The sequence below is a fragment of the Mobula hypostoma genome, chromosome 13 (assembly GCF_963921235.1).
Source record: "Mobula hypostoma chromosome 13, sMobHyp1.1, whole genome shotgun sequence".
Taxonomy (NCBI): Eukaryota; Metazoa; Chordata; class Chondrichthyes; order Myliobatiformes; family Myliobatidae; genus Mobula; species Mobula hypostoma.
This window is the reverse complement of record NC_086109.1, coordinates 28,873,206-28,945,294: the sequence shown is the minus strand read 5'-3', so window position 1 is coordinate 28,945,294 and position 72,089 is coordinate 28,873,206. Positions and strand designations below refer to the sequence as shown.

Below are 72,089 nucleotides of genomic sequence, written 5' to 3'. Positions count from 1 at the left end.
CAGTTTTGCTGCTTACTGCTGTCATCAGCTCCCTCATCCCACTGATTTTCCCGCTGAGGAGGAAGTGAAATGAGCAGTGAAGGCAAACAGTCTCTTCTTGATTGCTATGTCATGCCTTACGCTTAGACAAGCTTCACCCCCAAGGAGGAAAAGAATTTATGAGTGATGGTCATGTGACATCCTTCCTCCAATACCAGCACGCTTATGGAATCATTTGTAATTTGTTTGCAATATGTGGGGAGGTCAGGATTAAAACAGTGTTGAACATCAGAAGTGAAATTCTAAGGAAAGGAGATGGTAAAATAAATATAACACAATCATTGTCATACGTTGAAGATTTTCCACCTTCCAACGATTTTTGTATGGCACTTTTAGATCCAAATGAACGAACCTTTCCATGTTTTCCTTCCTTGTGAACTCTTCTGACCATAAGTTCTTGATCGTACACCTGTGAAACGGTAAGAGTGGCTAAGCAATTGATCACTGTAACTTTGTGGACAATATTCATTGAAGCAACACTCAAGGATCAAGACCACACGCTCACAGAAGCAGCTTCATTTAAGTAATAAGCCAGAAATGTGACTGCTTTCATGAGTAGTGAGGCCAAAATATTTAGGTGTGAGGCAAAAGGAATTAATGTATCAAATAAGTTTATCACCTTGATAACTATTGTGACATCATTAGAATTTACTTAAATCTTACATCCATCCCACAATGTGAGGGAATAAAAATCTTTGCGTTATTTCTCCATTACAATGTACGGACATGTGAATTTAAAAGTCTAATGGCTTGTAGAAAGAAGCTGTCCCGTAGCCTGTTGGCCCTGGCTTTAATGCTATGGTAGCATTTGCCAGATGGAAGCAGCTGAAACAGTTTATGGTTGGGGTGACTTGTGCCCCCAATGCTCTTCCAGGCCTTCTTTCTTCACCTGCCGCTGTAAATGTCCTCAGTGGGGGAAAGTTCACATCCACAGATGTGTTGCGCTGTCTGTAACTCTCTCTGCAGTGCCCAGTGATCAAGGTTGGTGCAGTTCCCCTACCAGGCGGTGATACCACCAATCAGTATACTCTCAATAGTGCCCTTGTAGAAGGTCTTGAGGACTTGGGGGGCCCATGCCAAACTTCTTCAGTCGCCTGACGTGGAAGAGCAGCCGTTCTGCTTTCTTTTCACACAAAGCCTGTGTGTACAGTGCAGGTGAAATCATCAGTGATGTGTAATCTGAGGAGCTTGAAACTACTTGAACACTTCCAATGTTTTCATCAATTTCCTTGGAGTTCAGTTCTCGCAATTGATTTATTTCATGTCTTCCCACTGGTGGTGGAGTATCTCTTTACTTCTGTCCAGCACTGAGAGAGCAGTGTCCGGAGCAACATCAGAGAATCTGAGAACTTATTCTCCAGATCAACTGTGTCTTCAATGTCATTCCATTCTGGGCAGCGTCTTCATGCAAGAGTGGTAGGTTACAATTAACTGCCATGAGCGATAACTGATTTCTAGGCCTTTTCCAAACAATCATAGTGGGCACTGTTGCCTGCACATCTGATCCATGATGATTATGCCCCATCATATGTCCCTCTGCACTAGTGTGAGCTGGCACATGTTCATCTAACTTCTCCAGCACAATATCTCTACCACCAATGCTTGTGTGTGCATTTGAAGAATCAGTTGAATCAATATTTCAACATTATTTTCTTTTCTGAGCACCACTGTTTGCTCTTGCACTTGTAACCAATTGAAATGGTAAGAGGGAGTAGGATAATCACTATAATGTTGCAGAAAATAAAACGAGTAATTTAGGAAAGACAGCAAAGGCCCTTCACTCTTTGAAGTAGCATCTTTTAAATGAAGCACCAAAAGTGTAACTGCTCCCGTCGTTGCTCACACATGTGGGTGATTGCAGCATATCTCTCCAAAATCATTAGTCAGTTTACATAATCCCCAGAGGTCACATTTGTTACAGACCTTTCAGCCACCATCTGCTGATGGACTCTATCTATATAGGGTTTTGAGATGAGGTTTCAACAATTATTAGGCAATGTTCATGCAAATTGTAAACGGTGATTTTGACTTACACAAGCACCAATGGAATAACATCTTTAAGCTACTGTAAGAGGCACAGTAAATGAAGACTGTCACCTTATTGATGTTAAAGATGACTTATATCACCAAAGTTGTGGAACATGAAAATTCAGACAATTATTTTCAATGGCAGTCCTTTGAGCCTTTGCTGTAAAATACTGAGCTCCACCAGAACACCACTAAAAGTATGTCAAGTTTTGAGATGGCAATTGTTTATACTTTCATAATATTGTTTTAATAACCTCAGTAGAGCAACATGCTATTATCCTGTGCAGCTCAGAGGTTTATGGGTCCACGAATAACATATCTCCAGAAAAGAACATCAACCATGTCATTCCATCTTCAACGGAGTTTCCTGTACATCTGCATGTCCTTTAATTCCCTAATAACCAAGAAACTATCAATCTTTATTTCAATTATATCAATAATGAAGTGTGAAAAATGAAATACTCAGTATCACAGCCTTTTGGTTGAAGAGATTTCCCTTCATCTTAGTATAAACATTTATCTGCTAATCCCCATCAGTGACCTCTGGGCACAAGACAACGTAGAGGTTAGCACAATACTATTACAGCTCGGCTGTTCTGGAGTTCAGAGTTCAATTTTGGCCTGTCTGTAAGGAGTTTGTACCTTCTCTCCATGAACTAAATGGGTTTCCTCTGGATATTCCAGTTTCCTTCCGCCGACAGGGTCATTGTAAATTGTCCTGTGATTAAGCTGGTGTTAAATAAGTGAGTTGCTGGGTGCTGTGGCTCATTGGGCTGTATCTCTAAATGAATGAATATTATACCTTCCAAATAAAAATGTCTTTACCTCATTAAGATCACTGCAAATTTTATAACCTGGAAATTGATACATGTGTGTATCTTTTATACACAACGAGTCAGAACTGTGAAGCAAAAACAGAAAATATGATTGGCACTTCATGCATTGCACACAATATAATTTTAAGTCACCCTCCTCCATGTGACCACATGCTCAAATACACATGATGCTGAGAACACAGTATTGTTGTCGATCAATATGCAGTGTGTGTAATGATATTGATGCAACATCAACAAAGGATATAAAAAGTATACACAGTTCTACAGGTCTGGTTAGACTTCATTCTCACATTCCAGATATTTTAATATTACCAAACATATGTCTTGCTTTCCTGATTCATTGCTCTTCCTAGTTCTTTGTGTACAAGGCCAGGCCCTTCTGAATTTTAGTGTTTTTCCTATTTTATTTTGCAAAACTGGTATTTTTTATATACTTAAGTGGGTACATGCTGCTTCTCATTATAATTAACTACTGCTTCTTTGAGATCCCCATCTTCATGAACTATCTCTTTTACACAGGTTCATCTTCAAAACAGCTTAATTTCTAAGCCTCTTAATACAGACATGAACCGCAGATCAGTCCCCTCACCTAAATCATTTAGAAAATTCATATAATGTCAGGGGTATGGATTTTTGATGTTTCGGGAAGAAATACAAAGATCTGGCCAGTGCAACAAAGCAAGATTATCTATCTCAGTTCTAACGAAGTTTCTTTGACCTGAAACACTAGCTGTTTGTCCTTTCACAGATGCTTTCCAACCTCTGAACTTTGCCAGCATTTTCTGTTTTTATTGATGACAGGTGTTCTGACTGAAAACTATAAAATCCTAAAGGGCATCAACAAGTGAAGTGAAGGACAATCTTTCCCCAATGAAGAAACCTGAAATTAGGGACATCATTTCAGAATTAAGACGGAGTCAAGGAGAAACACACGCAAAATGCTGGAGGAACTCAGCAGCCCAGGCAGCATCTATGGAAAAAAGTACAGTCGACGTTTCGGGTCGAAACCCTTCGGCAGGACTGGCAAAGGTGTTCGGCCCGAAGCATCAACATGCATTTTGTGTGTGTTGCTCGGATTTCCAGCATCGGCAGATGTTCTCTTGTTTGTGAAGAGACAAGGAGAAATTCCTTTTCTCAAAGCAATGTAAACCATCAAAATTCTCTACCTTAGAGAACCGTGGAAGAAGCATTATCCTGCCGTCCTCTGTAAAGAGTGACAGCTTGAGTTTCTTCTGGATGTTCCAGTTTCCTCCCACATTCAAAAGACATACGAATTACAGTTAATAAGTTGTGAGCATGCTCGGTTGGCGCCACTTGTCCACATCTTGGACTATGTTGATCATTGACACAAACAAAGCAATTCACTGTATGTTTCAATGTACACATGACAAATAAAGCTAATCTTTTTAACATGGGCTGAGATAAAGATATTTGGACCATACATGAGTTAAGAAATTTGAGAATAAGTGGAAAAGTTGAGTTGAGTTCAAGGTCAATTATGCCTTGATTGTACAGAATGGTAATGCAAATTTAAGGACCCATGTGGTCTACTCCAGTTCCAAATGTTTATGTTCTTAGATTAAAAGCATGACAATGGGAACTAATTCACAAAGATAGGAAGCATATGTACACTTAAGAGTCTTGATTAAAATATGTAGAAAGACATTGTAATAGATCAATATGGCAAATGCGATTAACCTAGATAGGCATCTTGGTTGACATGGATGAGTTGGGCCAAAGTTTGTGGAGTAATGCCCTTGGAGTAGAGTGTGTAATAAAGGAAAAATGGTAAGTAAAATAGCACCCAAGAAGAAAATGTTTAGACAGTATCAGTGCGATCATATCACCTGAAGATCTTACCCTGTCGCAAACAACTGAATAAACAAAGGATGCATCCCCTCAACACTGATTAGTTGGAAAAGATAGAGAAAAAAGGTAATAATACACCTAGTGGCCACATTATTGAAGACCTCTTGTACATAATAAAATGGCCACTGAGTACATGCACATGTTCTTCTGCTGCTGCAGCTTATTAACTTCAAGGTTTGACATGTTCTGCATTCAGCGATGCTCTGCACACCGCTGTTGTAACGCATGGTTATCTGAGTTATTGTTGCCTTCCTGTAAACATGAACCAGTCTGGCCATTCTCCTCTGACCTCTCTCATTACCAAGCTGTTTTTTAACACAGGACTGCTGCTTCTTTTTTTTTGTACCTTTGGAGACTGTTACACATGAAAATCCCAGGAGATCAGCAGTTTCTCAGATGCTCAAACCACCCCATCAGGCACCAACATTGAATCCATGGTCAAGGTCACTTCAATCATATTTCTTCCTCATTCTGATGCTTGGCTGGAAAAAACAACTGACCATTTCTGGATGCTTTATGCATTGAGTTGCTGCCACATAATTAACTGATTATATATTTGCGTTAATGAGCAGGTGCACAGATGCACCCAATAAAGTGACTGCTAAGTGTATAAATTTTGTCAAATTTAATTCCTCTGATCAAGAATCTGGCTGATATAGCATAGAAATATGAACATATGCAAGGGATGGACAACAACACAATAAATAAGATAATTGCATAAACTCTAATAAAACTTCAAGAAATCAATGAACTTTGTGATGCTTAATCAGCTTTTTACAGATACACCTGAAACTTATAGCATTAAACTTGCAGTAAGGCTGTACTACACCTACTCCCAGATATCATAGAACCTCTGGGCATTTGATTTCCATCTCAGCAGAATGCACTGGTCATTGATCACTGGAATTAGACAGTTATTATGCCCCGTGGAGTTTGTGCTAATGCCCAGCATGTTAGAGTTCAAACGAACAGGACTGACAACTGAGAAGCTGATAACTACAAATTCATCAAAGACAAGAGAAGAGAACCATTCTTAAAGATTCACCTTACCAAAACAAAATATTTCTCTTAACTTAAAATAAACTTAGTTGTAATGAGAAACAGTAACTCAAGTTTGTTAGAATGAACTGTAATTAATTCTCATCGCAGGTAAATTAGATCTTTCATGTTAATAAAGAAACTTGGAAATGATTGAATGAAATTGTAATTTTAATGGCATGATTATCAATTTAGTATATTCTAATACCTAACTCAAAGGCATAGCTATCAATAGAGGTACTTCATCTTGCATATAAAGCTTTACTCTGAAGTCAAATGAAGTCTACACCAGTATAATGAGATTCCCCATAAAGATGGTAGTTTTAATATTTGAACCATGTGTTATCACTTAATTTCACTTTAAAACATACAAAATGGGACTTAATCTGATCACTGATGCTCCACTACAGCAATGAAAGGATGTCAGTTTGTCACACTATTTACCTCTAATGCACAATCACAATCTAAACTAAATCCACATGTTTGCTGAACCAACTTAAACTGCAAAACAGCCAAACCTAGCCTCCCATCCTAATTATTATAATCAATGCTGAAAACAAAGTAAGAATTGGTTGTGCATGTTCATTTAATTCTACTATATTAATATCCAAATAACATGATCGAACTCATATGAGATGGACCAATGACACCATGATTTCCTTTCCAAATTACTTGAAACAGAAATTGGAAAAAATGGGTCAACACTTCATGAATAATGAATTTTCAAGAAAGCGATTACAGTTTCTCAGTTAAGGTGAAACTTGCTGAATTATGGGGAGTCTCATTGACCAGTTCCTGTATCAGGCTTTGTTTTGGCTGACGTCCAGACAGATGATTCCAAGCAGAAGTACACTGAGGTAACATAAATGGAAAATCAATAACAGAGTGCATAATATAGTGTTGTAGTGATGGAGAAAGTACAGTGTAGGAAGACAAATAAGGTGCAAGGGATGTGTGGTGGTTGACTGGGAGATTGAGAGTTCATCTTTATTGTTCAAGAATCTTAAAGCAATGGGAAAGAATTTATCCTTGAGCCCGGTAGTATGAGTGTTCAACCTTCTCTGTCATTTGCTTGATGGAAGGAGGGATAAGAAAGGAAGAAAGAATGAGTTAAGCTTTAAATATTGCCATTAATGCTTGAACATCAACTTTATTTGCAAATCAAAATATAAAATTTGATCAGGAAGTTATCGTTCTGAGACAAATGCATATTTATCCTTTTATGACAGAAAATTTGTTTTTAATAATGCACACAATATTTAGTGAAAGCCAGAAAATATCTAACCACTTCGTTTCAGATGTTTTAAAAAACAGCTTGGGTGTTTTGGACTGTGAAATGTTTCAGAAAAACATGGAGAAAAATATCAGTTAATGGTTGAATACTGTATAAATGTTCCAATCCCATTTTGAATAGATAGTCTATTATATCTATCTAAATTATCTAGGTAAAATATTTCTGCAATATTCCATTTTAGTAGGAAGTATACAGCACATGAAGGATGTACAATTTGTTCTAACAATGAACAGAATGCTTATGTAGTCAAGGGCTATTCTGATGTCTGGTCTTCCTGTAAGAAGTCATTTTTACTGATTATGCTATTGGTGTCTCGAAGGGGTTAGAAATCTGCTTTTAAGGCAGGCATCTTGTGTTCTTTTTTGAAATTATTCAAGACCGGCACTACATAAAAGCTTGAGTGCCTTCATTATGTGAATACTGAGAATGAACCATGCTTCAATAATCAGTAATGTGTGTGACTCCCCAGTGATTACATGAAAGTGGAACCTTATCAATCAAAAGCACAATGTGAAATGTCAGCAAATACTCTTCAACTGGGACAAACTTTGTCTGTCATAGGACCTTGCTCAACCAGGATTAATAACCTTCAGTCATTTCTGCTATATTAGCAAAAAACAGGTGTGAGCCAGATGGTGGCAATTTTCAGTACTGACACTATTTTGCCTCTCACAGACATGCTGAAAATGACATGTTCTCATCCCCAGTAGGTGTCCCCCAGACGTGCCGAGGTGCTAGGTATCACCTTCAGGGGTTGCACAGACTCTGGAATATACCAGTTATAAAAATGTGCAAAAAGACTGTCCTGAATCTTACTGTATTTTAATACCTCAGAATATATTAACAATTAAAATTGGTATGCCTGATAATGCACCTCTGCTAAGGAGCAAAGCAGCAGTCAATAACTTCGCTGTCACGCTGTGACTACTTGACTTGAGGATTGTATTTTGTAGAGATCAGATAAAGGTAGAACTGTAATAAAAATTACCAAGGAAATTGGTTGCTGATATATAATAGGCGTAAAATTTTAAGTTTTACCTTCTTTTTTGCCTTGTAATACACAAAGTGGCAAGAATTCTGTTCTTCTCTACATAGTTTTTAGTTTTCCCTAAATTAAAAGCTTTTTCAACATTTATTTTGAACTTCAAGTATACTCATGTTGCATTTGATGACTATTGATTGTCTTACTCGGACACACAAATTAAAAAACAATCAGGAAGCAGGAAGGCACCTTTGACAAATGTATAGTCTCTGCAATGTTGACTGAAGTGTATGCACCTTTTAATGTGGGTTCAATATCTTGTTCAGGCTGATGTTAAAAATATAGGCATATAGCTCAATATAGCTGGTGAAATGTGTTGCATTATTTGTTACCACTCCTTTCAGTGGAGTGGAGCAGCCAGGCAGTCTGGTACAGGAGATATAGCGAGGACTGCGGCAGCAGATGGGGCATTAATTATCAAGGGATACAGGGCAATGCTGGACAGAAGCCTGAAGTCAATGAGAAAAGGAAATGATTTGTAAAGAGGTTTCTGTGGCCTAAGCTGACGAGGGTCTGCTGTTCTTTTCTTACTTATTTTTTAAGGAACAAAGTAATTGTTTTAATCTGCAGAAGTGCTGCCAGCATAGATGTGCGGTTCCATTTGTTACTGTCAAATGGCAAAATTCATTCAGCATCACCGCCCTCTTGAGAATCCTAACAATTTTCTGGGCCTTATTTTGACTTGTCTCATTCACCTCCTTAAAAATCTTTCATATTCTGAGCCAGATTTTGTCCATTTACAGGGACAGAAGCAGCTGCTAAGATCAACATAAGCAAGTAGAGAATGTGCCACCAATTTTGAGTAGCATTTTTGCATGGGACTTCATCGAAAATAAAGACGGTGGAGTTCTTCTATATATTTTTAAAAAAGGAAACAAATAACCCCTTCCTACTTGAGGTTATGTATTGACATGTCATGGACTAAATTGAGATTGGAACATAAAAGTGAAATCAGAATATTATCAAAAAGTATTAAAAATAAAAATGCAAAAGATTATCACATAATTATCCTAAATACTAAACATGTTGTATAATATTCTTCACTAAGGTACATAAACTAAAATGATATCTGCATAAGTTTCAATATTTTCAGTAGGAAATCTGTGGATTGCTTTTGCCTGTGGATTATTTCGTAAAGTTCATCTCAACGGCATCAGTTGCCCTCCCATAATTCTGCACAGGTAATCGTTATTCATTCTGTGAGACATTGAAATGGAATGTCACAGAAAATTAACTGACTAAAGGCAAAAAAAAATTGGACATTTGGTCACCCGATATCTTTACATTTTCCTTCGCCCTCCCAATCTTACTTCCTCTGGTATCTGGCTCTGCGAAAAATCCCTCTTTTTCTGTCCAATGGAGCTGAGGTGCTCGCTGAATCTATGTTGGGTTTTACCAATATACAGGAGGCCTCCAACTGATGTCATGAACACCAATTTCTTGAACTTACAGTAATTTCCCCACCCCCTCTCCTTCACCATTCCCCATTCCCATTTCCCTCTCTTACCTCTCTCTTATCTGCCCATCTCCTTCCTCTGGTGCTCCTCCTCCTTCCCTTTCTTCCATGGTCTTCTGTCCTCTCCTATCAGATTCCCACTTCTCTAGCCCTTTAACTCTTTCACCAATCAACTTCCCAGTTCTTTATTTCACCCCTTCCTCTCTCCCTGTTTCATCTAACATCTACCACTTTGCACTTCTCTTCCCCTCCCCTCACCTTTTTACTCTGACTTCTCCCCTTCCTTTCCAGTCCTGATGAAAGGTCTCTGTTTGAGATGTTGAGTGTCTACTTTTTTCCATAGATGACACCTGGCCTGCTGAGTTTCTCCAGCATTTTGTGAGTGTTGCAACGTAACTTCCTAACTTGAACTCATTGCCTTAACAAATACAGACATGGTAACAGATCCTTCTGGCCCAATGAGCTCTCGCCGCCACACCATGTGACCAATTAATCTACTAATCCATGGGAGGAAACTGGAGCACATGGAGGAAACCCACGCAGTCACGGGGAGAATATGCAAACTCTTTACAAACAGCTGGGGTTAGCTGAACCCAGATCGCTGGACCTTCAAAACATGACACTAACCACTATCGTACTGTGTTACTCCTTTACCACCCTATCAATCTCCACAGCTGCTTAGTATTAGAATTATTCTGCATCTGGGATAATCACAACATTATTCCTCTTTTACCTTTTGACCTGCCTGGGACCTTTGTCCAGTTAACTACACCAATTCTTCAGCACTGTTCTCTAGATTATATTAATCTGAATCTATTTTTAGCTCTGTGGTCAGAGGCAGAAATAGTTTACCTTTCATTCACACACAATTACTCTTGATATTCCCCCACGAATCCATAGGGAGCCTTCCCGTATTTTGCATCCATATCTATCCTGCATCTTAGTGATAATATAACATCGAAAACATTATGCCAATTCGAATATGTTAACATTCAGCTGCACCTCTCCTCAATTTTCTCAGAGTTACCTGAATATTTACCTGGTATCAGGACTGTGGAAGTAGAAGCTTCCCCAAGGTCGACATTGCAATAGCCAAATCCATGCATTTCAACTCCTTTTATAAATTTTGTTGCCTCATCCCCAGCACCATATTTCTCTGGGAGCTGGAAGAAACTAAACCAGGGGATTCGTATTCTTAAGTTGGGCAGCCGACAATTTACCTGCACCATTCCATCATCCAGTGCTGATTTCCATACCTGAAGTACCTTTAGACCATAAAGTAGCATTCTCCATGCTTCAGTTCAGTTTCCTTATGTCATGGTTTGCGATCGCCTGTAGCCACCCAAAACCATTCTGATCGTTTTCCAACTCAAACATTCCATTCATTCACCATCCCAATGCTCACTGACACTGAATTTATCAGTGCCTCAAATATATGATCATGATTATCTTAAATTGTGTCTTTGCTACTTCTATAATCTCTTCTAGTCTCAAACCCTCCTAGATTTCTCTGCTCTCTCAACACTGAACTCTTGCATGTTTGGAGAAATGATTACCATTTCATTAATATTTTCATTTGTTAATGCCCTAAGTTCTGGAATTCCCTCATTAAGCCTCTCTACCTATCCTTCAAGGTATCTTTTTTGACCAAGCTAGTCATATACAGTGTGCCTTAATAGGAATGCACCAGTGTGGGTTGATATCAAAATTTTATTTGACAGTGCTTCAATGAAACCTTTTGGGACAATTGTTATATAAAGTGAACTCAAGGCAGCAAACTGTGTTATCGAATGCTTCCAGCAGGAACCATTGCATTGTGGTCAGCAAAAAAAAAATCATCTCCAAAGTCCAGAGTGTTGATAAGATGATAATGTCTTATTCACTATTTTTAATGAGATTGTGAATTTGGCAGGAAGATTTTTGTGGCGTGACTCATCGATTGCATTTGTATTGAATCGTAACAGAAGTTAGTAACAAGTGATTAAAACGAAAAGTGAGCCTACAGGTGCCTCACAGGAGTGGATTCCAAAGTAAAGATGAAACATGAAAATGGATTTGTTCTTATTTAGTTAGTTAAGTAATGCTTATTTTATTTAGCTCTAATCATTGCTCTACAATTAAGTGCTATTTATAGATTTGCCCATTGATCTTTTGTTGCATCTATTATTTTAGTGTGCAGAATACCTTCTTCTTACTGGCAAATTAAAGGGTATGTTATTTTACAAGCTGAATTAATACACAGGGTATTATTTGGCTGCCATACTCCAACTGTGATTAACTTGGTGTTTCCCTTTAAAGCCACAAAATCTATTTGGAGTGTCTTTCTGAGGTCAATTAAAGGCTAATTGGCCTTATGCAAATCCTGAGGGCAATCAGAGGACAAAAACTCAGCAATGAATGATTGGCTTTCCATATGAATATTTTTTATTTGTTCATAGGACAAGGATGTTAGAGGCAAAGCCAATGTTAATTGTTAATCCATAGTTGTCCTTGCACCAGAGGACTTGCTGAATCATTCAGGGGATAGTTATAAGTCAACCACATTTGTAGGTCTGAAATCACATCCAGCCCAGATCGGATGAAAATGGCATTCCCTGAAGATATTAGTAAATTAAATGACCAATTTTTCTGTGGTCCTGACTGGTAATTGATGCTTTTTACATTTAATTCTGGATTTATTTTAGTTACCTGACATAAGCTAACTTTTTGCATCTACCTTTTGCATTAATGTATTTTTTTATATTGTCTTCTTTACACCCATTGTGTTTTTATTGCTGCATTGGACCCCAAGTTATAATCATTTTGTTCTCCTTTACACTTGTGTGCTGAAGAATAACAATAAGCAATCTTGGATCTTGAAATTCCCCAGCTGCAATGACAGGATTCAAACTTGTCTTTGGGTCAATAGTCCTGCCCTGTGGATAATAGTTCAGTAACTAAACCACTGTATCCTCAGAGCCACCAAAACTCATTTGTGTGAGTGTTTGAGTGCATGTGTATGACTCAGCAATATAGAATCATGGAGACTTACAACATGGAAGCATGTCTTTCAGCCCACCACCCAAGCTATCAGTCACTCATTTTCACAGTAATCCTACCTTAGCCCACTTAATTCTCCCTTCATCCCAATCAACTTTCCTTAGATTCTAACACACTGAGGAAACTTGAAGTGGCCACTTAACCTAACAAACTGTGTGCTGCTGGGACATGGGAGGATAAAAGAGCACCCAACCCAAACTGTAATATGACAGGGAAAACAAGCAAACTCTGCACAGAGAGCAGCAGCGGTCGAAACTGAACCTCCACCCACAGCACCACCGTGCTGCATCTTCTATATTTGAGATCAATCAGAGGGGCAAGTTTATGTTCCTGGGGAGAGAAATTTTCATAAATGATAATGGAAGCAATGAAACATTTGGAATATGATAGATAAATGTCAAAGCTTTTATGTGTGTTGATTTCCATAGAAGTCCCACAACGTACTTAAGGAGATTCTGCTGAAGTCCTGTTTTCTTTAAAAAAAATCATTTGTAACTTTAAATTCTATTATTTACGGCACTGATATTGATTATGAATAAATACACCTTTTGTATGTGAATGCCACGTTATTCTGCAAACAGTATTATAAGACTTGCATTGCATATTTTTCTCTTTCATAATGTATTCTGGAAGGCAGCGATAATTTATGCTGTCTACTTGCTAATGCTGATTTGTTTTATGAAAGTCTCCCTTACTCAAACAGGATAAACAACTAAACACAGCTACAAAGACTCTGAAAGCAGGAGGCATTATGGGCAACATTTCATGTACAAAAGAAAGCGAAGCATAGTAATCTGTGGCAAAGCAGGTGGCTTGCTGTGATAATCGCCTGAATATTATGACTGCTCACTTGAATGTAATTTCCATAGTTAATAGGAGTAAATTCCAAAAATAAAAGGAACATCAATTTTATTGCTTCAAAGTCCTTGATAAGTGCCTACTGAGTAATTTAACTCTTTGGTTTCTACTAATGCGTTTTTATATTGCCAATAAGTCTTCTAATGATGTCATAATTTAATTAATTTAATTTTGGAATCTATTCAAAATAATGCACCGATAGGCAAGTGGGATCATAACTATAGAACTGCTACAACATAGAACAAAGCTATTTAGTCAGTTGATGCCTCTGAAGCAAATTCCTATCAATATTATATTCTTTTTCTTTCCCCGTTTTGCTGAAACTGTTTCCCCTGAGGAGTTCCTCCAGTTTCCATTACAAGGCACTGATAATGCAGCGTCACAGACTGGTAGGAAACAGAAATGTTGGAAAAATGGAGCTTGAGTAGGCTTATCAGCCATCTGCAGTTCAGAGAGTCAAGGAGTTAAAGTCATTGAGTGTTAGCCCAACTCATCTGTGCCTACCAGGGCGCCTTCCTGGACATAGTACCATTTCCTGGCATTTAACATGGAATGTAGAAGAGTACAGCACTGAACAGGCTATTTGGTTCATGGTGTTGTGCAGATCGTGATGCCAATTTATACTAAATGTCCTCCTCTTATTATCCAGATCCCTCCTTTCCCTTCAAATTTACATGCCCATTGAAAAGCCTCTTAAAGCCACCAAAATGCCTGATTCCACTGCTTCCAGGAACATAAAATTCTCATAACGAAAAGCTTGCCCCTCACATTGCCTTTAAACATCCCCTCCTCTAAAGCATGTGATCTGATGTTTGACCTGATGAAGAAATTCTGACTATCTACCCTATCAGTGTCTCTCATGACATTTAAAATCTCTGTCAGGTCTCCCTCTGACACTCAAAGGAGAACAGCCCTCGTTGGTTTAACCTGCCCTTGTAGTTTATACTGTGTAATCCAGCCAGCATCTGGGTAAACTTTTACTCTGTTTCCATGGTTTACACATCCTCCCTAAAATATAGCAACTAGAACTATGTACAATACTGTGTGCGGTCTGATTACGTACAAACTCCAAACACCAAAAAGTAAACCATAAAGCACCCTTTTGTTACAGTGTTTGAGGGATGATTCCCCGAATATACAAACTAACTAAAATGTTCAGTACAAAACTGAACTGAACTGAATTCCATATTAACACAGGAGATGGTCACTTCGTGTCTTCCCTGATGTCATTCTGAGGTTTTCAATGATCTCTAGTTACTATGAACACTCACCTATGAACTTTCTGCTTTCCACAGGGATTTCTCCCTATTCGACTCCCTTGTTCATTCGTCCCTCCCCACTGATCTCGCTCCTGGCACTTACCCTTGAAAGCAGAACAAGTGCTACCCCTGCCCCTACAGCTCCTCCCTCACTACCATTCAAGGCCCCAAACAGTCCTTCCAGGTGAGGCGACACTTCTCCTGTGAGTCTGTTGGGATCATATACTATGTCCGATGCTCCTGATGTGGCTTACTGTATATCGGTGGGACCCGATATAGACTGGGAGACCGCTTCACCGAGCACCTATGCTCTAGGTCCACCAGAAAAAGCGGGATCTCCCAGTGGCCACCTATTTTAATTCCAATTCCCATTCCCATTCCCACTCCTCTGTCTATACATGGCTCTCTCCATTGTCATGATGAGGCCAGACTCAAGGTGGAGGAACAACACCTTGTATTCCTTCTGATAGCATGAACATCGATAATGACCCCCCATCTCCTTCATCGTTCCCCACCCCCTTTCCCCCCTCCTACCTTGTCTCCTTTCCTGCCTATCACCTCCCTCTGATCCTCCTCCCTGCTTTACTTTATTTTTTTTCTTTCTTCCATGGGCTTCTGTCCTCACCTATCAGACTCCCCTTCTCCAGCCTTGTATCTCTTTCACTTCCCAGCTCTTTACTTCAGCCCTCCCCCTCCCTGTTTCACCTGTCACCCCATGCTGCTCCCTACCCTCCCCACACCTTTTAACTGTACCCATCATTTTTTTTCTCCAGTCCTATTGAAGGGTCTCGGCCTGAAACATTGACTATATTCTTTTCCATAGATGCTGCCTGGTCTGCTGAGTTCCTCCAGCATTTTGTGTGTGTTGCTTGGATTTCCAGCATCTTGAGATTTTCTCTTGTTTCTGATGAACATTCACCTATTGTTTTCCCCTGCATTGTTTCATTGGGACAGAATCAGAATGTCCCGCTCCCAATGATTGTTTTTGCTAGCCAAGAAGTATCATCTAGAAGTTAAAGAAAAGACAGTCTGGAGTCTTAAGTACCCAATAGAGATTTGAGGAGAGCAACAGCTAAATGGACATCGGCGGACTGGGCTGGGATGTTTAGACAGATGTTGGACCAACAGATCAGTGTCGACAAAGGTCACCCTCCCCACCCCCAGGGTCAGCGAATGGTCAATGGGTTCCAGAGTCAGAGTTCCAAAAGGGCAGGAGGAACGAGGTTTGATGACCCACTGAGTTTGTGCACAGGTGAGACCAGAGTTCCAGGCTTGGTGTTCAGTGATCGGCAGGTGCTGGTGTCATTGCCAAGGGCTGAGGCCCAGAAGCTGAATTAAAAGTCCGGCTTTCAAGGCCCATTGGCCAGAACCCTGGGGCTAGGAGTCAACTGGGGCTGTTGAAGGCCCAATGTCTGCATGTGTTGACTGAAGAAGATCGTCTGCCTTGGGGTTAGAGAACTGTGTATGCACATGTCCAGAAGGGAGGAACAGGGCTTGCTTTGTTGTTTAGTTCTTGTTTACTGTGTTGTTCTGCTGAGCATCGTGAGGATGCTACGTTGCAACCGAAGGTGTGGTAACGTTTTTGAGCTAGCCTGAGCACACCCTCAAATGTGTTGGTGGTTAATGCAAGCAACACTGTTCACTATACGTTTCGAGGTACACGTGATAAACAAACTTCAATCTTGAAATAGTGTACAGGTTTTATTAGCAGTTAGTGCAACATTATCACAGCTAGGGGCATCGGAGTTGGGAGTTCAATTCCAGCGCCGCCTGTAAGGAGTTTGTACGTTCTCTCCATCAACCACATGGGTTTCCCCGGGTGCTCTGGTTTTCTCCCACAGTACAATGACATACTTGTTAGTAGGTTAATTGGTCATTGTAAGTTGTCCTACGATTAGGCTAGTGTTAAGTAGCTGGGCGGCATGGATCGTTGGACTAAAAGGGCGTGTTCCATGCCATGTCTCTAAGTAACTACAGTACTGTGCAAAAGTCTTAGGCACATGTAAATAGCTAGTGCGCCTAAGATTTTTGCACAGTACTGCATTTGTCAATGTGGAGTGCGGAGAGAGCTTGTAAATCTGGTGGGAGGAAAGGATGTTGGGAATGGTGAGGGTGGAGTGTCGCAGGGTGGATGTGAGACAGGTGACAGAGAAGAAGTGCCAGCAGTGGGTGGTGGCTGGCACACCCCAGCCCTGACACGCCCGGCAAAGTCATTTCATTCCAAACAAATGGTTTACTGATTATTACAGAATGTCTCTATGGTGTTTCATGCTCCCTCCCCTCTCTTTTCCCGAGTATGATTCTCTTTGCCTTGCCCCCTTCCCACCTCTCAGTACACAATAGAAAACCAATTCAGAATAAGGTTTATCATCACTCATATGTCATGAAATTTGTTTTTTTTGTGGCAGCAGTACAGTACAATGGATCTGGGTTTGAGAGGGTAAACAGCTTCAATTTCCTCGACATCCACATCACTGAGGACCTCACGTAGTTTGTACACACCAGCTGTTTGGTGAAAAAGGCACAACAGTGGCACAGTTGAGAGCATCCTGACTGGCTGTATCACTGCCTGGTATGGGAACTGTACCTCTCTTAATGGCAGGACTCTACAAAGAGTGGTGCAGACAGCCCACCACATCTGTAGTTGTGAACTTCCTTTGATTCAGGACATTTACAAGGACAGGTGTGTAAAAAGGGCCCGTAGGATCATTGGGGACCCAAACCATCCCAACCACAATCTATTCCAGCTGCGGGAAGCAGTACTGCAGCATAAAAGCCAGAACCAACAGGCCTCGGGACAGCTTCTTCCACCAGGCCATCAGGCTGATGAACTCCTGCTGACTTGAGTGTACTTTATATTGCATTGACTGTTCAATTTATTATAAATTATTAGATGGAGACATAGCATAAAGATTTTTACTCCTCATGTATGTGAAGGATGTAAGAAATAAGGTCAATTCAATTCAATACATAAAATTACTACAGTACTGTGAAAAAGACTTAGTCACCCAAGCTAGATATATATACCTAAGACTTTTGCACAGTACTGTAAATAAGTTTCCTGAAGGCTGGTTCTCATTTGAATTAATATCTGTTCTATTCACATAATTCCATGTCTCATGAATTTTCCTAACAATAATGTTAGACGACCTTTTTCACTGATCACCACACCGTCAATTTTGGTGTTATCTGCAAACTTGCTAATAAAGCCATTTACTCTCATCCTAATGGTTAATATATATAAGACAAACGAGTGGCAAACCAGCCCTGATCCTTGTGGCACAGATCTCCTATCTGAGAAGCAGCTTTCCACTGCAACCATAAACACAATATATTCTACAAATGCTGGAAATCCTGAGCAAATCACAAAATGCTGGAGGATCTAAGGAAGTCAGGCAGCATCTATGGAGGGGAACGAACAGTCAATGTTCTGGGCTGAGGACCTTCATCAGGACTAAAATGTCCGCTGATTATTCCCTTCCATAGTCGCTGCCTGACATACTGAGTTCCTCCAGCATCTTGTGGGTGTTCTATTGCAACCATTTGAATCACCAAACCAATTTTGTATCCAGTTAACTGTCCTACTTTGAGTCACACGTGATCTACCTTCTGAACCAGCTTGCCATGCAGTACTCTGTCAAAAGATTCAGTAACATTCATATTAACAAAGCTTACTGTCCTGCCTTTTTGTAATCTCTTCAAAAATTCCATCAAATTCATATATCGTTGTCTGCGCACAAAACCATGCTGGCTACCCCTCACCAGCCGTCGTCTTTCAAAATTCTGGTAGATCGTGTCTCTCAGAATCCCTGCCAGCATCTTATCTCTGATGTTAGGCTCCTTGGCCTGTATTCAGTGAATTCCCAGAATTCCCTGGCTTCCATGACATTCTACATTGTAAATATTGATTAGAAGTATTCGCTTAAGTCACCCAACTCCAATGGCCCCAAACATAGATAAATACACTGATGCTTAATGGAGTCTTTTGTTTCCCCAGTTACCATTTGGTTCCTAATATGGAATTTCTTAGATTTCTCCTTTACCTTATCTGCTGAGGCCAGCTCATCTCCACTTTTTACCCTCCTGATTTCCTTCTCGAGTTTAATCCTCCATTTCTTATACCCCTTGAGAAAATTGCTTGATCCTGTTGCCTATGCCTGATATATGCCTCCTTTCTCCTGACACGGGCTTCAAAATCCCTCATCAGCCTGAGTCTCTAATCCTGCCCATTTCCCTGCACTCTAACATAAGCATGCTGACTCGGAACGCTCTCTACCTCACTGTTGAAAGTCTATCACTTGCCACGCTATCTACGTCTGTTCCAGCATTCAGTCATATTATGGCTAATCCTGTATTTCATAATCACGTTCTTGCTCTCTCCCCATGCCCATTGACGCATTTTGTGTCAAGAAGTATATCGACTTCTTAATTATGTTTAGCCTGCATAGACTTCTATGATGGAGAATTTCACAGGCTCACCACAATCCAGAGTGAAGGGATTTCTGCTCATCTCAGGCCTGTTTGTCGTTAGGGAGTATTCTGGAATTATGTGAGTATAGCAGATATTAATTAAAACAAAAATCTGGATTCAGTTCTTACTGTAAATCTAAATAAAATGTAATGTAAGCCTACAATTAGCCTTCAGTTTTATTTTGTAAATTGCAAGCAGTAAATTGGAGTTAAGAGCATAGGCTGCACATCAGATTAAGAGATTGCATATGCAAGAGCCAAGCATTAAAACAATGGGATTGTGTTAATTGGATTGCATTAAACCAGGCAACATGGCTAAATTATTTGCACCATTGTGATTTACTTGGCAGACCAGATGGATCTTCAAAATTCAAAGAACATTTATGTTACCATATCCAACCCTGAGATTTGTTTTCTTGCAGACATACTCAGTAAATTCAGGAACCGTAACAGGAGCAATGAAAGACCACAACCGTCAGGGCGGACAAACAACCAATGTGCAAAAGACTACAAACTTCAAATACAAAAAAGAATAATAATAATAAATAAATAAGCATTAAATTTCAAGAACATGAGAGGAAGAGTCTCTGAAAGTGAGTTCATAGGTTTTGGGAACAATTCAGTGATGGGGCAAGTGAAGTTGAATGAAATTATCCCCACTGGTTCAAGCACCTGATAGTTAAGGGTTGAATAACTGTTCCTGAAACTGGTGGCGTGAGATCTGAGGCTCCTGTACCTTCTTCCTGATGGCAGCAACAAGAAAAGAGCATGACCTGGGTGGTGGGAGTCCCTGAAGATGGGTCCTTCTTTCCTGGGACAGTGCTCCATGTAGATGTGTTCAATGGAGTGGTGGGCATTACCCATGGTGGACTGGGCTGTGTCCATTATTTTTGTCAGATTTTCCATCCAAGGGCAATAGTGTGGTGTTTCAATAACAGGCTGCAATGCAACCTGCCCATATGCTCTCCTCCACACATTTATAGATGTTTGTTAAAGTATTGGGTGCAATGCTGAATCTTCACAAACCTCTATGAAAGGGGTGCTGCTGTGCTTTCTTTGTAATTGAACTTGCACGCTGGACCCAGAACAGGTCTCCTGAAACCGAGGAAATAAAAATTGCTGACCCTTTCCACCGTTATTCCCCTGATGAAGACCAATGAGGCTGATTGCCATACGAAGCAACTAGTCAGGATATTTTCCACAGTCCGCCTGTAGAAGTTTACCAAAGTATTTGGTAATTTGTTGAATTTCCTTATGATTCTAAGAAATGAGAGGCAATTTCATGATTACAGGTGTGTGCTGGCCCCAAGATAGGCCATCCAAAAGGTTAATACCCAGGAACATGAAGCTGCTACCTCCAACCCACTAATTAAAATTGGCAAATGGTCTCCTGACTTCCTCTTTCTAAAGTCAGCAATTGGTTCCTTGCTTTTTGTAATGCTGAGCAAGAGGTTGTTATGGAAGCACCACTCAATCAGGTGTTTGATCTCACTTCAAATGTTGACTTATCATTCAGCCAACAACAGTAGTGTCATCATCAAATCTGTTATGGTATTGAATCTTATTAACAAGGTGTTTAGAAATTTTCTCTAACTTGTCCATAATTTAGTTTTGATTTAATTTTCTGAAAATATAGTGTTTTGAATCTATTAGCTATGTTATATAAATATGAGTTGTAATATGAGCCCGGCTAGCTCAGTCGGTAGAGCATGGGACTCTTAATCCCAGGGTCGTGGGTTCGAGCCCCACGTTGTGCGTTCATAATCTTTAATTATTGTGGTGAAATATAACATGATTTTCATTCATCTTAAAGTGGCATGGTAGTGTAGTGGTTAGCACAACTCTTTACAGTACAGGCGACCCAGATTCAATGCCAGCTGCTGCCTGTAAGAGTTGTCCCCATGACCACTTGGATTTCCTCCTACAGTCCAAAGGTATACTGGTTAGTAGGTTAATTGGTTATTGTAGATTGTCCCGAGATTAGGCTAGGGTTAAATTGTCGTAATAGCCTATTCTGTGCTGTATCTCAATATAACAAAAATATAAAAAATAATTATGCAACAATAAAAAGAATCAACAGACGTTCAAAAGAGCAGCAGCACAGTTAAAGGTCTGAGAAGAATTTCTTAATTTGCTTTTTTATATGCCTTGAAATGTCATCAGAACTATTCAGTTATAATGTAGTAGTTTTACAGACTGAAAAATCAACAAGCAAATTGGATCATTTTCAAACATGAAAATAGCGTTATTAGAGCCACATTTACAGTAAATGAGTTCTACAATATAGCAGGTCAAGATGGTTTCTTTGAGTTAATACAAATCATTATTCAGACAATAATATTTTTCTCTTTGCTATCTTGCTAATCAATGGAAATAGATAACAGGAACAGCTGGTTATGTCTATTATTAATGTTCTGCATTTAGCTGTAAATGTGCAGGTCAATTAAGTGAGAGTTTAATAGTGAAAAAAAGCATTTACTGAATCACGGTTGTACATTTCAGCACTGTTGTGCCCGGAAATCAACTCGGTTAATATTCATCAATTATCTAAGTAGTGAGTGCATTAAGGAAATGGAAAGGACATTATCAAGTCAAATAATTTAAATCAAATGCACTGAGTCTATTGGCGGTGGAGATGAGGAGAACCCAACGGGAAATGGCCATTAAAAAAATTAAATGGGGTGAAGGCTACAATTAGAACTAGCTTGCTGATGATCGTAATCAGATTATTAAATGGAAAATCCGTAAATCAAACATCTGAAATTTACTGTGCTTGAAAATATACTGCGTGAATATCGCATCGCAAATATTTTCTTTTGTTTTTTATGTAACATGGGTATTAACCTAATTAAAGTAAAATGATTAACATCTTGTTTTAAAAAAAAGTAGCCATAAGATTTTTATGGAAACATGTTGAGTCTTTCATTGGTAATATTTATATAGTGTGTTACGAGAATACACATAAAATTAAGATGTTTGCTGGCCTGGGCTAGCATCAGTGGCATCAGCAGTTGGTCTGCCACCTGCCCTCAGGGGAAGGAGAGATAAGGAACAATGGAGCAGCGTCTGGAGATGTGTAATGAAGGGATGTGGGAGGAAGAGCTGTCTGGAGCGGCTCCCCCCTTTGAACCCTGAACTGTTTGAAGTGATGGACAGGCGATACCCCAGCAGGGGGATAAAAAGGGACAGGTTCGCTAAGACAGACACACACGCCACCCGAGGTAACGAGACCCTGGAAGCGGTGCGCCTCTCACGAGTGGTGAGAAGAACCGGACAACGCACAGGGTGGAAAGGTACGATCAGCGGGAACCCGGTGTGTGTCCGCCCTTGCCTGGGTGCCGGGTTCACTGCAGAGGATCGACCGCATCTGGAGGAGGGGTCACAGTCGGTGACCTCAGGTGACATCACCAAGGACCCGCCCAAATGCTGTTTGTGAGCCATCTCGCTGGTCTGTGAGTGAAGCTGTGCTGAATGATGAGTTGTTCCTATTCTATGTCTCTCTTCCCCACCTTGTCCATCGCCATGACAACGATTACTGCGAACTGAACTACTAAACTGGACTGAACTTTGAGTCATTTTGAAATTGGTCATTTACCCCTAGACAACGATAGAGCTTGATTGATGCTGTTATCTTAATTCTGTGCACATGTGTGTTTATCATCACTGAACTGTTGCATTTATTATCCTTTCGATTACTGTGTTGCTTGTTTCTTTAATAAAACTTTCTTAGTTCTAGTACTCCAGACTCCAACTGAGTGATCCATTTCTGCTGGTTTGGCAACCCAGTTATGGGGTACGTAACATAAGTGGGGGCTCGTCCGGGATTTTGAACGCTAAATTTGGGACGGAGTAAATTGATTGGGTTAAAATTCCCGAAAGAAAGAAAAGACAAACAGCAGAAATGGAGGTTGAGGAATTTATAAAGGCGCCGACCTTGGAGGCATTAGAGGATGCCAGGAAATCGGAATTGATAGCTGTGGCAAAACGGGTGAATCTTGCTAAGGTGAAGTCGACAATGAGGAGAGAGGAGATACACAGAGCTATTGTAGAGCACTATGTATCTAAAGGTGTGTTTCCCCAAGGTGAGCTGGGGGAGGTGTCTATTGAAAAACCTGCTGGAGACGCGGTACAGGTACAGCTTGAAAAACTGAGACTCGAGCACGAGTTCCGGGTACGGCAGTTAGAACACAAAGAGAGAGAGTTAGAAAGGCAGGAGAAAGAAAGAGAGGTAGAAAGGCAAGAGAGAGAAAGACAGTTGGAGAGAGAAGAGAGAGAGAGGGACAGACAGTTGGAGAGAGAGGAGAAACAGAGGGAAAGGGAATTTGAGCTGGAGAAGTTAAAGATAAAGGCCGAGCAGGGGCTCGTGCCGAACCAAGGTGGAGGGTTCCGGGCGACCCAGGAGGTTAGGCTGGTTCCCCCATTTGACGATACCGATGTGGATCGGTACTTTCTCCACTTCGAAAAAGTAGCTATAAGTCAGGACTGGCCGAGGGATAAGTGGGTTGTTTTACTTCAGAGTGTACTGAAAGGGAAAGCCCAACAAGCTTACTCCGCTTTATCCCCGGAAGATGCCCAGAAGTATGAGGTGGTGAAGGAGGCCATCCTCAGGATTTATGAGTTGGTCCCGGAGGCATACCGGCAGAGGTTTCGGAATGCGAGGAAGCGGTGGGACCGCACGTATTTGGAGTTTGCTCGTGAGATGCAAACATATTGTGAGCGTTGGTGCGCCTCGAAGGGGGTAGAGGGGGATTATGACAGACTGCTGCAACTGGTTCTGATTGAGCAGTTTAAAGGTTGTGTCCCTGAGGGTATGAGACCCTACCTCGATGAGAAAGAGGCAGCCACGTTAGCCGCAACTGCTAAGTTAGCGGATGAGTATGCGTTGACGCATAAAATGAAGGTTGCCCCGAGTAAAGGCTACCAGAAGGGTAGTCAGGACGGCGGGGAGAGTCCACCGGAAAAGTCAGAAAGTAAGCCGGGGACTAGTGAAAAGGATAAGGTAGACCGGGAGCAGTCTGGTAGGAAGTCTCCTGGGGTCGTCTGTTATAATTGTGGGAAAGTCGGACACTTTGCGTCCAGGTGCTTTGCCCCAAGGAAGGAGACGGGGAAAGGAAAAGCGGAAATTTTGAATGGCTGTATTGAGCTGTTAAGCGAACCGCTAGGGAAGGACAGGTCTGAAAAAGTCCAGGAAGGGCGCGAGAGGTTTATCTCGGCCGGACTGGTGTCAGTGAAAAAGAGGTTAAAACCAGTTCCAGTGCGGATCTGGAGAGACACGGGAGCGTGTCAGTCACTAATACTGAAGAGTGTATTAGAGTTTAGCTCAGAGACCCAGACTGGGGAGGTAGAGGTCAAAGGTGTTGGGGAAGGGACAGAGTCAGTCCCTTTGCACCAGATACATTTACAGAGCAACCTGGTCTCTGGACTAGTCACGATTGGGGTGAGGTCCGAATTACCGATGAAAGACGTGGAAGTCTTGCTCGGTAATGACATCGCCGGAGGAATCGTGTTCCCAGTCGTGAGATTGACGGGTCAGCCTGCCAGCATGGAGGCCCCGCCCGCGATGGTGAATTTGGCTGAAACATTTCTGCCAACCTTGTATGAGACAGGGTGTAGTGAGATAAGAGGTAGTGAGGGAGCTGGGACGGACGTAGCAGTAGCCAGGAAAGAATTTGTGCAGACGCAGGAGCGAGACGAGGGGCTGATGGTTTTTGCCGAGACCGCTCTCTCTGACACAGCCTTGACAAGCTATTGTGCGGATGAGGAAGTGCTAAGGAAGAAAGGGAAATCAAGTACAGCATCCGCAGATAAGGAGTGGGGGGTGGTGCAAAAGAGTTACGGGGATGAGGTTTTTAACATGGCCCACGAGGTACCCCCCGGTGGACATTTTGCGGTGCTGGAGGAAACAGTTGGTGGAATCATGAAAGAGATTTACCGGCTGCCCAGGGGGAAAAATGTTATTGATCATGACCGACGCGAACTGAGACGGTCACCGGCTTTTGATATGCTAACAAACCTAGTCGGTGTTAGCGTGGAAATCAATGAAGCGAGGGGCCCCCTGCTAAGAGGAAAAAACCATTTTGAAAAGATTAGGATGGGATCGGTCAGATGGGAGAAGGCTATTGTTTTGGCCAGGTCTACTGATAAGGTCTCTCCCTTAATCCCCGAAGGAGTAATTAAACGACTCGCACCCATGTGTTTGATTGTCCCGAGGAAATGCAAAGAACTGGGACGTTGGGTTATGTCTGTTACAATAGGGCGGCCAAGTAAACAACACCCATATTTTTTGAGTAACTCAGTGACTAAAGGGCTGATGAACACAGAGGTGTGTATTGGCAATTTAACACGGCTGTCTGAAGCCAGCTTGATAGTGAACCTTGGAAAAAATGAATTCGGCCACACGAATGTCACTTACCTGGGAATTGTGGTGACACAGGGGCAGCTGGCAGTGATGCAAGCTACAGTGCAGGCTATCGCTGACCTCCCAACCCCGACAGACAAGAGGGCCCTCAGAAGGCTTTTGGAGATGGTGGGGTACTGCAGGAAGTTTTGCAATAACTCTGCGGTCAATACCCGTCCCCCTCCTACTAAGCCCTTGCGAGGGAAAATTGAGTCGGAATGGGACGACCCTTGTTGTTGTGGTCCGGGACAAAACCAAATGAGAGGTTACATTGGTCGCAATTCATCAGTGTTTTTGGCCACTATGAAGTTTGCTGAGTTGGAGCCTGGTCTAAGGGATTATTAATAACACGTGTAAAAGGAACAGAAAATGTGATGACTGTCTGTCAAGGTGTTGACAGCTTCAAATTCTCTGTATTAGCTAAATAACTGTTAAAGATGTATATTGTGTATGTATCAGATAATGTAGTCATGTTTGTAATTTTTACCTCCCGGTAAAAATCCTTAAAGGGGGGAAGTGTTACGAGAATACACATAAAATTAAGATGTTTGCTGGCCTGGGCTAGCATCAGTGGCATCAGCAGTTGGTCTGCCACCTGCCCTCAGGGGAAGGAGAGATAAGGAACAATGGAGCAGCGTCTGGAGATGTGTAATGAAGGGATGTGGGAGGAAGAGCTGTCTGGAGCGGCTCCCCCCTTTGAACCCTGAACTGTTTGAAGTGATGGACAGGCGATACCCCAGCAGGGGGATAAAAAGGGACAGGTTCGCTAAGACAGACACACACGCCACCCGAGGTAACGAGACCCTGGAAGCGGTGCGCCTCTCACGAGTGGTGAGAAGAACCGGACAACGCACAGGGTGGAAAGGTACGATCAGCGGGAACCCGGTGTGTGTCCGCCCTTGCCTGGGTGCCGGGTTCACTGCAGAGGATCGACCGCATCTGGAGGAGGGGTCACAGTCAGTGACCTCAGGTGACATCACCAAGGACCCGCCCAAATGCTGTTTGTGAGCCATCTCGCTGGTCTGTGAGTGAAGCTGTGCTGAATGATGAGTTGTTCCTATTCTATGTCTCTCTTCCCCACCTTGTCCATCGCCATGACAACGATTACTGCGAACTGAACTACTAAACTGGACTGAACTTTGAGTCATTTTGAAATTGGTCATTTACCCCTAGACAACGATAGAGCTTGATTGATGCTGTTATCTTAATTCTGTGCACATGTGTGTTTATCATCACTGAACTGTTGCATTTATTATCCTTTCGATTACTGTGTTGCTTGTTTCTTTAATAAAACTTTCTTAGTTCTAGTACTCCAGACTCCAACTGAGTGATCCATTTCTGCTGGTTTGGCAACCCAGTTACGGGGTACGTAACAAGTGCAATTTCAAGACTTTCGACTCTGAAGTGGTAAACATCTAAGTGGTAATTTTACTGAATTAATATCCTGGCACTTTTGCAAACTGAAGTACGGAATCAACAATGTAGCAACGGTACACATTCCTGAATCGATGACATTCATTCTATGAGGGTAAGTCTCTGTCAGAAAACAGATCTTTCTTTTACCTGTATTATGATCACGTGAAAAAAAAATCACACCTCACATTACTGTTGTACTCTCTATTAAGTTTCATCCACTTGAAAAGATGTTTGCATTGTGCAATTTCCTAATAGCATATTTATAGCACAGAGTGCAGAATTCGCCATTGATACACCTGCATTGTAAAATCACTTTTGAAGCATTTTTTACATTGTTCCCTGCAGCTTCTGATATTATATACACCTGCTTGTATTATACACAGGTTTCTACAGTACCATGTAAACAAGTAAAAATGTTATTGTGTGTTAAATTATTTTATCTGAAGTTATAAATTCTCAATTGGTGACTAGTTGTTGGAAGCCATGACTTTCCCTGTGACTAAGGGAATTACCATCCCAGGTCATGTACTCACGGAGATGCAATGAACTCTTGGACTTCAGTACCTACCTCCTGATGCCTTTACTGTGAGTACATCCTAATCCCATTTCTTTAGCAAGAAAATGTCTTCTAAAACTGCAGCCATATTCTGAAATCTTGCCCTTTCACCGTTGGCTCAGTATTGACAGCAAAGTGATAAAATAAATTGAGCATAACTTGAGATCAAATCTCCGAGCATTTCAAGCACTTAAAGACATCAACATCATCCTGGAGTGTTCATTTACCAGGTACTGAAATGTAACTCATTAAATGTACTGTGACACAGGAAATTTTAACTTGTTCTCAGAAATTGGATCTTCTCATGGGACTCTTTTTTTAAAAGATAAAAATTGCTCACTCCACTCTGTATTTACATATGGCAAGCTGCGATTTGTTTTGCTTGCAGTGCTTTGCAGACCGTTGGTTGGTAATTGTGCACCTCAAATGCAAGTACTTGCTACTTGCTAAAATGGATGTGGTTAGCATTTCATCTTTGCAAGGATTAAAGAATGTGGGTGAATGCCTGTGTGGGAGGGTGAGTGGTGTATTTGTTTAGTCAGTTTGAGAGTTTAGTGCTGCCATGTTCAATACATGCAAGGTCTTTATATAGGCGGAGGTGTATTGGGTTATACAAGTAACTTTACATAGATTCAGCCTCCAGAACAACTGCATCACTTCTTTTGATTAAGCATGTTGGGTCCTGAATTGCACAGTTTAGATCACAATCACCTCTCCCATTTGTTCCAAGAACTGCGGTTGGTATTGATTCTGTTGTTATCATCTACACCTCTGGCATGCCCATTTCTCTTCGTCCGGCCATCATCCCTGTTTATTTGGCCTATTTTCCCTTCTATCTCCTGTCATTAACCTTATCGCTGATGACCCTTGTATTTTTTCCGCTTTCCCTTTCCCTTCTTGCTTACCACATCTGCAACCTGCTCAGGAGACGGGGCCGGAGACCCAAGAAGGCTGCCCACTCCAGACCTGCTTTTCTAAGTCGGAGTTGTGGGCACTGTGGCCCATCGTGCACATGCTAACCTTTCTACAGGAATCCCACTTGCTTACACTAGAAAGAAAGAAAGATTAGCTTTAGTTATGACTTTAAAATCAAAATGTAAAGTGAAATGTGTCATTTGCGTTAAATCAAATCAGCGAGCATTTTGAGGTGCAGCCCACAAGTGCCACCACTCTTCCAGTGCCCGTAACACACCAGCCCTGACTGTATATCTTTGGAATGTGTGAGGAAACCGGAGAACTCAGAGGTCATGGAGAGAATGTACAGACTTCCTACAGAGAGTGACGTGAATTGAAACTGGGTTGGAGATCACTGGTGTTGTAATACCATTATACCAATTGTCACACTACTGTACCACCTCTTACCTTGCTGCCCAAGAAGTCAGCATTCTTCCAAATGTCACTGAAACATCATGATTCCATCACTTCCTTTCACAACAAGCTCCAGATTTCAACACTCTGTTTAAAAAAAATTGTTTCTCTCAAATCCCCTTTAAAATTGCAGCCTCTTACGTGAAGGGCCTCTTGTTTTCCAAACTGTAATCTGTTGGAGGGAGCAGGGAGGCAGCTTACTGATGAGTTGATGGGCTCAGAGCTTCATAGTCGTCAGCACAGTGTGCTTGGACTATCATTGGAGATAGACAGGACCTAGTCTATGTGTTGGTTATCTGCTCAGGTTGTACTGGTTCCTGTTCAGAAATTCTAGCACTTTGCTGGATTTCTGTATTTAATAAAATTTGGATATGTCAACATGCACTTGGCTGCCAGGTAATTTGAATTTCATAAGCCCCATCAGTTTGAACATGCAGTGACTGAATCAAACCAGCTCTCATATTAGCTTCAGCTGCTGCTCGTGCAAAGAGGAAGGGGGGGGGGATCTTTGGGTCTTTGATGTTTCGATTATTTAATCTATGGGATTCTTGTTTCATGCATGTCTGTGAAAAGTAAGAATTTCAGGTTGTATACTCTATATACTCTCTGATATTGAAATCGACCTTTGAAATGTGATAACAAGCAAAGTTTGAACAGCAGAGTCAAAGTGACCAGGCAAACCTTGCAATAATAAAATGTGGTGGAGATGTACATGAATCTGCTGATTTGCTGTCACCCAGTTTGTTCAATGACATAATGTCAAGTTTTCTTTCATTTCGATGTTGATTTACTGAAGTATTTTCTAGGGTTGTTGAAGAAATATTGGCTCTAGTTTCCCAAGTATCTCTGTTTCTGGAATATTTACAAGAGATTAAACCATTTGGTTAACTGTACAGCACTGTGCTTAAATTCTTAGGCATGTCGATATAACCAGGGTGCCAAAGATTTTTGCACACTACGGTATTTGTCAATATGGAGTGGAGAGTGTGTTTGTAAATGGCGAGGGTGGAGTGCCGCGGGAGGGGTGTGGGACAGGTAGCAGAGGAGGAGTGCTGGGGCTGGGGGAGGTGGCATTGGTACAGATACACCCAGCACTGAGCCATCAGCCAAGGTCATTTGATTCCAAACAACTGGTTTATTGATCATTATAGAATATCTCTCTGCTTCTCGCTCTCTCCCCTCTCCCTTCTTCGTTTCCCAACCATGATTCTCTTCACCCTATCCCCTTCCTCCTCTCACTCCACAGTAGAGACCCATATCAAAATCAGGTTTATCATCACTCACATATGTCATGAATTTTTTTTTGCTGCAGCAACAGCATGCATAAAATTCTTACAGAGCGGTGAAAAAATATCAGGCACCATAGATAGATATATCTTTTACACGGGATCCCACCACTAAGCATATCTTTCCCTCCCCCCCCCTCTGCATTCTGCAGGGATTGCTCCCTACACAACTCCCTTGTCCATTCGTCCCCCCCATCCCTCCCCACTGATCTCCCTCCTGGCACTTATCCGTGTAAGCGGAACAAGTGCTACACATGCCCTTACACTTCCTCCCTTACCACCATTCAGGGCCCCAAACAGTCCTTCCAGGTGAGGCATCACTTCACCTGTGAGTCGACTGGGGTGATATACTGCGTCCGGTGCTCCCGATGTGGCCTTTTATATATTGGTGAGACCCGACGCAGACTGGGAGACCGCTTTGCTGAACATCTACGCTCTGTCCGCCAGAGAAAGCAGGATCTCCCAGTGGCCACACATTTTAATTCCACATCCCATTCCCATTCTGACATGTCTATCCACGGCCTCCTCTACTGTAAAGATGAAGCCACACTCAGGTTGGAGGAACAACACCTTATATTCCGTCTGGGTAGCCTCCAACCTGATGGCATGAACATTGACTTCTCTAACTTCCGCTAAGGCCCCACCTCCCCCTTGTACCCCATCTGTTACTCATTTTTATGCACACATTCTTTCTCTCACTCTCCTTTTTCTCCCTCTGTCCCTCTGAATATACCTCTTGCCCATCCTCTGGGTCACCTCCCCCCCTTGTCTTTCTTCCCAGACCTCCTGTCCCATGATCCTCTCGTATCCCCTTTTGCCTATCACCTGTCCAGCTCTCGGCTCTATCCCTCCCCCTCCTGTCTTCTCCTATCATTTTGCATCTCCCCCTCCCCCTCCAGCTTTCAAATCCCTTACTCACTCTTCCTTCAGTTAGTCCTGACGAAGGGTCTCGGCCTGAAACGTCGACTGCACCTCTTCCTATAGATGCTGCTTGGCCTGCTGCGTTCACCAGCAACTTTGATGTATGTTGCTTGAATTTCCAGCATCTGCAGAATTCCTGTTGTTTGTGACCATAGATAGATATATCTTTTACACAGTATTGTAAGTGAACATATTTTTCTGTGAGCAGCTGGACAGAAAATTTTGAGAATACCCAGATCTTCAGAGAAAGCCCAGGTGCTCCTTCTGGCCTGCAGATAAGTAACACAAGGGATTCTGCAGATGCTGGAAATCTTGAGAAACACACAAAATGCTGGAGGAATTCAGCAAGTCAGGTAGCATCTATAGAGTGGTGTTAGCAGTCAATATTTCAGGCTAATACCCTCCATCAGGACAAAGTCTGCCTTTCTCCACCTTCTTATTTGCCAAGTAACATCTATAAAAGATGGACCCACTCCACATTTGATTACACAAATTATTTAACGTTGATCTCCAAAAAGTGTTTTATTTTCAGTGACCTTATTTTAATGATCAATATTCAAGTTTATTTGTCACGTGTTTATCAAAACATTCAGTGAAATGCATCTTTTGTGTCAACAACCAACACAGTGGAGGTTGTATTTGGGGCCGCCCGCACGTGTCACCACAGATTCTGCCAACATACGATGGCTGCGATGCTTAGCAGAGGAGCACAGAACACAAAAAGCAACAAACGACAACAGCAACAACAAGCCCTGTTCCTCTTTTCCACCCACACACATATACAACCCTGTTACTCCAGGACCTGCCTCCAGTGGACCTGTAGACCTGTTGGGTCTGTAGACGCAGACGCAAACCGCAGCCTGCCGACACTCGGGTTTGACTTCTCCAGCACACTCGTAGAGATTCACGGACTCAGCTCCAGCCAACAGGCCTCAACTTCTGAACTTCCAATTTGTCCATGGATCTCCATCCTTGGCAACAAACCCAGGACATGCCGATTATCGAACACCAGGGCTCAAAATCCAGAAGCACTGATGGCTGGATCCCAAACACTAGGCCTTGAATCCTGGTCTCACTGATTTGCAAACTTCTGCCTGCATGGAACTCAAATCTAAAACCTGCCAGCAACTTGTTGACCTGTGGTGAGGGTGGTGGTGGGTAGGGTTGAGGAACTGTCATCCATTTTCTGTTAGTCTGACATCCGACATCCAAACATGCCTATGTCGCTGGTCTTCAAATGTCAAGCAGAGACTTCGATTCTGGACTGATCTTTAATTCCCCACATCCCTGTTCTTAAAATCGTAAGATGAACCTTAACTTCATTTTCCGTTCCCAAAACGTACATTTTGAAACTAAAAAACAATTAAAACATAAACAATTTCAAAAAACAATTAAATCTGAGCTGAGACTCAATAGGTTGGTGCGGTCTTGGAGAGATCTTAATGGAAGTAGCATGATGCCATGCAAACTATCCACAAAATAAAAGCTTTTACAACCTTTCACCAAACCAGAAACTCAGCCAGTTGTCAATACCATTTGTCATCAATGGCACATTGTATCTGGACCTGGTTCAATGGAGCTCATAACTATTGCCCACAAATCCATCTGTGGATGCTAAATTTTCAACATAGTATTAATAACTGCAGTCTAACCCAAAAAGTTCAGAAGTGAAACATGCAGCCACAATTAAATTCCACATTTAGTAATCTAGAAAAAAATTCTAGCCAGGTATATGTCCTTCACCAGTCAGATTGAAGGGGTGTAGACTTAACAGAACAATGATTAAGAAAGTAATATAATTTTAGAGCGAGTAATTTCATCGTCAAATGAAGAATAGAGAGTTAAATGGAAAGTAAGAAAGACTGGATTAAGGTAGAGAAAAATAGTCACAACAGAATTATAAAATTTCATTTTGGAAATGTTCCACAATTATTACCTGAAGGAATGAAATTCCCCACATACAATATTAATCTTAATCTCAAGGAGATTTATTGTTAATAGACTGGAATAGGAACATTTTAAGACCGTGTGCTATTTAGTTTATAACTACCAGACAAATGAAACCCTTTTTGTTATTCAGTGCAAGTCAATATTGAGCCAGACAATGAGATGACATTTTGCAAAACTATCTGTGGAACAGTGCAATCTGAATGGCAAATTTGGGATATTAGATTTTAACCACACCTCTGATGATCTGAAGCTACTGTATCATTCCCTCACCAGTAATTGTCCATGCCATAATATCACCCCATATACAGTATAAGCATATCCTTAGCACTCTTTTGAATTAGAGAAAGGTCCATGCATTCTCGGGATATTAGCTATACTTGGGGTGAATGGGGTGTCAGGGAGGGGTAGCACCTCTGGTGGGGGAACAGGTCGTGTCCTTATCAAAGCAGTTAGTCCACCCTTGGTCCCCACCTGGCACACAGCTGTCACCTGTGGCTCCCTGTAGCTGTTTGCATGCGACAGCGGCCACACCCTGGGCAACGGCTTCAACAAGCCGACTAAACCAGGTGAGGGTAGCTGACGGGTCTTAAACCCTCGGTGAGATAGGGAGATGTCTATCCCAGCATGTGAAGACGGACTCCAGCGGATTGAGCGGACGAGACCAATGGAAGGTCCAACAGTCAAGAAGGCAGTCTCTGCAAGCGTGGTGGAACATGTAGAGCAGGACAAGACTCAGAAGACGTCCTAGTCATCCACTGCGCCTAGTCCCATCTCCAGCTGTCTCGACTCTGTCTTGCCACTGGATCCAGATGGGAATTGGGAAGAGAGAGTGAGGCTGACGCTGCGCAACTCTCCCTCACTTAAATCCAAATCACGCGCTAATCTCGACACCATCATAATGGTGTCGAGGTCCTCATCAACGATGATGGACGAACACAGCTATACTTTAAAAAAAAATGCATAATTTAGAAATTTTAATAGGACATGTTATTTATAAACATCTTACATTCAGTAATATGATTCTCTGTAAAGAATGATATTCTCTGCAATATCATTCCCTGTCCTATTAGGGGAAAAAAAAGGACTGACTATAGACTTCATAAGTAGGGAAACACCTTTTGACTAATTATTTCAATATGTTCACTTAAATTCAGCAGAAGAGTTGGAAACTGTATCTCTCTGCCAAATTCAATATTGTTCCATTATCATGGAACTACTGGGATTAACTAAAATATGTTTGAGACATAAACAACCATGATAAGAAAACTTTGATCACTTACTTTTCTTGTATACATATCGGGACACAAAAAATATTATGATGTAGGAAAGGAGGCACAATGTAAAGCAGAAGTCCACAGATTTCAAGCTGACATGAATGACACAACAATCTTCTTTTCCACTGTTGCATTCTACCCTTTCAGACATTGTTTTCTCTCATTTGCACTGATCTGTAGATGTATTTTCAATTATTTGAGGATGTTATTGTGTTCTCCTCCCCAAAGTTGTCAAGTCTGACTCCATTCCTTTTGTAATAAAATTATCTACTTGTTCAAGACATCAGTCAGGTCTGGTGTAGGTAACTGTCTTGTTCAGCCACCAAAAGTACATTTCGCAAGGTCAACAGAACAAACACAGCCACAGTAAGAAGAGGGAACAAACTCTTAAAATCTGTTTTGTCAGACCTATATCATGGAAGTATAGGAACCAGATTGGAGAGGTTTGTACCTAATATCTAATCATTGAAATAATTAACATTTCACCTTATATACTGTTTTACTATTTTCTTCACTAGTTAAAATGTATCAAAACGCTTATTGATTTTCAGCTTGTCCATTACACTTGCACCTCTGATTTGATTATGAAATAAATGCCCACTTAACTTCAGCAGAATCTTAAAGTATCAGGCCAAAAATGTTTGGCTAAGATGGAAAGGTGCAAAGTAAATCCACATTCTGTTTTCAGTTTAATTGTTCAAAGTAAATTTAATATTGAAGTATGTGTATGTCACCATATACTACCGTGAGATTGATTTTCTCACTGGCATCCACAGTAGAGCAAAGAAATACAACAGAATCAATGAAAAATTACACACTAAGACTGACAAGCAACTAATGTACAAAAGAAGACATACTGTGCAAATACAAAACAAGAAAGAAAATATCCTGATCTTCAATGTAAACTTTATAGGACAGCTTCCCAAAGTGGTAAGAATTTATTTTACAAGGAAGAGCAAATGGGAAATCTGTAATGTGAAATTGTGTTGATTGCTGAGCTAATAAAATAAATTTGCACCAAAAACTGCATTGTTACAAAAGTAGGGGGCGAGGAGAGGGAGAGGGGAAAAAAACAAAGAAAATGAGTTATCTGACATTGTAAATTCAATATTAGGGCCATAGGGCTGCATCATGCCCAGCTGGAAGATGAATGTTGCTCCTGAAGCTTATATTGGGTGTGTTATCAGTGCAGGAGGCTACAGACATATGTGCCAAAATGGACTGTAATGGAGAATTAACATGGCAGACTCTAGGAAACTCAGTGCTCTCCAGGCAAATTGAACCAAGGAGTTTCACAACTGCTCAACCAATCTGCATATGATTTCTCCTGTGAAGGCGAGACCATGTTCTGAATACTGAATCGCAGTTGATTAGATTCGAAGATGTGTTAATGAAACCTTACTTCATCTGGATGGGCTGTTTGTGTCCCTAGTTGGTGTGACAGGAAGAGGGAAAAGAAAGGGTGTTGCATCTCCTGCAGGTACATGAGAAACATGTCTGTGGCATTACCTCCATTTCCAGCATTTTCTGTTCTTATTTGAGATCGCCAGCATTTTTTATATTCTTTGCTTCCAATTCTAGCTATATGTTCCTTAAATTCATTATGTGACCAACCACTGTAACCACAATCTATTAAGAAAGAGTTTCCATACATTATTTTTATATCTTGAAAGCCATTGGCAATAATTAAAAATGTTATCCATAGATGCTGCACGGAGATTACGAATGAAAATGTTTACTGTTTGTGATAACTCTAGTTTTGGCCATATTGTTGTAAAAGAGCCAAGTTAATACACTGTAATATATCAAGGATCTTCTTTTAAACAAAATACTGAGAGATTACCATGGGTTTTTTTTTTCAATTGATATTCTGAGACTTTGCAAAATATTGCTTTCTGCAATGCACATTTGAATTTGAGCAAAAATCATTTGGCACACATTTGGGCACAAATTGAAAGACTGCCAATTTGACCAAAAGCAGAAACCTTACCCTTATGATCATCAGCCTGTGAAGCTTTATCTTTTATTATTATGAGATGCTGTAGCATATTCATCTTTTATGCATGCCTCTCCACAATCCTATAGCTCTGCTGCAGTCAGGGTGGCAGTACAACTTCCCTGTGCGCACAAGTAAAATTCCTGGAGGATTGGCTGCCATGGATACCTGTATTCTGTGGCTGCTAATGCCAATTTCTTCAGTTGAGGGGTTCCCGAAAACCAAGTCTGTGAAAATCTGGCTTCTTTGTACATGAATGCAATGTCCGCTGCCTTGCTTGACTGCCTTCTGCTGTCACATTCATTAATGAAAATGTCATGAAAAGATTAATGAGAAATGCAATTAAGTTATCTAAGTTAAACTTGAGTGAGATTACTTGCTTATCTACAGTTTACTCAATTGTACCCTCTAATTTCCATTCACCAAAACAAACTGCATGCATTTTATATTAGATTTACACCAATCAATGCCCTAACAAATCTGCAAAATTGTTCAGAGTAAAGCCATCTTCAGATCAAATCTTCTTGCTAAAAAAAATTAACACCTCATAGAATTTGCATTTCTCTTTACTGTCAGAAAAAGCATAAAGCCTGACCGAGAAAAGAGAAGAACATTTCAACATTTTTCTCCTCCATTTGCCCTATGTTTTCATTCCTTTATATATTAATATAGTCTGTAGTTATTTACACTATAGTGGTTGTGTCTTTGCAACTACATATCAATTATATACAAGCACGCACGCAGAGATGGCTTTAACTGGTCTATTCTCGTTGCAGCGAGAGAAAGGGCAGACCGATGTGCATGCATAGACAACAGATCAATATGTAGTGCTGGGGGGGGGGGGGGGTCATTGCTCTAAACGAAATAGTTCCATATTTTGCACTTTCTCCCTCTTTAGATTAATGGAACATATGACTGTATATGTACAGAAACGTCCAATTTCACTTTCACAACCCATATTCCAAATAAACATGCTTTCAGAATTACAGTCCATGATTAACTTCATGGTTCTAAGGATTCAATCTTTTGAGTGGTGCTCTGTTTCTTTCAGAATAGTGCCCCTGGACCTGTGGAGCGGCATCAGCTTTGGCAAGTATCTTATCAAAGACATTGTTCTCGGTTTCCGGTGACACATTGCTGTCAGTGACATGATCATCACTGAGAGGTAAGTCTGGTGACTGTAATGGGTCCATCTTGTTGGATGCAATCGACTCCTGTGTGTTCTTCAGTTAAGCATCCAGTATCTGGTCCACATGATGCCTCCATGTTGGATTTCCAACATCCACATTACACATCAGTGGTCCAGTTCTTGTAGCTAGCCCACCGAGTGTCCACTTGTCTTCTTGGTAATCATGTGCTAGGGCTTCCTGTCCAACCTCGAATCTCCTTGCTGCTTCACTTGGCAATTGGCTGAACTGTTTATTCTGCACTTCCCTCTATAGATCTGGTTTCAGGAGATCTATGCGAGATCTCAGATTCCTGCTGAAGAACAGTGTTGTAGGAGTTTGATTTGTCGCATGAACAGAGTTCTGATATAAAAAAATAAAGTTGTCCACCTTGTGCTGTAGAAAAGTGTCCTCCTTGTCCATTGTTTTAATGGTCTTCTTAGAAGCTTGGACAAACCTTTCAGTTAACCCATTCATTGCCGGGTGGTGAGGAGCTGACTTGAAATGCCTGATGCCATTTTTTCTTCATGAACATTAGGAATTCTTCTGATGTCTATTGTGGTCCATTGTCACTCACATTTTGTTCTGGTAATCAGTTTCTGGTGAAGATAGTCCTCAGAGTAGAGACAGTCTTTGTTGAGGTGGTTGACTTCATTGGAACAACCTCCGGCCACTTCGAATGAGCATCCACAGCAATCAGAAACATGGAATCCATGAATGACCCACAAAGTCTATATGTAGTTTTTGTCATGGTGAAGACAGCCACTCCCATGTGCGTAGCAGTGCCTGTAAGGGTGCATTTTGAACTTTTTTGGCATCCCGAACAGCTTTTGGCCAAGTCTTCAATTTGTTTATCTACTCCCAGCCACCACACTTGGCTCCGGGCGAGACTCTTCATCTTGACTGTACCCAGGTGTCCTTCATGCAGACTCTCTAACACTCTGGTGTGCAGTTTAGAGGGAACCACAATACGAGATCCACACATCAGTATTCTTTGACATACGAGGGAAATCTGGGATCTCTGGAAAAGTAGGGTTACCATGAGCTGGCCATTCTTGCATCATGATTTCATAGAGTTTTGACAACGTAGGGTCATTCCTTGTTTCCCTTTTGTATTTCAGAATTTGTTGCTGGCAACTGGTCCACCATGCATCATACAACTGTATGGAACATCTGCTGGGTCACAGTCTGAAGACTTTTTTTCTTGCCAATAGTGGAAGACATGACAAGCTTTCTTCTGTTCCTCCATGTTGTCTGTTTTACAATACAGCTCCACCCTCTTGATTTAGGACTTCCAGCCTTCATTAGTGCTATCAAATTCATCCACTTTCCTGACTGAAGCCATCGCCATGTTATCTTCACTTTAAGTTTTTGAGTTGCATCTTTCACTGTGTATTTTTGCAGGCAGTTACTCAAGTGTCTGCAATGGCCTCTGTGCTATTTAACTCTCACTGTTTTGTCCTGTACCTGTTGGCTCAGTTGGTGATATTCTCTGATATTCAGGTTCATGCTCATCGTCAATTTGTTGTGTCTTTGCAACTACATATCAATTAAATAAAAACACACACACAGGAGGTGGCTTTAACTAGTGTATTCACATTGCAGTGACAGAGGGAGAGCAGATCAATGTGCATGCATAGACAACAGATCAATACATAGTGCTAAGGGGAGTCATTGCTCTAAAAGAAATAGATCCATGCATTACAATAGTAGGAGGCATTTTTGGCTCATCAAGTAAATATAATTTCTACTAATTCTTTATGTAACCCACATTACCACATGATCGTCTAGCTAGGCTGAGAGCAAACTCTAACCGTCACCTCAGTATAGCAACACTATGACGACATTGACCACTTTGCACTACAATAAATGTTGATTTTATTTTCTGTTCTAATTGTGTCCCTTGTATAATTTGTGATTAATTTGTTTCTATTGTGAATGTTGTTCATGTTCTATATTCCATTTGATGGTGCTGCAGGTAAATGTTTCATCACAACTGCACATACAGGCAGTTGATACATATTATAATAAACTCCTCTTTGACTTTGAAGTTTGATAGGATGGTTATTTCTTCACTGCACATTTGAGAAACCTGAATCTTCTATCCTATCAGAAATATTTATTGTGGCACTTACCCCATTTTGACTGCTACTGTGGCCGAAGCCAGATAGGCTTCTTGGAACATAGAACAATACAGCACAGTATGAGATCTTTGATCCACAATGAAATGCTGATATACTGTACACATATAAACCTGCTCTACAGTTACTCTAATCCTTCCCTTCTATGCAGCCCTAAATTTTTCTTGTATCCATGTGCTCATTTAAGAGTTTCTTAACTGTCCTATTACATCAGCCTCTTCCGCCATCCCCTGCAGACTTTCTTCTGCCTGGCCATTGCCAATTGCAGAAGTTCTGATGTACTCTTCATGAAGTCCAGCATAATCTCCCAAAAGCTCCCCTGCTCTAATGCTAGAAAGTCAGGTTAAATGTGTTGGAATTATAGCAAATCCTCATTCAGATGAATGGAAGAAATTGTCTGACATGAGAAAAGACAATGTTCTTTCCAATATCTTTGTCAGTTTTCATAACTTTGACTGATCTTTAGTGCATGAATGTGATTTTCAGTGCTTATTTTTTCTAAAAATAGATTTTTTAGCAATATTGTTACCTTACTAACATGTCCCAAATGTTAAGAAACACTTACAGACATCAAAGGCACAAAGCACATTCAGCCCATTATCCAGTATGTCGAATCACCTATCAAAGATCAGATTGAATATTATTCCTTGACAATGATTTTCAAAGACATTCACAAACATTCAGTTGTCACAATCACACTGACAGCTTGGTGAGTTAGTAAGCCTTGGAGATGGTACCTCACTCAGCTTTGCCTCTGCCAAAGCTGTTCGCTGACTGCAACTGATGCTTTAGGCTGAGACAGCTCCCCAGTGTCCTGCTTACAACTGGAGGTTGTATTCTAATCTGTGCTGGAGCAGATTGAAAATCTGAGTCAATGGAAGACTTGCCCCAACCAGAATTCTGCCGGCATAGAATTGAACGGCAGAGAAACTATGTTGATTAGCTTGCACTTGTAACACTAAGTATACTGGTCTCCATGTTATACAAGGAGTTTTGAGATAGTCAATAAATATGAAAATGTAACTTTAAGGATAAAGATGGAACTGAAAATTGATACCTAGCAATAAAGATTGCAAGGGCTGCAGCTATCTTTAGAAAAATAGGAGTGGGCATCTGATGAATGTGCTTACAGTTATGACATTCTATTTGTGAAGAAGATCTTTCCACATGTTGAGGAGATCAAAGATAGGCAAGACAATTATGAATGTTACTTTGTGGTCATTGTGCAGGAGGGGCGCCCTCGATGTGCTGTATTTGTGGAATTGCCTGATGTAGAACTATTAAGAACATAGAACAGTAAAGCACAATCAAGGCCCTTCAGCCCATAATGTTCTGTTGGACGTTTAACCTACTCCAAGATCAATCTAACACTTCCCTCACGTATAGCCCTGCATTTCTCTTTCATCCATGTGCCTACCTAAGAGCATTTTAAACATCCCTAATGTACCTGCTGCTAACACCACACCTGGCAGTGTGTTCCACACAGTTACCACGCTTAGTGTAAAGACACTACCTCTGACATCCCTCCTATGCTTTACACCTATCACCATAAAATGATGCCTTCTCATATTCATCTGGGAAAAAGATGCTGGCTGTCTACTCTGTCTATGACTCTGATCATCTCCATCATGCTTATCTATTTCTTTGCTCCAAAGAGAAAAGCTCTATCTTGCTCAACCTTTCTTCATGAGAGATTTCTCTAATCCAGGCAGCGTCCTAGTAAATCATCACTGTATAGTCTATAAAGCTTCCACATCCTTCCCATAATAGACGACTAGAACTGAAAACATTATTCCTAGTGTGATCTAACCAAATTTCATAGAGCTGCATTATTACCTCACAGCTCTTCGTATCAATCCTATGACTAATGAAAGCCAACACATCACAAACTTTCTTAACCATCCTTTCGACTTCCACAGCAACTTTGATCAATTTCTGGATATAGACCCCAAGACCCCTCTGTTCCGCAGCACTGCTAAGAATCCTGCCATCAACCTTGTAATTGGACTTCAAGTTTTACCTACCAAAGTGCATCACTTCGCATTTCTCCATAATGAACTCCACCCGCCACTTAGGTTAGACTTTTTTTTAGATTTAGATTATGAGGACATGCAGTCCTGTTTTATTGTCATTTAGTAATGCATGCATTAAGAAATGATACAATGTTCCTCCAGAATGATATCACAGAAACACAAGACAAATCGACTGAAAAACTGACAAAACCCACATAATTATAACATATAGTTACAACAGTGCAAAGCAATGCCATAATTTGATAAAGAACAGACCATGGGCATGGTAAAAAAAAAAGACTCAATGTCTCTCAAAAGTCCCATCATCTCATGCAGACGGTAGAAGGAAGAAAAAAAACTCTTCCTGCCATGAACCTCCAGCGCCGCAAACTTGCTGATGAAGCACCCGACCACAGCCGACTCTTGAGTCCATCCGAAAACTTCGAGCCTCCGACCAGCCCTCCGACACTGAGCACCGAGCACGATCTCGGCTGAGCGCTTCGACCCCGGCCCCGGCAATAGGCAAAGCCGAGGATTTGGGGCCTTCCCCTCCGGAGATTCTTGATCGCACAGTAGCAGTGGCAACGAAGCAGGCATTTCAGAAGTTTCTCCAGATGTTCCTCCATGCTTCTCACGTCTGTCTCCATCAAATCAGGCTTGTGCACGGCCCCTACTTAACAAATACGATATCATTTCGGAGCGGCCGCGCGTGCTGCGTTGTGCCGCCGTCTTCTCCTCCCCTCCTTTTTCAGCCCAACTCTGCGTCCTACCAATATCTCATTGTAATCTATAACAACCTTTCAGATTATCCATAACACCACCAACCGTTGTTTCATCTGCAAACGTACTAACCCACCCTTTTGCTTCCTTGTCCATGTCATTTACAAAAATTGAAAAGAGTAGGGGGTCCCAGAACAGATTCCAGGCGAACACCACTAATCACCGCTCTCCAGGTTGAAAATATTTATCTACTACTACGATCTGTGTTCTGTGTGCGAGTGAATTCCGAATCTATGCAGCAAAGTTTTCCTGGATCCCATGATTCCTGAATTCAGAAACAGGTTTACTATCACTGGTATATGCTGTGAAATTTGTAGCAGTACATTGCAATGCATGATAACAAAAACTGTGGATTACCATAAGAAGTGTGTAAAAAGAGAGAGGAAAGAAAGTAGTGAGGTAGTGTTCATGGGTTCAGTGACTATTCAGAAATCTGATGGTAGATGGGAAGAAGCTGGTCACAAATCATCGAATGTGTGCCTTCAGGCTTCTGTATCTCCCTCCCTGATGGTACCAATGAGATTTCTGAATGAGCCTGTCATAGGTGATGGGATGTCTGAATGAGCCTATCATAAGTGATTGGATTTCTGAATGAGCCTATCATGGGGAACCTTGTTGTATACCTTATTAATATCCATATACATGACATGCACCACTCTACCTTCCTAAATTTGTTTTTTCACTTCATCAAGGAAGTCAATTAGGCTCATGAGGCATGATCTGCCCAGCACAAAGCCATATTGACTGGTCCCAATTCAGATTCAACTTTTTCCAAATTTTCATAAATCTTGTCTGTGAGAATGTTCTCCCAAAACTACATGGCAAAAAGCATCAGTACAACTGGAGAGCTATGGAAGGAGCTTGAGCAAGTTGGGAAGTTTTTCATTGATGCATTAGAGAATGAGGCGTGATCTTACAGATGTGTTTAAAGTAATGAGGGCGTAGACATGGTGAATGTGCACAGCCTTTTGCGCAGTGTTGAGGAATCAAGAACTAGAGGGCTTAGGATCATGATGAAGGGGTGAAAGATTTAGGAGGAACTTGAGGGGCAACTGTTTTCATCCAAAGAGGGGTCAGCGTATGGAATGAGCTACCACAAGAAGTGACTGAGGCAGGTACATTGACAACATTTAAAAGGTACTTGGATAAGAAAGATTTAGAGATATGTAAATGCAGGCACATGGGACGGGCTTAGATGGGAATCTTTGCTGGCCAGTTGAGCTAAGGAGCCTGTTTCCATGCTGTATACTCTGTGATATCTAACGGACCGTTACATACAATAAATTCTTGAGTGAGGAAGAAACAGGACATTTAAATAGGGTCAAATGATACAGAATGGAAACAAGTTATGTAATACATCACCCTAGCATAAACCAGATATGCCAAAAAATAGAAGTGAGAGAGATCAATGACTATAAAAGGCCATTCAGCCCATTAACGTGTACCTATCTGTATGATGAATGCTCCATCAAAGCAGCAAACTGTTTATTATTCTTTGAACAAATAATAAACTTTTTAGTACAATGTAATCAAAGTATTTATGAGTTCCAATTAACTATACGAAAATGTCATGTTTGGAAGGTTTTAATTATATCCGCCAAGTAATAAATATATTAATGGTATCAAGTGTTACATTTTTGGTTTAAAAAAAAGGCAAATAAATTGCATTCACAAGGGAGATTTGTTTGCTTATTCACTTCCAGCATTGCTATCATCAATGAAACCGCTTAAAAATGGTTCAATAAAGAACTTGACTTTCCTATTCGATGGTTAATTTAGCTCCTTACTTTAATCTCTTGATATATAATAAATCTGTCGAGCATGAGAAATGTAAACAAAAGGGCTGTAAATTACAAAGAGTGGCATTTAAGATGTCTGAATATAATTATAATGTCATATTCTGTTCTATAACTGGAATGAAAATGGATGTCTCACATACAAACTTACAACAACATGATTTTTTAGAAAAGTTAAAGGTGCAATTATCCACAAAGAGAAAATCTGCAGATGCTGGAAATCCAAAGAAACACACACAAAAAGCTGGAGGAACTCAGCAAGCCAGGCAGCATCCATGGAAAAGAGTAAACAGTCGATGTTTCAGGCCGAGACTCTTCATCAGGACTGGACAATTACCCATTTTGCTTTCCTGAAACAGGTAATGTGTGATTTTTATTAGTTGTTTAAAATTCAAATGTTATTTATGTCCATAAGATTATGGATGAGTTAAGACATAAATTCAAGGAAATAATTTAAAGTTCACTCAGATTTGACTGCAGTGAAGAGAAATGGAAGTTAAAATTTTATTTAAGCCTATATTTAGAGAAAATCAGAAAGGATGATGGCTATATTCAAATCAGGCAACAATATCCAGACCATATCTTAGTTCTGTTATATTATTGATTTCCATCATGATTTTAGTACTCAGTTTAAATAATGCGCGGTAATGCATTTTCAATGACCATGCCAAGCTCCATCCTCCTCAAAATCAATGACAAAATTATTGCAGGACCTTTTCACTTCCCTCAGGATAAAAGCAATGTTTCCTACAATTAGTGGAAAAACTACTTCAGTTTACACTACTATACTTTCCATCATACCATTGTTTTACCCGCATCTCTAAATTAAAATTCTGAATGCTGTTCATCCTGAGCTTCACGCAGGCAAGGAATTTCATTGCATCCTGGTGTATACGACATTAAACTAATCTGAATCTGAAATTAACCAGTGAAACATCTATTAGGATTCTACTATATATGCTAGATTCCAAATATACTGGATACAGGAGGAATTATTTATTGAGATACAGTGCAGAATAGGCCTTTCTGGCCCTTTGAGACATGCCATTCTGATATCCCCGATTTAATCCTTGCATAATTATGGGACCATGGGACGATTTACAATGACCAATTAGCCTTTGGACTGTAGGAGGATGCCAGAGCAAACCCATGTAGCTACAGAGAGAATGTACAAACACATGACAGATAGCAGCAGGAGTTGAACCCAGGTTGCTGGTACTGTAAAGTGTTGTGCTAACCATTATGCTACTCTGCCACCTGTTCATAGTGCCTAAAAAAGAAATTCAGAGCAAATCCTAGCAAAAAAACTGAAAGTATTGATTGTTTTGATAGTTTTATATCCCACCTGATTTTGTGAATAACATTGAAGTTGGGACAACCAGGTAAATATTAAAATCTCACTGTGCTTTTCAGAGTTTGATTATATGATTGGTATAGGTGATAAAGAACTACAAAGTGGTAAATGCTATCACTATTAAAAAAGAGAGGTAGAGCTAATTTAGGATTTAGTCTATACAGCTATAAGACATGGGAGCAGAATTAGGCCCTTCAGTCCATCAAGTCTGTGCTGTCATTCCATCAGGGCTGATTTATTATCCCTCTCAACCCCACTCTCCTGTCTTCACCCCGTAACCTTTGACATCTTTATTAATCAAGAACCTATCAACCTAGACTCCCCAATTTAGGAAACATTGTCCCTACATTCACTCACAGGATTTAATGCAAAAACATTAGTAATTAAATCACCATGTAAAGAAAGTAAATAATGTAGCTAATTTTGAAAAATACAGTCACAGCCAGCATTCCTTATAAACTTCTTTGAACACATAACAGCCAAGTGTGAAATGCAGCAGACACCTTCTATATCAGGGGTTCCCAACCTGGGTTCCATGGGCTCCTTGCCTAATTGTGTTGGTCCATTGCATAAAAAAAGTTGTGAACCCCTGTCCTGTATGGACCAGAAACCTTTAACAAGATAAGTAGAGAAGGTTAAAGTGCAAGGGATTAGAAGAGTAATAGCAAACTGAATGAATGTTTGGTTAGATGTAGGTTTTAATTGGAAGAGATTAGTGCTGTTGTTCATTGTTCACTTTTAGAGCCATTTCTATATGTACTGTTTACCAATGATTTGGATTTACGTTTAAAATTAATTTGTCAATAATCGCAGATGCTATTAATAAAGAAGGAATATTTAACTTTTTGAAGTCTGAAGTACAATGCGCAAGAGCATTGGTGTATTTGAGGAACAGACAAAAAGAGGCATGTGTGATTCAGTTAAGCAATGAGGCATATTGCACCTCAAATATTGAAATTCCACCAAGAATCATGCATTGAATGGATGAAGACTCCAATCTGTGAAAGAGGGCTTGGGGAGGATAAGTTCACAAGACATTAAAGGAAGTATATCAAGTTGAAAAGGTTGTAAAAGAGAGCTAATGGAATTTTCATCTTTAATACAGGGGCCACAAAATCTGAGAGCAAGCCGCTGTTATGAACAGATAATATACTATCAGTAAAGGACTTTCAGATACACCTTAATGACTGCTGAGAGGACAGGAGTGATTATTAATGGACAGGAAGCAATAAATATAATAAGGCTTTGTCCAACTCCATTTAGCACTCTAAAGAAAACCTATAAGGTGCAGTATCTTATCATATATAAGTAAAGCTCTATTTTTTATTACTCGCACAAATTAATATTTGTTGTTACTTTTTCCCTGACTAGTATTAATGGCCAATTAGAAATGGTGTCAGGTGTCCTATTCAGCTTTAAGATTGAGCTCACCTGCACCAAAACATGTATTAAAAAAATCACACAAGATATGACACAAGTTGTCAGCTGTCTAGAAATATGTTAATTAAGAATCCAGGCTGCTACCATTATACTTTCTAATTTCAAGATGAATTCATGCAGTTGTACACTGTGGAAAATAGTGTAATCGATTTTGAGCTTGACTTAAAAGTGGGCTGGTGACTGAAGCAGTTATGTTTCTGTTAGAAATGTGCATTTAGATACATACCTGCATCCAATAGTTCAATTTAATTTCAGAGAATTGTATACAATATGCAACCTGAAATTCTTGTTCTTTACAGACATCCACATAAACAGAAGAGTGCCTCAAAGAATGAGTGACAGTAAAAATGTTATAACCCCAAAGCCTCCCTCCTTCTCCCCCGTGCACAAGCAAAGCAATGGCCCTCCCTTCCCTCACTTCAGCAATAAAGAGCACCAGCACCAAGCAAGAAAACAGCAAAACCCACAAGAAAGACCAGAATCTGCAGTACAACAAAACTGATCATTCACCTGATTATTCGACTTACCACAGGCTCTCTCTCTTCCTAGTAAAGGGATAGAGGGGTGTTCCCCTTTCACAGTGAGAGGGGAGACCAACAAAGACAAAAATCTCACTGATTACTGTGTAAAAGTCTGCTGTATCACTTTTCATCCTGAGGTCGCAGACAACAAACTCTTCCCACCAATGAGAAAAAGATAGAGAGCGTGATTTGCCGAGTACAAAGCCACTGATCCTGATGTTCTGTTTTCTCCCATGACACCTTCAATTGGCAGCACTGGTAGAGAATTGCCTCATCTCCAGGGCTACAAAGCCTCTGAACTCCAAAGTGCTCATCTTCCTGGCCGCATGCTTGGGGTATTAAATAACAGACCACAAAGAACTGAAGTATAGGTGTAGCTCTAGATTAGGGTCTTTGACTGAACCCAATCCAGCTTGAGAAGAAAACAGAGAGACATTAAAGGTAGAAATTAAGCTGTTTCCGCAGATAAGATCGAAGGAGTTGCTGTCGAGCGCTACCAGAGCTCCGAACGGAATTGTTAGACTTTAAGAAAAATAATAGAACAACATGAACTCAATGCCAAAAAAAAAACTGGATTTCACCATTTTTTTTTGAAATGTGAGATGACATTTGTCAGCAGGCAACTGCTGCCAGTGGACACAGGGAGGAACCAATGAACACGCCACCATCTACACAAGCAAAGGGGTGGTGTGTGTGTGAGCAGTTGAAGTCACTTTCTGCAAACATACATCAACAGTCTGCTCTCGTGCATGAGGAGAGAGAGGACAAATGTAAACAGACCTCTGTTACAGGAGCAGAGATATGACATACTGGATCTTGGCTCTCTTCACCAGAAGTACAGAATACGTTCTCTTCTTCAACTTCCCTATTCCCAACTCGCTCTCAATGAGGACCAACAATCTGTGATTTGGGAACTTGGAACCAGTTCCATTTTTTTGCCGAGCAACGTACACAAACTGCTGGAGAAACTCAGCAGGCCAGGCAGCATCTATGGAAGGGAATACACAGTTGATATTTCAGAACAAGACCCTTTGAAGTCCTGCTCAAGAGTTCTAGCATCTGTGGTATCTCTTGTGTTCAGGTTTGTCCTGGTTGACACGATGATGAAGTCCTCTCAGTATCTGCAGGTGATTGTACAATTCTCTAGTCATTCCCCCATTAGATCACCAGGTATGCACATTCATGACAATGATGTCTCCCTTCGTTAGGGCTCCAAGACTGTTTCACCATGCTCTATCAGGCAGTATGCTCACCCTTGTCCATGACCAGTCATCCCTGCCAAGTGGCCCAAAGGGGCAGCCTAAAGCCAGTTCATCCAGGAACAGAGGATCATCAAGAAAACCACCATGAAAGGAAATAGAAAATGAGGAAAGTTATACAGTGAAATGAAACATCTGCTTTATGCCACCAATTCACTTGGGAAAAATATAGAATTAAGAGAAAAAACGCTGGTGTAAAGTGATTGCTTATATAGGAAAGCTTGGTAACATAATGATCAGATTCAATCATTGTGAGCTGATTGAAATGCAATTCTTCTGCTGATAGTTAAGTGATTTATTATTGTCACACGTACTAGGATGTAGTGAAAAGCTTTTGTTTGAAAGCCACCCAGACAAATCAGTGCATATGTAAGTACATGAATGCAGTAAAAAAGGAGAACAACATACAATACAAATATAATGTTACAGAATATAACATTAATGATACAGAGATACTGCAGTGCAGGTAGACAAAATGTGATAGACTGAGAAGTGAAGAGTTCATCTTTATCATGAGGGCCATTCAATAGTCTTATAACAGTGGGATAGAACCTGTCATTTAGCATGGTGATGTTCTTAGTATTTCATATCTTCTTCTTGATGGGGCAGGCTGATGAGTTGGGAGAGAAGAGAATAATAAGAGTTGGAGGGGCCCTTGATTATATTGGCTGCCATCCTAGGCAGTGGGAAGTGTAGGCAGAGCTTTCAACTGTAATTTATGCTATAACAGGTGTATACTGCAGAAGTACTCATGTTATTAGGTATGTAGTCCCAATCAAAGAATAATGGATTCCTTGATTTCTCATGGATCAAGGAAATGAACAATGTGTTCTGTCCACTTCTACACCTAGTTGTCAGTACCTCCAGTTGAACTTTGTCTTTTTGTGTGTTTTGCCCCTTACTGTCAGTCTGTGGTTTTGTATTGCCATGTGCTCCTGCCCCCACTCCTGCTCTGCTCTGGTCCCTGTATTACTGAGTACTCTGCCTCTCACCTGTTTCTCATTATTACCTATTTTGCTGCCACTTCTGTCTCATTGTGCTCAACCTATCATCTGCCTCTCTGTTTATTGCTCAGTGAATTTTAATCCTGTGTTTTCACCTGTTGCCAGGTTGTGACAGTGAATTTTCCTGAGCCTTTCCAGCATTTATATCTGTACTCTGTCCGTCTGAATATTGACTCTGCCTGTTTCCCGATTCTGGTTTATGAATTTCTCTGGATGTTTTGATCTTTGCCTGAACTTTGACGTCGACTTTGTTTGCACCTCGGGAATTGTTACTCAATTAATATCACTGTGTGCACAGTACTGGGTCTGTGATTGAAACCCTGCTCCAGCATCCTGACAGTACAATCTGGCCAGAATGGATCTAGCACACCCTGGTCGTCTGAGAGCTGCCCTGGAACAACAGGAAATGTTGCTGGGAAGACATCAGAACCAGCTGGACTCCATGTTCAGGGCAGTGGAGTCACTTTCTGCCAATGTAGCCAACCTTGTGGCCCAGACTCAGTCACTCCAGCTATCCCAGAGCGCCCATCAACATTCTGCGACTGCATTTTCCGCCCCGCCGTCTGTGGCCTCGCATGCTCCTCCCATCCACGAGCCCTGTCTTACTTCTCCAGAAAAGTACTCAGGTGAGCCTGGTACCTGCAGCTCTTTTCTTTCCCAGTGCACCCTCATTTCTGAATTGCAACCAACAACATTTCTGACTGATCAAGCCAAGGTAGCCTACATCATCACCCAAGTGTCCGGTCGGGCGAGAGAATGGGGAACAGCTGTCTGGGAGGCATGCTCCCCTTTCTGCAGTAGTTCTCAGTTATTTTCTGAGGAGATGAGAAAAGTGTTTGATTGCTCCAAATATGGGAGAGAGGTTGCCCGTGAAATGCTGCACATACACCAGGGGCGCAAATCTGTGTTGGATTATGCCATAGAGTTCCGGACCCTAGCCACCTCCAGCGGCTGGAACTCGGAGGCACAGTACGACACCTTCCTGAATGGTCTCTCCGAAGACATCAAAGTTGAGCTGGTCACCCAGGACCTTCCTGCCACCTTTGAAGCCCTGGTGGATTTGGCCATCCATATTGATGTTCGCCTTCAGCAGCACTGCAGAGGGAGGGGTTCCGGAGGGGTTCCAGAGGGTCCCTGGGGGCACTGGGTGAGTTCCAAGCTCCTTGTCAGCCTACATTTCCACGCCATTTGCCCCTATCTATAATTCCTGTTCCAGAGACTGAAGCTATGAAGGTTGACTATGCCCGCCTGTTGCCGACTGAAAGACAAAGGAGAATCAGCACCTGCTCCTGTCTGTACTGTGGCCAACCAGACCACTTTATCTCCACCTGCCCAGTAAAAGTCAAACGCTCACCAGTAGGACAAGGAGTACTGGTGGGCATGACCCCTGTCTGGCCCTCCTTGACGCCACTCACTCTCATACCTGCTTCCCTGGAGTGTGGCGTCCAACAGCAAACAGTCTACGTCTTGGTCGATTCTGTTGTGGATGGGGTGTTTTATCAATACTGGCTTGCCTGCCCAGTGGGGATTTTCCACGTCTGCTCTCCAGTCACCATTGGTGACCAATGCCTTGAACAGTAAAAGACTGGCTAACATCACCCGTGTCACGGCCCTGGTGAGTCTCAGTTTATCTGGCAACCATCATGAACAGTTAACCCTTTATGTTATTGACTCTCCTCAAGCTCCCATTGTCCTGGGCCATCCCTGGTTAGTCAGACATAACCCCCACATTAACCGGCTCAGTCACAAGATTGTAGGCTGGAGCCCATCCTGTCACTCCCGCTGCCTCTGCCATGCTCAGATTCCCCCTGAGGAACTTCTGGACCTTAGTGCCATCCCTCCTGAATACATGGACCTCAAGGCTGTGTTCAGCAAGTACTGGACCACTTCCCTACCGCCTCATCGTCCATATGATTGCGTCATTGACCTCTTGCCTGGCACATCTCCCCCAAGGGGCTGCCTGTATCCCCGGTCCATAACCTGAAACAGAAGCCATGAGTAAGTGCATTCACAAGTCTCTGGCTGCAGGCATCATCTGCCGTCTTCCTCCATGCTGGTGCTGGTTTTTTTGAAAAGAAGGACGGCTCCTTACATCCATGCATTGATTACTGGGGACTGAATGAAGCCACTGTTAAGAACAGTTACCCTCTTCTGCTCATGACCTCGTCATTTGAACTACTGCAAGGAGCCTCAGTTTTCACCAAGCTTGATCTATGTGATGTCTACCAGCTTGTCCGCATTCGCAAAGGGGACGAGTGGAAGACGACCTTGAACACCACCTCAAGCCATTACGAGTATCTGGTCATGCCATTCGGTTTCACCTATGCCCCCCCGTCTTCCAAGCCCTGGTAAATGACGTTCTCAGGGGTATGTTGAACCAACTTGTTTTTGTGTATCTCGACATTTTGATTGTTTTTCTAAGTCCCTTGCTGAACACACAGGTCACGTCCGCAGAGTTCTCCAGTGCCTTCTGGAGAACTAGCTCTTTGTGAAGGCTGAGAAATGTGAGGTTCCCAGCTCTGTCCGCTCACAGGTATTGCATTGGGGTCATTCTTCCTGGTTTTCCTGTCACCCTGGAACCAAGTGTACTCAGGCCTTCATCAATCAGCGGTTCTGCTGGCCTTCCATGGGAAATGACATCTGCAACTTCGTCTCAGCCTGCTCTGTCTGTGCTCTAGTGAAGAAATCTAACTGGTCACCTGCTGGTCTGTTACAACCCCTGTCTATTCCCAAGAGACCCTGGTCCCACATTTTGTCACCAGTCTTCCCCCATCAGATGGTAACACCACCATTCTCACAGTAGTTGATAGTTTCTCCAAGTCTGTACACTTCATTTCTTTACCTAAACTCCTCTCGGCCAAAGAAACAGCCGGATACTGGTACTGCATGTTTTTAAATTACATGGTTTACCTGCAGCTGTTGTGTCAGACAGGGGCTCTCAATTCACATCCAACTTCTGGAGGGCATTCTGTAATCTTCTGGGTGTCTGAGTCTGTCTTCAGGATTCCACCTACAGACCAATGGCCAGACCAAGCTGGCCAACCAACAGCAAGGGACAGTATTGCAGTGTCTGGTCTCCCACCTGTGTGGAGCCAGCAGCTACCCTGGGCCGAGTTAGCCATAAACTCTCATCCGTCCTCATCCACCAGTTGTCCCCCTTCGAGTGCTGCCTTGGCTACCAACCTCCACTGTTTCCTGCCCAGGAGGAGGAGGTTGGCATTCTATCTGCTGAGGCATTCATCTTCTGTTGTCAGCGGACGTGGAGGCGCACTCGCTCTGCACTTCTCCATGCCTCTGCTAGGATCAAGCGTCAAGCTGACCGCCATCGCTCCAAGGCCCATATTACCGCCAGGGACAGCGTGTGTGGCTTTCAACCCGAGACCTGCTCCTCAAGGTGGATTCCCACAAGCTCGCCCTCCCACTTCATCAGCTGTTTTCCCATTGCTAAAGTCATCAGCCTTGCTGCCATCTATCTTAAGCTCCCCTCCACTCTCCGCTGCATTTATCCCATCTTCCATGTGTCCCGCATCAGGCCTTTCATGAGCCACCCCAGTGTCCTGTCCCCAAACCCTCCCCACTTCCACAGCTCATCGATGGGGCAGAGGCCTTCATGGTGCATCAACTGCTAGACGTTCGTCGTCAGGGCCATGGCCTCCAGTACCTTGTGGACTGGGAGGGCTACGGTCCTGAGGAGAGATGCTAGGTCTGGACCGCAACATCCTGGACCCCTCTCTCATCAGAGACTTCCCTGCCGTGATGCCAGGAGGCATCCATAGTCGGGGGGGGGGGGGGAGGGTACTGTCAGTACCTCCAGTTGAACTTTGTCTTTTTGTGTGTTTTCCCCCTAGCTGTCAGACTGTGGTTTTGTATTGCCATGTGCTCTTGTTTGTTTTCATGCCCCATGTGCTCCTGTCTCCACTCCTGCTCTACTCCGGCTCTTGTATTATTGAGTACTCTGCCTCTCACCTGTTTCTCATTATTACAGGTATACCCCGCTTTTCGAACGTTCGCTTTACGAAACCCTGCTGTTACGAAAGACTTACGTTAGTTATCTGGTTTCACTAACAGAGGGTGTTTTCACTGTTACAAAAAAAGGCAGCGCGCCCCGAGCAGCCAAGCTCCTCTCGCGGAACTGCATTCTAGCCAGCATTGCTTAAACACGTGCCTGTGAGCAGTGTTACGTACCCCATAACTGGGTTGCCAAACCAGCAGAAATAATCACTCAGTTGGAGTCTGGATTACTAGAACTAAGAAAGTTTTATTAAAGAAACAAGCAACACAGTACTCTAATCAAAAGGATAATAAATGCAACAGTTCAGCAATGATAAACATACATGTACACAGAATTAAGATAACAGGATCAATCGAGCTCTATCATTGTCTAGGGGTAAATGACCAGTTTCAAAATGACGCAAAGTTCAGTTCAATTTAGTTCAGTTCAGTTCGCAGTAATCGTTGCCGTGGCGATGGACAGTGGGGGGGGGGGCGGGGGAGAGAGAGCAAAACGAATGAATATTCAGACGGCTTCCACACAGACCTTCGCAGTCAGCTGTCGGGCGAGTCCTTTGTGATGTCATCTGAGGTCACCGACCGTGACCCCTCCGTTTCCAGATACGATCGTTTCTCTGCGGTGAACCCGGCACCCAGGCAAGAGTGGACACACATCAGGTTCCCGCCGATCGTGCCTTTCCATCCTGTGCCTTTATGGCCCGGTACTTCCCACCGACTTGTGAGAGACGCACCGCTTCCAGGGTCTTGTTACCTCGGGTGTTGTGTGTGTCGCCTTAGCGAATCTGTCCCTTTTTATCCCCCTGCTGGGGTATCGCCTGTCCATCACTTCAAACAGTTCAGGGTTCAAAGGGGGAGCCGCTCTGGACAGCTCTCCCTCCCCTTCATTACACATCTCCAAATGCTGCTCCATTGTTTTCCTTATCTCTCTCTCTCCTGAAGACAGGTGGCAGACCAACTGCTGATCCCACCGGTGCCAGCACAGGACAGCTACATCTTAATCTATGTGTATTCTTGTCACAGCAGCCGTTAGCAAGATCGGTTCTAAGGTATGGGAAATGCCTAAAAGAGCTTGTAACGGTGTTACACTTAGTGTAAAACTAGACAATTAAGCATTTCGATTATTGTGAACTAAGTAAGGACAAAGTGAGTTTGGCTTGTGAAAGTTGACGAAGATGATGTTGAAGAGGTTTTGACATCCCATGACCAAGAACTGATAGATGAAGAGCTGATGCAATTGGAAGAGGAAATGATAACAATCAAAACCAAATGCAGTAGTGAACGGACCAAAAGTGAAGTTGCCCAAGAACTGAACGTGAAGCAACTGCGTGAGATTTTCGCTGCAATGATAAAGTGCAACTTTAATTTTGAAAGGGTACGTAGGTTTAGGGTATATTTGCAAGATGGTTTGAATGTTTACAAAGAACTGTATGATAGAAAAATGCACGAGGCTAAGCAATCAAGCATACTGTCATTTTTCAAGCCTTCCACAGCAGACGACGAACCTCGACCTTTGACATCAAGGCAGACAGATATAGAAGAAGATGACTTGCCTGCCCTGATGGAAACAGACGATGATGAGATGACACCCCAGTGTCCCACCACCCCAACCCTTGGGCCGCAGACTGATACATTGCCACGGAGAATGCAGCAGTAGCTGGGATGCACCCAACACATCTTTAAGAGAAAAGCAGAAATAAGCAAGCTAATTAATTAGGTGCCGCCCGACATGTAAATGTCGGCCCAGATCAGAGGCGATTGCCAATTGCGTCACCTCTGATCTGTGCCGACATTTATGTGCCAGGCGGCACCTAATTAATTAGCTTGTTTATTTCAGCTTTTTTCTTAAAGATGTGCTGGGTGCGTCCTGGCTACCGTTGTACCACTGCATTCTTCACAGATTGGTATTGGTCGGCGGCCTGGAAGTTGGAGACCACTGCACCACCCCAACCTCCGATGACTCAGCCTAACACACCATCATCAGTGTGCTCGGCGCTGTCTTCCCAATTCCGGTAAGTGATACTACACTGTACATACATAATTTCTACTTTATATAGGCTGTGTATTTTTATGTGTTATTTGGCAGCTTCATAGCTTAAAGGTTACTGGAGAGAGTGTTTCTGCCAACAGCACTTGCGTGAGATTTTCGCTACGGTGGACAGTTCGGCAATGATTGTAGAAAAGTATTTCTACTTTATATAGGTATATCATATCATTCCTGCTTTTACTGTATGTTACTGTTATTTTAGGTTTTATTTGTTATTTGGCATGATTTGGTAGGTTATTTTTTGGGTCTGCGAACGCTCACGAATTTTGCCCATATAAATAAATGTGTGGGCATGTGGCCAAGTGGTTAAGGCATTGGACAAGCGACCTGAAGGTGGTGAGTTCAAGCCCCAGCTGAGGGAATGTGTTGTGTCCTTGAGCAAGGCACTTAATCACACATTGCTCTGCGATGACACTGGTGCCAAGCTGTATGGTCCGAATGCCCTTCTCTTGGACAACATTGGTGTCATGGAGAGGGGAGACTTGCAGCACGGACAGCTGCAGGTCTTCCATACAACCTTGCCCAGGCCTGCACCCTGGAGAGTGAAGACTTTCCAGGTGCAGATCCATGGTCTCGCAAGACTAACGGATGCCTTTTAAATTGCTTCTTCATTTTACGACATTCAGGCTTACGAACCATTTCATAGGAATGCTCAACCTTCGGATGGCGGGGGAAACCTGTACCTGTTTTGCTGCCACTTCTGTCTCATTCTGCTCCACCTATCAGCTGCCTCTCTGTTTATTGCTCAGTGTATTTTAGTCCTGTGTTTTCACCTGTTTGTTGTCAGATTGTGCCAGTGAATTTTCCTGAGCCTTTCCATCATTCGTATCTGTACTCTGTCTGTCTGAATATTGACTCTGCCTGTTTCCCGATTTTGGATTTCTCTGGATGTTTTAATCTCTGCCTGAACATTGATGGCGACTTTGTTTGCACCTCGGGATTTGTTACTCAGTTATCAGCACTGTGTGCACAGTACTGGGTCTGCGATTGGATCTCTGCTCCAGCGTCCCGAAACTGGTACAAATTTCCCTTGGAATTATTACATGCACAAAATGCTTCAGATAAGATTGAACATTGCATGATTAGTATTTGAAAGGCCAAGTACAGTGCAATCCAATTTTGAAGCGTGAATGTGGTTTAATTTTGGGTCATTTAAAAACAGATAGTTTGCTGCAGTTGGTTAAAATGGAAGCAGATACCTCCAAGGCCCCCTACAAAAGACAAAACTAGACATTACTCAGGTGCACGATTAGTACCAATAACTGTCACAATTTTGATGCATAACTGGATTGAACAAAGTATTCTGCCATTTAACAAAGACTGTACATCGATGGTTATACATAATGCAAAGTCAATGGGCACTGTTCCATATCGCCAGAGGGTACACTGATATTAATCTCTAATGACTCTATTCTGCCTGCAGTACTAGAACAGGGATCAAATAAATCTGTCACCTGATGTCTTACAATCGCAGCGCACACAAACAAGTGTAATGCACAATTAGTTCTTTGGTACTGCACAGTTACTTTCAGAGGCAGTTCAACAAAATATTACTTTCTGCACAGTGAGAGCGGGTGTGAAGTAATCACAGTAAGAGGACGAGAGAGATGTAAGCTGAAGAGAAGAGCTCTGAGGAAAGAGAATTAGTGGCCCACATTGCAATCTTCTTCAGTTTGTAGTTATTTAGAGAGCTCAGTCCTGCCGAGCAGGGAGGTCAAATACATTTTGAATCCATTTCTTTAGATTTACACTGGTCTGAGCCCCATTACCATGAAGAGTACTTGAATCAGAATTAGGGTTATTATCACTGACATATGTTGTAAAATTTATTGTTTTGTGGCAGCAGTGCATAAAAATATTTCTATAGGTTACAATAACATATATAAATAGATGGACTGACATTGCAAAAAGAGACCAAAATAGCAAGGTACTGTTTATGAATTCATGGACTGGTCAGAAATCTGACAGCGGAATAGAAGAAGCTATTCTTAAAACATTGAGTGTGCAGCTTCGGGCTCCTGTATCTCCTCCCAGATGGTAATAATGAGAAGGGGACATGTCTTAGATGGTGAGGGTCCTTAATGATGGATGCCACCTTTTAAAGGCTCTGCATTTCGAAGATGTCCTCCATGTGGGGTTTGCTGAGTCCACAACCCTCTGCAGCTCTTTTCTTTCCTGTGTTTTGGAGTCTCCATACCAGACGGTGATGCAACCAGTTTGATTGTCCTCCTCAGTAAATCAGTGGAAATTTGCTACAGTCTTTGTTGCCCTAACAAATCTCCTAAAACTCTCAAACTCCTAATTAAATACACCCATCAGTGTGCCTTATTCGTGATTGCATCAACATGTTGGGCCCAGGATAGATCCTCTGAGGTGTTGATGCCCAGAAGCTTGAAGCTGATCCCTCTTTCTTCTCCTGACTCCTCAATAGGGACGGGTGTGTGTGTTCCCCTGACTCCCCTTCTTGAAGTCCACAATAGATTTCTTGGTCTTACTGACAGTGAATGCAAGTTGTTGTTTGGACACTCTACCAGCTGATATAGATCAAGCCTGTATGCTTCATTGCCATCGGACATTTTTCCAACTTGTGTCATCAGCAAGTTTACAGATCGTGTTTGAACTGTGCCTAGCCACACGGTCATGAGCGTAGAGAGAACAGAGAAGTGGGCTAAGTGCACATCCTTGAGGTGCACCTGCATTGATTGTCAGTGAGGAGAAGTTAATTCTGATCCCTGGTGTGATCTCCCAACGTGGAAGTTAAGGATCCAGTTGGAGGCGGCGGTACAGAGAACCAGGTTTTGAAGCTTATTGATTAGTACTCAGGGGGTGATGATGTTAAAGACTGAGCTGTAATCAATAAACAACATCTTGACGTAATGTCACTGACCTGGACTGTAAAAGTAACTGCAGATCAGTGTTCTGTTTTTTTAAAATTAATTTGAATTCGTACTGGTGTTTATAACTCATTTATTGCATTCAGATGTTTCAAATAATAGATCTATCTTTTTTTCTTTATAAATATTTTAAAAATATTTATCAAGACATCTAAAAGCAATTGGAGTGACCTTTGACAGGAATGAGCTGTGAAAAGCAATCAGGTCTGCGCAGGGGCTGGATCTCAGGATCTGCCACCTGAGGCCAAGCTGCCAGATGCCGATGGTTCCACTGCATGGGTTACTTACAGCAGTGAGGCCTATAAGCACAAGAGATTCTGCAGATGCTGGAAATCTAGAGTAACACACACAAAATGCTGGAGGAATTCAGTAGATCAGGCAGCATCCATGGAAAGGAATAACAACCTGGGCTGCTGAAAGGCCTCGTCCTTAAACGTTGACACTTTCATGCTTTGCAGTGAGGCCTGTAACTTGATTTCTACCATAGCATCGTGTTAGTTATGCTGATGGGGAGGACAAGCAAAAGGTGAAGGCACTAGACTGATACAGATGAAATACGTATTCAGCTAAATAATAGAAGAATAATTATTAAAGACCCTTAGACTTTTTTCGTTGTCTCAGTTATTGATGTAAGCACGGATCCAATAACCAAGAAGCTGCCACATCATTTCTTATTTGCCCAGTAAGGTCAACTTTATATACCAACAGGACTTTTTTGAAGTTTACGATTTAGCTGCAATGCTTCTAATTTAAGCCAGTAAACTTGGGTAGGACCAAAACAATAATTCAAAGCAAAATCAAAGCACTGGAAAAAATATTTAAAACCAAAGGAAGAGTTAATGCATACAGAGAATGCTGGAATAACTACAGATTGGGTAGTATCAACAAGGCAAGACTCAAAGCCAAAGTTCTGGATCAAGGACCCTTCATCAGAACTGGTAAACTATGAGGAGAATGGAAACAAAGAGAGAACGTCTGCTACAGGGTGCAGTCTAAATTGACCAGGTAGCAATTACTTTAAAAATGGGAAATGGAGCAGAATAACACAGAAACAACTTGAAACATAACAAATTGAAGCATAAAGGTACACCACATTTGTGCGAAAGGGAAGAATTTTCCTGGAATTCTAAACTCTTAAGTGTCTAGTCATTAGATGAAGATACAGTATGTCAAGCTGTGGAAAATGTTTTCATCCAGAGCTTTGTGGTTTTTTTGCAGCTTTCCAACTCTCAGTGGATCCTCAGTTGTTGAGTACATGAGAATGGTAGATATAAGTATAGGATCAGGGAATAGACTGAGAAAGTGGAGCTGATGAAGAAGGTTACCCATATGCCACTGGATGTCAGAGAAGACTTCAGGAATCAACTCCATTTAAAAACTACTTTTATCTTTTCATGAAGAATTAAGAACAATGAAGACTAGGCCAACTGAACAAAAGAATATAATAAAAATCAACAGCAAAAAGAAATGGAAGTTATGACAGAAGGTATTGAGATATTAAAATTACGTTTGTATTTCAATTGACATTGTATTGCATAGTCAAAACACTGAACAAAGGATTGTAATTTGAAGTAGCAAAACTAAGGTCCAAGCTAAAAATAAAGAAAAAACCTCCAGCTACAAATCCATTGATAATTTAATATCTTAATTCAAAATTTCAATATTCTCTTTTTTATGAACACAGTAGTTCATGTAAACAATAACAGTGATCAACAGTTGGACTTGAAAAAAAATCTGTTTCTATCAGAGTCAGAAGCTTCGTGAAGTTTTATTTTTGCATAATGGGAAAGGCTCTCTGAGATTAGATTATGCACTAATTCTGATTTACAGCAGCCAACAGTAATGCTTTTGTGCTCATTTTTTAATTTCTTTCATAATCAACCTAAGACACTGTGACAAGAATAGTCAGACTAAATAATTAACCTTTCCTCTCATCCATAATTAGTGTCTGGGATTTTATTCTAAAAAAGAATGCAGTTCATACTCTTTATATTTCTCAGTAGGATTTCTTCAATGTGTGTCAACTGCATCTGTCTGTCAGAGAGAGTTGCCTCATTCCTACTTAAAAAAAAAAGACTTTAGCCCGGAAATATAATCCTTAAGTGTGAATGATTAATTAATTTCTGGTGCAAAATTGATTCTAAATCAGAATAATATGAATTTTGATTGGCCGTTTCTGTGCCGTGATAAGGCCACACCTGGTGGCTGCAGAATGTATAGCAGTGACATGACTAAATTTGTGTGTAATAACAAAGGTGAAATTAGTGTGTACCTTGACTTGAAATTAGGAAGAAAACCTGAAATATTAAAGGGAAGTGTTTCTCTATGATGCTGGGAGAGACCCTGTCCCAAAGTATATTGATGCATTCTTTGATGAATAAGTAGATCAGATATATACAGAATTTGTAGAAAAGACATTCTTTCATGTGGTGGTGTGTCCTAATTGCCCCAATCCTTTCCTGAAGTGTCAGGCTTCTCTGCTATGATGCCTATTATGATATTAGACAACTAAGTGCTCACTCCATTTCTAGCATGAAGTTTCCTGATTCAGCCACACTGGATAGAACAACAATTTTTCTCTAGTAAGTTCATATATCTCATGGATCTCCTGCAATTATGAACCATCACTGCTCACAAATACAAGCTACAGATGCAGGAATGGAACTTACTCATATAACTATTGGCATATCATGCAAAATAGAAAATCACTCTTTTTTTAATTGAAGGAAGCTCTGCCCATTGCTTTTTTAGTGCATATTTGTAAATACAAGACAATTTCTAATCCAGAGGCTTTCTTTCAAACAATAAACTACTGCACAGGATTGTAGTAAGCTGCAGAGAGTTGTAAAATTAGTCTGCTCCATCATGAGAACTAGCCTCCATAGTAACCAGAACATCTTCAAGGAGCGATGCCTCAAAAAGGCGGCATTCATCATTTAGGACACCCACCACCCAGGACATGCCCTGTTCTCATTGCTACCATCAGGAAGGAGGTACTGTTGATTCCACAGTTTATTTTCTCTATTATGATGTATTGCAATGTACTGCTGCTGTAAAGTTAACAAATTTCACGACATATGCTGGTGATATTAAACTTGTTTCTGATTATAGCAAATTTCATGACTTTAAGTTGCCTGTGTGTATTGAATGTCTAGAACTTAACAGATACAGCTGCATGAGCAATGACTCTTATCTGAGAAGGAAATAGTTCACTCGCTCTTGGTTGGGAGCCACTTAAGAAATGTACTCTGGAAGCTAATAGAACATTACTTGATATCTTAACAGATACCCGTGTATGGATATTTGTTAAATAATGGGAGAAAGCAAATATGACATGACCATGAGACATTCTGTTATGCATTCCAAGTTCAAAATAAATTTATTATCAAAGTACATATGTGTCACCATATACTACTCCGAAGTTTATTTTCTTGTAGGCATTCACAGTAGATTCAAAGAAACACAATAGTATCAGTAAAAAACTATACACCAGCAAAGATGGACAAACCACCAATGTTCAAAAGAAGACAAACTGCAAATACAAAAAAAAACAAATAATAGTAAAAAGAAGAACATAAGTTTCAGAGTCCTTGAGAGTGTGTCCAGAAGTTATGGAATCGGTTTAGTATTGAGGAGGGTGAAGTTACCCACACTGGTTCAGGAGCCTGATGATTGAAAAATAATAACTGAACATGGTGGTGTGGGACCTGGTATCATATGCATTAACCAAATGTATGCACAACAGGACTATATTAAACTGCCACTAACACACTGGGAGAAAAGTGTGACCTCAGTCGATACTGAGAAATATTTGATGAAGTTCTAGGCATTAACGTCAAGTACTTTGACATTAGATGCTTTGCACCATCATGACATAAGCAAACAGGCCCTCTGTCTCCAAGCCCAAGTGAGACCAAGGGGATCTCCAGGTTGAGTCTTTTGCCACATAGCACGTCAAACATCGTCATTGTCGTACATGTTCTGTCAATCAGTAATTGCGGTGTTTATCAATCCAAAGAGCTACCCCTTACAATGTAGTGCTAAAAAAATAAAGATGTTGTGGATGTCAGTAATTGTCTTAGAGCAGCACGCAGAAAACTGGAAGAACTCAATGGGTCAAGAAGCATCTGTGGAGGGAAATGGACTGTTGATTTATTGGGTTAAGACCCTTCATCCGGACTGAAAGGTAGGCAGGACATAGCTGGAATTAGAAGGTGGAGGAAAGGACTGGAACAAGAATTTGCAGGCAATATGTGGATCCAAGTATCAGGTGGGGCTGGGTGATAAGCAGTTTGGGAAGAAGAGAGTAGAAATAGTGTCTTAAAAGCTTTTAGAATATTGTTAACTATTGTGTTTCAATATCTTGTTTGTTGATCTTGTCACTTAAAAGGTGCTCCAATTGTAAACATAATTTTATGCAACCATTTGCACCCAAAAATACATTATGATGTACATACTGAAATTATTTTTGATTGCATGCTATTGTCTTCATATCTGAAAGGTATAGATTGTATTTTGAACTTGAGGAAATTCTTCCATCCGGTGTCACCTGCCTGTCTGTTGCAACACAAACTCTGAGTGACTTATTCAAAGGTTCAAAGAAAAGGTGAACCACAATAGTGTCAACGCTGAACATTTCTTTTGAGACCACCATCAACAGCCTGAACCAGCCTCTACAACTATTTATACTCATTATGGATTGATTTAAGAGCAGGGTGATTATGCTGCAACCATAGAGGGTACTGGTGAGGCTGCACTTGGAGTACTGTGTGCAGTTCTGGTCTCCTTACTTGAGGAAGGATATACTGGCTTTGGAGGCGGTGCAGAGGAGGTTCGCCAGGTTGATTCCAGAGATGAAGGGGTTAGACTATGAGGAGAGATTGAGTCACCTGGGACTGTACTCACTGGAATTCAGAAGAATAAGAGGAGATCTTATAGAAACATATAAACTTAGGAAAGGAATAGATAAGATAGAGGCAGGAAAGTTGTTTCCAATGATAGGTGAGACTAGAACTAGGGGACATAGCCACAAGATCCTGGGGAGTAGATTGAGGGGTGGAGATGAGGAGGAACTGCCTTTCTCAGAGTGGTGAATCTGTGGAATTCTCTGCCCAATGAAGCAGTGAAGGCTACCTTAGTAAATATATTGAAGACAAGGTTGTATAGATTGTTGCATAATAGGGGAATTAAGGTTTATGGGGAAAAGACAGATAGGTGGAGATGAGTCCATGGCCAGATCAGCCATGATCCTATTGAATGGTGGGGCAGACTTGACAGACCAGATGGCCGATACCTTTTGTTATTTCTGATGTTCTTATTAACTTCTATATTCAGATTTATCCATGAATAATTCTATGGTGTGTCCATTTTGATTCAATTAGCATTTCATCTTGTTTAAAATCTTGGATCTTTTAAAGTTAATTCTACTTGTTCACTTGCGACACTTACTTAGATTAGGTATGTAACCTTGCCCCTAATCAGCAATCTGCTGTTGTGCCAATGCTTACATTGATGCAGTGACAATTTAAACATTCCTTAATCATGAAGTAGTTTTGCTTCTCATCATTGCCACTGATACATCAGCCAACTCTCCATTATTTTCACTAGTTTTAATATTGTGCAGAACTCTTTTTATTTGTGTTAAAGAGAATTTCCTCTCTGTAAATAAATCAGAGTATTAAAATAGCTTTGATTGCCTAAATTTGGTTTAGATTTGAACATTGAGGATGTGTGGATTTTTCATCAGTTGAAATGCAGATGGTGGGAGTGCTTGCATTCCTAGAAAACCACATGCATCATTATTCTCTGTAACATGAAGTTGTGTCATTTGTGCAAACACCAAGAAAGGAAAGTTGAAAAAAATTGTGTATGTTTTTAAATCTTTTTTTTTAACTTATGAGGAGTATTTGATAGCTTTAGATTTTTACTTGCGGGAGTTTAGAAGAATTGTGGTGGTGGTGGTGGGGTGATATCATTGAAACCTATTGAATATTGAAAGGCCTAGGCAGAGTAGATGTGAGAGGAAGTTTCCTATAGTGAGTGAGTCTGGGACCAGAGGGCACAGCCTCAGAATACAAGGACGTCACATTAGAACAGAAATGAGGAGGAACTTCTTTAGCCAGAGGGTGGTGAATCATAGACGGCTGAGAGGCCAAGTCAATGAGTATACTTGAAGTGAAGGTTGACAGATTCTTGATTAGTAATGGCGTCAAAAGTTACAGGGAGAAGGAAAGAGAATGAGGTTGAGAGAGATAATAAATCAGCTAAGATGGAATGGCGGAGCAGACTTGATGGGCTGAATGACCTAATTCTGCTCCTATATCTTAGGGTCTTATATCCTTTAACACGAATTATGTAAGAGTGAATTTTATTCAATATCTCAAATTTCTTAGGAGCAATTTGTGATATTTTTATGGGTAGTCAAAACTGCCCAACCCAACCCTGCCACCAGCCTACCTTCCATCAAGGGCATAAAATACAGAATAGTGTAGGAAAAGGGCCAATGACATCATGAAGGTCACATGCACTCCGCTCATGGACTGTTTGTCTCACTCCCATCAGGGAGGAAGCTTCTTAGCATCCACAACAGGACCAGCAGACTCAGAAACGGTTACTTTCTCCAAGCAGTAAGGCTGATCAACACTTCCACCCACTAATCAGGAGTTCCCAACCTTTTATTATGCCATGGACCAATGCCATTAAGCAAAGGGTCTGTGAACCCTAGGTTAGGGCCCTCTGTACTAACTCTACCCTTGCATTATTTCCCACCCCATGATGCTATCTACAGCTGAGCATCACTTTATCAACATACATACAATCAATCTATGCGTATAAGCTATTTTATGTATTTATATTTATTGTGAGTTTTTTCATTATTGTTCTTTATCTTTTGTTTGTTTTGTGCTGCATCAGATCCAAGCTAACAATTATTTTGATGTCCTTATACTTGAGCACAGGAAATGACATCAAACAATCTTGAGTCTTTGATCTTGAGTTTCCACGAATAGACATAACTCTGGTCCAATGTGTAATTTGTTGCTTTAAATTTGCATAAATATTTTCGATTTCTTCCATTATGTCTACATCAATACATGCGAACCTCACCCATGTGCTCTAAATTCTGCTCTGGAATTTGATTGTTCTCTGATTGTAAACTGTTTTTTGTATTGAATTAAATTCCTGGGTGTTCCTCGATCCACCAATACTGAAGATCAGATTATAGATTCTGTGTATTCTGTCTGCTGATCAGTGAAACATAAACAAGTTTGTCACATAGTGTCTCCCTTGCTCATTCGTCCCTCCCCACTGATCTCCCTCTTGGCACTTATCTTTTCAAGTGGAACAAGTGCGACTCCTGCCCCTACACCTCCTCGCTCACTACCATTCAGGGCCCCAAACAGTCCTTCCGGGTGAGCTGACACGTTACCTGTGAGACTGTTGGGATCATATTCTGTGTCCGGTGCTCTCGTTGTGACCTTCTGTATATCAGTGAGACCCAACGTAGATTGGGAGACCGCTTCGACAAGCACCTACACTCCATCTGCCAGAAGAAGCGGGATTTCCCAGAGGCCACCCATTTTAATTCCACTTTCCATTCCCACTCCGATATGTCAATCCACAGTCCCCTCTACCGTTGCGATGAGGCCACACTCAGGTTGGAGGAACAACACCTTGTATTCCGACAGGGTAGCCTCCAACCTGCTGGCGTGAATGTTGATTTCTCAAACTTTCAGTAATGACTCCCCCTTTCACCATTCCCCATCCCCTTTTATCTCTCTCGTCTTATATACTAACCTGCCCATCGCCTCCCTCTGGTACTCCTCCCCCCTTTTCTTTCTTCCATGGCCTTCTGTCCTCTCCTAACAGACTCCCCATTCTCTAGCCCTGTATCTTTCACCAATCAATTTCCCAGCTTTTTACTTCATCCCTCCCTCTCCTGGTTTCACTTATCTCCTTGTGATTCTCTCTTCCCCCCACTCCACCCTTTTAAATCTACTCCTCAGCTTTTTTTCTACAGTCCTGCCGTAAGGGTTTAGGCCCCAAACGCCAATTGTACTTTTTTCCATAGATGCTGCCTGGCCTGCTGAGTTCCTCCAGCATTTTGTGTGTGTTGTGCTGTGCTATATCAGGCCCTTCAATATGTCAGTTGACTGGTTCTGTGGCACAGATTGACAGTTTACCTAATGCCTAGTTCCAAATCTGCAGTCTCCTCCAATGGTTTAGGATGGAAGTGACAATTAGATTAGATTATTGTCACTTACACCAGGATGTAATGAAAGTCATTGTTGATATAAAGCTCACAGAACAATAATAATAATAAATGCAACGATGAGCACAAAACAGCGGAATGGTGCAAGATTCAATGGCAAATCTGAAATAGTGCATCTTTGAAGGTTGCTTATCAAATGAAATATTTTTTGTCAGAAGATTAAATGTTCATTTATGTACCCTTTGGAACCTGCTTGACGTAGCATCCAACAATTTAATTATGCGGCTCCCAAGCTGCTGAAAACTCTGGGAGCTTCCTAATCCTGGAAGATGCATATCTAAACACAAAATGCTGGTTGCCACCTTATCTGCCCTGTTCTTCTCTGAGAGAATTACACCCTGGAGTCTTTTAAATCATGCAGCATTTAGCTGAGAGGAAATCAACATAAAACTTTGCAGTGTTACAAGTGCTTCAAATTGTTGCTGTTGTCACTTGCACCCTCAGCTCAAAGGTTTTATCTAAACTGGCGTTTTTTTTAATATTGTTTGCACATGAAGTTGGTTCTCTTTGCACTTATGGTCAAGTTGTAACTTATGCAATTGTAACTTTTCTTTATTCTTACAGAGGACGCAAAAGAGACAAAAAGAGTTACTATATGTAACGTATTTACCCAAATCTCCAGCAATGTGACACATACTCTATGCATTTGTGGCCTGCAGTACACATTGAGCAAGGTTCTGGTAGAGAACCCCCGGAGCAAACAAAAATGAATCAAATCATTATTGCTGTTTGGCTGTAACATACTACAGGGCCAATTTAGTAAAGCAAGCAGGGCAGAAAGGTTGAGAGTATAAAAATGCTATTCAAACTCAGTTGCTGCATTTCATATCCTTGTCTTCAAACTGATGAAGCAAGAGCAGGCTCAGATATCCAATGTGATGTTGCAGCTCCGTCTGGGTAACACTCCATTTCCTAACCCTAACAGCAATTCCTTCCTGAAGAGTTCACTAATTCTCAAGCAACTGCATAAATTTTACAAAACAACATCTTATTCAGCTATGGTTCAAAGCATGCATGCACTCCATTCAACAACATGCTGTGCCACTTGATGAGACTCAAAGGCGCATTACATTTCTGAAATTACTTTTGAGTTACAGTGCATTCAGTCGTTACTATCAGCTCACACACAGTCTGTGTACTGGAAGATATTTCTCAAAGTATTTTAGAAAGTAGCATCCTAGCTGTGGGATCAGTCATGTCATTAATATAAGAGTCTTAAGTACGATTTTCAGTGGTTCCAAATAAGATCATGGTACCCGACAGATCATCAATAACTGGATTATCTATTGTTTCATGCTGAGTTCATTCAAAATAATTATGAGATTATACAAGATTAGGACTGTTAACTCATCATGTGATGAATGATTGACTCAGAGGATCAGAAGAAAACATGAACCTAAGAAATAGAAATTGATGGAGAATATTAAGTTCCTAGTGCCTGTTGCACCATTCAGAAGGTCAGTATGGATCGTTTATCTTAGTGCCATTCCTCTGGGCTAACCCCATAAACCATTACTTAATGTGTAACAATCGCAAAATATAGTCAGCTACTAAACTTCCAAAGCCCCTTTCAGAAAAGAACTCCAAGGATGCACTCTCTTTAAAGTGACCTTTTTAAAATCATTTCTGCTTTGAATGGGCAAACTCAGATTTCGCATTTGTGATCTCTGTCTCTGGACATGGCAGCCGTGCAAAATATTACTGTTGAATCTACCCTGTCAAGACCTTTCTGAGAATTTAATACTTTTTAATGAGATCACTTCCCGTTCTTTGAAAATTAAGAGAGTATAGAACCAGAGCAAAACTTAAAGAATGCTGGAAGAACTGAGGCAGGTCAGGCAGCATCCATGAAGGGGAATAAACTCTCGATGATTGGAGCTGAGACCCTTCACCTGGGCTGCTGTCCTGTTAAAGGGTCTTGGCCTGAAATGTTGACTGTTTATTCTCCTCCATAGATGCTGCCAGGCATGCTGAGATCCTCCAGTTGTGTGTGTGTGTGTGTTGCTCAATGTTTCCAGAACCTACAGAATCTCTTTTGTTTGTGGCTAAACTACTTTTCCTGTTTTGCTTTTGCCTTTAAATGTTAGCCATTTTCAGTTATTGTCATATCTTTATTATTATATCACACAATATAGTTTTCCTTTCTACCACAGCCAACTCATGTCTCATGCCTCATTGCCTTTATAAATCATGTCTGCTTTGGGGACCAATTTCTTGCAGTCAAAAGAGTCTTGAAGGATGTTGTGCATGATGCTGGATTTGCTAGTTTTCTTACATCACTAAGGAATTCCTAAAATAAGAATCTAGCTTAAGAATAGTTTTAATCATCCTTTGGGAAATTACTACGAATCTGAACACTAGAATTGTAATGTTTGGATCTATTTCTCTTAGAGCAATGACCACCCCCTCTTAGCACTACATATCGATCTGTTGTCTGTACATGTGCATTGCTCTCTCTCTCTCTCTCTCTCTCTCTCTCTCTCTCCCTCTCTCCCTCGCTCTCAACAATACCAGTTAAAGCTATTTCCGACATGCACGTTTTTATTTAATTGATATGTGGTTGGGCACAGACACAACAATTGGTGACAAGTACAAACCTGAATGTCAGAAGATATCACGGCCTACTCCAACAGATATGGGACAAAACAGCAAGAGTTAAACAGCACGAGAGTGTTGAAGGGCCCGTGAGTAACAGTGAAAGACACAATAAATTTAAAATGAAAATACTTTATACTTTATTATACTTTATACTTTATTGTTGCCAAACAATTGGTACTAGAACATACAATCATCACAGAGATATTTGATTCTGCGCTTCCCACTCCCTGGATTACAAATATTAAATATTAAAAATAGTTAAAATTAGTAAATATTAACAATTTAAATTATAAATCATAAATAGAAAATAGAAAAATGGAAAATAAGGTAGTGCAAAAAAACTGAGAGGCAGGTCCGGATATTTGGAGGGTCCGGCCCAGATCCGGGTCAGGATCCGTTCAGCAGTCTTATCACAGTTGGAAAGAAGCTGTTCCCAAATCTGGCCATACGAGTCTCCAAGCTCCTGACCCTTCTCCCGGAGGGAAGAGGGATGAAAAGTGTGTTGGCTGGATGGGTTGTGTCCTTGATTATCCTGGCAGCACTGCTCTGACAGCTTGCAGTGTAAAGTGAGTCCACGGAGGGAAGATTGGTTTGTGTGATGTGCTGTGCCGTGTTCACGATCTTCTGCAGCTTCTTTCGGTCTTGGACAGGACAGCTTCCATACCAGGTTGTGATGCACCCTAGAAGAATGCTTTCTACAGTGCATCTATAAAAATTAGTGAGGGCTTTAGAGGACAGGCCAAATTTCTTTAGTTTTCTCAGGAAGTAAAGGTGCTGGTGGGCCTTCTTGGCAGTGAACTCTGCTTGGTTGGACCAAATCAGGTCATTTGTGATATTGAGCCCGAGGAACTTAAAGCTTTTGATCTGTTCCACTTGCACACCACCAATGTAAATTGAGTTGTGCGGTCCGCTACTCCTGAAGTCAACAACCAATTCCTTCATCTTGCTGACATTGAGGGATAGGTAATTTAGGTTATTATCTTCGCACCATGCCCCCAGGTTCTTAATTTCCTCTCTGTACTCAAACTCATCATTACCTGAGATACGGCCTACAAAAGCAAACTTATATATTGAGTTTGATGGAAACTTGGCTACACAATCATGGGTGTACAGTGAGTACAGTAGGGGGCTGAGTACACAGCCTTGTGGGGCACCGGTGCTCAGAGTGATTGTAGAGGAGAGCTTGTCCCCTATTTTTACAGGCTGGGTCCTGTCTGTGAGGAAGTTGAAGATCCAGCTGCAGATCTGAGTGCTATGGCCCAGGTTCTGGAGCTTAGGAATCAGTTTATTTGGAATGATGGTATTAAAGGCAGAGCTGTAGTCAACGAAAAGGAGCCTTACGTATGCGTCTTTATTCTCCAGGTGTTCTAAGGAGGAATGTAGAGCCAGAGAGATGGCATCTGCTGTTGACCTGTTGCTCCAGTAGGCGAATTGCAAAGCATCAAGGTTGACCGGTAGGCTGTGGTTGATGTGTGCCATAACTAATCACTCGAAGCACTTCATAGCAATTGATGTCAGAGCCACAGGTCGATAGTCATTCAGGCATGCCACCTTGCTCTTCTTCGGCACTGGGATTATCGCTGCCTTCATAAAACACGAGGGGATCAAGTAAAATAATGTGTCAGTTGAGAAATTTGCAAATTTAATGGTGCTAATGAAGGATGGGAGTCGTGTATCGAAAGGGTAGAACTGTCATAATGCAAGCACCATGGAGGGCCAAAAGAGGACCCCTGCACTTCTTAGCTATGGGCCCAAGAACGTACAGTCTCTTACGCAACCTAGTAACCCATGCAAAGCCATCAAGCAAGGCATTCGATGAAATTGTTACAATTTTACAAAATCACTTGAGCCCTAAATCATTGGCAATAGCTGAGAGATTTAGATTTTACAAAAAGACCCAGTCAAAAGATAAAAAGCCTTTCTGAATACATTTCAGAAGTGTGCAAACTTACCCAGTACTGTAACTTCAGAGGTGGACTTTCTGATGCATTAAGGGACAAGCTTGTATGTGGCATGCGTAGTCAAATCACTTAATTGCGGCCACTGGCAGAAAGAGTCCTAATCTTAGCATGAGCATTGACCTTTGCAATATCGCTGGAGACTGCAGCAAAAGGATATGGCAGAACTACAGAAAAGGAGGTTAGAATGTGAAATGAACAAAATGTCCCTGAATGGTGCAAAAAGCCAAATAAAGTTATCGATGTTGCAAATCCTTTCATGATGCAAATAACTTTTGGTTTAAAGCAAAAGTCTGCAGAAAGTGTTACAGACAAGGTCACCTGGAGAGAAAGTGCAAGGCAGAGAAAATGCATAGCCAAGTGAAAAGTCTCAAACACAAAACTAAGCAAATGCATAAAGTTACCAAATGTAAAACAGAATCAGACAACACAGAGTCTGACAAAGGTGCA

At 41.4% G+C, this 72,089-nt stretch overlaps 1 long non-coding RNA gene and 1 other non-coding gene across 2 annotated transcripts; both read left to right on the top strand.

The window, feature by feature from the left end:
• Positions 1 to 20,912: 20,912 nt before the first annotated feature.
• Positions 20,913 to 20,985, top strand: trnak-cuu (transfer RNA lysine (anticodon CUU)). The gene has a single exon. It is a non-coding gene; the product is annotated as a tRNA-Lys (tRNA).
• A 6,685-nt stretch (positions 20,986 to 27,670) lies between these two features.
• On the top strand, positions 27,671 to 39,549 carry LOC134355927 (uncharacterized). Its single transcript, XR_010020220.1, has 3 exons — positions 27,671 to 27,827; positions 37,444 to 37,557; positions 38,680 to 39,549. It is a non-coding gene; the product is annotated as an uncharacterized LOC134355927 (long non-coding RNA).
• Positions 39,550 to 72,089: the final 32,540 nt, after the last annotated feature.